Genomic DNA, 72,089 nt, shown 5'->3' on the forward strand with positions numbered 1-72,089 from the left:
GATTGTTCCGTCTGCTGCGGTCCTCAATCTCCTCCATGCGGAGCTGAAGCTCAGTAGCCGAATCCGCCTGGGCCTTATGCTGGGACTCCAGAGCGATGACCCTTTGTGTTAATGCTGCCAGCCTGGTTTCCTCAGATACAAGCCTGTCATCCAGAGCCCTTACATCTTGTTTCACTGCCTGGATTTCTTTCCTGTGTGCAGCCTCCACTCTCCCTACAAGTCCCTCTATGTCTGCCTTAGTAGGCAATGATTGCAGGATTGCTCGCAACTCCGCATCCGCTCTGAAGGTAAGCGGCAGTTGCGAGGGACCCCCAGGCACTATGTCCGCTCCGGAGGTAAGTGGTAGCTGTGAGGGACCCCCTGACTCTGTGTCCGAAGGGATGGGTGAGCTGGGGAAGATGAGGGGACTCCGGGACTCCTCCGAGGGTGCAGACACGTCCACAGGAGGCTCCGAGCGCTCACCACGCGGGTCCGCCATTTTGGGTCTCCGGGTGTCCGCGCCAGGTGTCCTGAAAAGCCGCTGGATATCACCCCCCGCCGGTGTCTGAACCACCGGACTGGTCTGCAATCTATTCCGCTTCCCGTTCTTCTTCTTAGAGGTGTGCATCCTGCGGTACGGTGTGCGCTAGTGCCGGTGTAAGTTCAGGCGGCCGGGAGCTCTGTATAGATGCGTCCTTACTCGGCCATGTCCAGACCACGCCCCGGCGTCCGCAATTTCTTGCGGGTTGATCTTTTTCTGTTTATCTAAGGGGTGGTAGAAACAGTAGCAACAGTGCAGTAAGAAAAAACAATAAAACATGAAACAAAAGATCAAAGCAGAAGTTAATAAAAAAGGAGATCTCTGGTGAGATCCGAAGGCACTATAAATGCCCATTTACTTGGGGGGTACAAAAGGTAAGCGCTGGAGATCCTCCAGCGACCGGGAATGCAGAATCAAACAGTGAGTTGCAGCAGAATTCTCATGGGATCCTTGTTTTGTTTTTCCTCCGGCATCTCCGCTGGACCATCTGCCAGTCTCCCTGAGTCTCCAGCCGGACAGGAGGGGATGAGGCCGAGGGAGCCGCAGGTTCCTCAGGGATGATGTTGAGGGAGCGTAGCAAGTCCAGCCCTTCCTGTAATGTGGAGACCACAGAGGATTTACCTTCATGGGTAATTAGGAGCTTCAGAGGGTATCCCCAACGGTATGGAACTCCATGGTTCCGCAATGCTTTGGTGACAGGGAGAAGAGCTTTGCGTCTCTGCAAGGTAAACTGGGAGAGGTCAGCGAACAGCTGCAGGTGGGAGAATTTCTCTGGGAGCTGGGTCTCTCTCCTGAACACTGAAAGAAGTTGCTCCTTAGTGTGAAAGAAGTGAATCCGCATGAGAACATCCCGCGGAATGTTGTCAGGCAGGTGAGAGGGCTTAGGAAGTCTGTGAATACGGTCAATAATCACATCTTGATCCGACAGAGCGGGCAGTAGGGTTTTCCTAAGGTCCTGAATATAATGGGCCAGCTGTGTAGGGAGGACGGTCTCAGGAATCCCTCTGACTTTGACATTATTGCGCCTGGACCTGTCTTCCAGGTCGGCCATCTTGGATTTAAGCCACTCAATGTCCTCAGACTGATCATTGTGTGCATCAACTAAGGTGTTGTGAGCAACCGCAAAGTCCCCCATTTTCTGTTCCACATGATCCATCCTACCGCTCAGTACTCCCACTTCAGCTTTAAAGTTACTAACACATTGCATAAAGTCTGTGTGAAGTGAGGCACGCAGGGAAACAAGCATGTCTCTCAGGGTGGATTCAGAAACAGGCTGGTTAGTGGCAGGGAACTCAGATATGTAGTCATGCAGTTCTCTAGTGTCAGCAGATGAATTTTGTTCAGCGCTCACCTGCAGTGCTTCCCCTGACAGTCTTGGCCTGGTTTTCGCTGGGCTGCTGCTGATCGGCGTGGATGTCCCCGGCGACATCCTCCCCTGTCTGTCGGAGGGTGCTAGGCCCCCTGAGGAGGCCAAGGAAGGACCAGGGGAGGAGTGCGTGCTGCCGCCGGCGCCATCTTGGCCGGATTCGCGGGCTGCGGGTGGGAAGAAATCCGGCAGTTTTTTAGGCTGCCCAGATCCTCTCCTCTTTGGCGACATCTCCGGAGTGTGAGGAGGCTCTCCGGAGTGATTTAGTGTGGTTTCGCCGGCGCAGGGGGTCCACATTGCGGGTAACGTCCTGTCGCTGGAGCGGAGCTCTTCTCCTACGCAGCCATCCACCAGCGCGCGGTAGCCACGCCCCCAAGTCTTCCTTTTCCACGGTTATCACGGACTTGAAGTCCAGCCTGGTGGTTCTGAATGACCGCATGGTGGCTGCTTAGGCGGCGGGGAAACTGAGGGAAAAGGCTATCCTCCGGCTAGACAAGGTAACCCTCACACACTCAAATCACTTTATTGATATGAATAGACACCTCGAGGTTGGGGTAGAAGGTGCAACATCAGAGTAAGGGGGATCCCTGAAACAGTGGAGATGGATCAGATTGTACCAGCACTGAGGAGAGTTTTCAACAGCTTATTAGACAGACCGGAGGACACAGACATAGAATTTGTTAGAGCGCACAGAGCTCTGAGGGCCAGAGGTCCTGATAACATGCCCCCACGTGATGTCATCTGCTGTCTGCAAAGCTTCACCCTGAAAGAGGAGATTATGCAGAAGGCACGCAGGAATGAACAGATAGTATTTAATGGGGAAACCATAATGCTGTTCCAGGATCTCTCTCAGATCACACTAAAAAACCGCAGGGCGCTGCGCCCCTTGCTGGACAAGCTTCATGCTAAGGAGATGAGGTACAACTGGTGCTTCCTGTTCACCCTGCTGGTGAACCACAATGGCAGACAGTTCACCTTGCGCTCTCCAGAGGATTTACCTGAGTTTTGCCATGCACTGCACTTGGGTCATGTGGATCTCCCAGAATGGTACCAGGAGTTTTGACTGCCTCCCCCAGAAAGGAGCCCCCCGGAATCACCGTCGTCTTCCCCAGAGAAGAGACTGCCCAAGAAATCTAGACCCAATCACCACAGAGAACCGGCTGTTGGCACACCGAACAGCAGCAGAGCGCACAACTCCAGAGTGCGGGATGACACATACTGAGTTTACCTGGATTAGCTTACACTGACTACCAAGACCACCTTTACTTAATGTTTTGCCTCCCTGAGCCTCCAGGATTTAGTAGACATTAAGCATCAGGGAGCATTTTTCTCCCCCTTTTTTTTGTCCTTCCCACCCCTTCCCTCCCCTCCTCCCCAATGTCCCTATCCTTCTTGATCATATGTCCTTCCCACTTCTCTCCCTCCCCTTCTTAATGCATCAAAAACGTGAACGGAGATTTGGACTGGGCGAGATTTTTTGAAAGGACTTTGAGTGTGTGTATATTCACTGGGAATAAGTGAGACCTTCTTCAGTGGGAGGGGCTTGTTAGTGGATATTTACTGGTAGTTGGTCGTAATCGCCACAGTATGGCTTACTAGTTGATAATTAATCATTTGCCTTCTTTTTGGGGTTTTTGTTTTTTCTTTCTCAAGTTTATTATCTGTTTCCATATTTAAAATTTTGCTGCACGGTGAAATCCGGCAAGCCAGTTAGAGACCGGATCTTAAAGGTTGTTTGATAATGTTCGGCCACTCAGCTAACAGAAGGCTGTAGTGCGGAGGGGCTATTTTAAGCACATTTCAGCAACAAGTGAGGTATGGCCGAGGTTCTCCACCCTCTCATGCCAGGTGTTTTCCTTTGTTTCTCTTTGTATCACCGGCCTGACAGGTGTGAAGTTTAGCGGTTGGTTCGGCCGCTCGCCTCCCTTAGCCCTCTACAGTGGGGCGGACGGGGTCGATTGGACTCTGTCGGTCCCACAACCTAAAACCTCTTGACAGTAAATTTACTGTATAGGTTGTGTACTGATAACTTCTCTTTACCTTTTTCTTCTTCCCAGTTCTTCTTTTCCTTTCCTACTCTATCTATATAGGACTCCCCTTTCAATTCCAGTGGCTGCAGGCAGTGTCTCATGGTTGGGGTTATGAACATCGGCACTTTCATACTGTTTAATACACTCTGCATTGCTTTTGTGCACAGGTCCTATTTTTCTGAGTCTACGGATCTCAACGTTATGGCGTACTCCGCACTGGGACGTAATCCCATGGTGATCTCTCACAACGTGCAGGGCCTGAATGTTCCAGAAAAGAGGTCATCTCTTTTACGGGAACTTAAGAAAGGTAGGCCACACTTCACCTTTTTACAAGAGACCCACTTTCGGAACGAACAACATACCCAGACTTACTTTCTTTGTTGAGGCCCACCACGCCACAAACGCTCAAGCAAAAACGAAAGGGGTGTCAATTCTTATTAGTAAAGACACACCCTTCACACTACTAGAAAAAATGGCGGACACTGAGGGTAGATTCCTCTTTCTTAAGGGCCAGTATGAGGAAAATCCTATCACGTTGGCCAATGTTTATTTCCCCAACAAGCTTCACTTATCCTTCTGCAGAAAAATAGTCAGGGGACTGGAAGGGTTTTGCACAGGATGTATAATCCTGGGGGGTGATTTTAATCTCCCCCTTAACCCCCTGATAGATACCTCTACGGGCAAATCCCACGTAACATATACAATTTTGAAACAGATAAAGGGACTCCTACATGCCCTGCACCTGCTGGACTCATGGCATGTCCTCCATCCAGAAGGCAGGGATTACACATTTTATTCCGCTCCGTATGCTAAATATTCCAGAATTGACTACCTATTTGTCTGACGTAGGGACATACACCTACTGACCGGAGCAGAAATAGGAATCCAAGGTTTTTCTGATCACGCCCCAATATCTCTTGCACTCAGACACCAATACACAAAAAAACCCTCTACATGGAGGTTGAACTCATCCCTCCTGACAGACCCCAACTTTCTACCCGAAATATCCTCTCAACTGCAGGAGTTCTTCACACTTAACTCCACGCAGGATATGGACCCTTTGGTGGTGTGGGAGGCCCACAAATGCACTCTTAGGGGGGTTCTAATGAAAATGGGCTCTCAACGCAAGAGGGATCGGGAAAATGAAATAACCAATATAGCGAACAAAATCTCGAATCTTGAAAACTTGCACAAGCAATCTTTATCTGCACAGACGGCAACGGACCTTTTAGCAGCCAGGAAACTTTTACAACAGATTTTAGACGCCACGTCGAAGAGGTTTCTATTTTTTCACCGGAAAATATATTATGAGCACAGGGACAAAACGGGCAAGTTCTTGGTGAGAGCGTTGAAAGGCCCTCGCTATCGAAATAGCATATCGGGTATAGCCAATCAGGAGGGCAAACTTGACGTCTCGGATGAACAGATAGCTAGACATTTCCAGACATATTATACCAAACTATATAATCTGCCGACCCAACATAGACCCAATGACTTGAAGGGATCCATGTTCCAAGCCATACAGGACTATCTAATCAAATCCAAATTACCTCAGCTATCCACAGAGGACTCTGAACTTTTAGAGGGCCCGGTTGATGAGGCTGAGGTTCAAGGGGCGATAAGGGACTTGAAATCAGGGAAGAGCCCTGGCCCTGATGGTTATACTTCGATATACTACAAAACTTTCATTGATACCCTGTCAAATCCACTAACAAAAGCACTGAACTCCTTTTCAGCCCCCAGAGAAATACCTCCAACGTTTCTGGAGGCACACATTACTGTTCTGCCTAAACCAAATAAAGACCCGACACTATGTGCCAATTATAGACCAATTTCCCTATTGAACCTAGATGTCAAAATGATGGCTAAAATTATGGCAAATAGAATAAAACCCCTACTCCATACTATAATTGGACCAGAACGGGCCAGATTTATGCTGGGAAGGGAGGCTAAAGACAACGTGACAAAGTCACTTAATCTCATCCAGGCGGCCCACGAGCGAAAAAACGAGGGCCTTCTCCTCTCTACGGATGAGGAGAAGGCCTTCGATAGAGTAGCCTGGGATTTTATGCTGGCAACCTGTAAATTTATTGGCCTGGGCCCACAAATGATGTCATGGATATCTGCCTTATATAAAAATCCTTCTGCAAAACTATGCATCAACGGTTCTTTATCAGATACTGTCCAAATTTCCAATGGAACGAGGCAGGGCTGTCCCCTATCACCCATTCTATTTATTATCTCACTGGAACCCTTTATTAGACTACTGAAGATGAACCCTGACGTGACTGGTTTTTCGATAGCCCAGACGGAATACAAGATCGCCGCCTACGAGGACAATCTCTTATTTTTCCTAACGAAGCCACACATCTCCATCCCAAACTTACTACAGGAGTTTTCAGTCTACGGTTATCTATCTAATTTGAAAATCAACCTCACCAAGTCGGAAGCCCTGACCATTAGTATGACGAGCCACTCATTGGGGTTGCTGCGGAATAACAGTCCCTTTAGATGGGAGACCGAGGCGCTCCAATACCTGGGCGTGTGGTTGACCCCCTACGCTTCCCCAAGTATTTATACCATTGCTCAAGGTCATAGAGATGGAGTTGAAGGAATGGCACCCAAGGAACTTCTCAAAATGAACATCTTGCCCAAAATACTCTATTTGTTCAGAACCCTCCCAATCAAGGTCCCGACAAACTTTTTCAAAAAATTACAGACGATTCAAACACAATTTGTATGGGTGCTTAAAAGGCCCCATATTAAACATTCTCTTCTGGCCTTTGCCTAAAGACTGTGGAGGGATGGGCTTGCCTGATTACAAACAATATTATCATGCTGCGCACGTGGCGAGAATCATTGATTGGCACTGCCACGAGGGAGTTAAAGATTGGGTGGTACTAGAGAATGAGTTGAGTCATATTCCATTGAGATTCCTTCCTTGGGTGCCAGAGTCCGGATATCCGAGAGCGTTAAAACAACACCCTTTAATCTACACTACTCTTAAAATTTTTCACCAGCTGGCCCATAATACAAGATTTTCTTCCCCATTGAGCCCACTCACACCTTTATGCCATAACCCCGATTTCCCGCCGGGGGTAGAGGCACCACTTTTCCGGTCCTCTAACCCCCGCACCCCCCTCCTCACTGTATGCTTCCAAAACACACAGATGATGGACTTCGCGCATTTCAAGTTAGCAAACTCATTACCCCACTTGACCTACTGGACTTACCTCCAAATTCGAAGCTACACCAACAGGACTACACATAGAGGGCACTTTGCGAGAGATCTAACAGAAATAGAAAGAGTGTGTTGGGAAAGAAGCCAAACACCAAACACCACGTCTCTTTTGTACGCCTGGCTTCGGAGTACAGGAGGAGGGCGAATAGAGAGACTCAGAGAACAATGGTCAGAGGCTCTTGGGACTGAACTCTCTGATAGACAATGGGGGAAGGCCTGTGTTCTGGCACATAAATGCTCATTGAGCACCAGAACGCAGGAAACCTCCTATAAATAGCCAGCGAAGCTACACAGATGGTTCCCTCAAACTTCGGATATTTACTGGCGCTGCCAGAGGGAAACTGGTATGCTTCTACACATCTGGTGGCAATGCCCCCTCATAACTCAATTCTGGAACACGGTGAGGGACCTGATCAGGGCCATAACTGAAACATCCATGAGACTTGATGCAGCATGCTGTTTGCTCCAGGTCACAACCTTCTCTGTAAGGCGATATAAGAAATCATTAACTAGACATTTGTTGAATGCAGCCAAAGCTTCGATGTCACGTTACTGGAAATAGACCAATATCCCTGCAATCAGAGAATGGCTTTTTTCAAATCAGGGAGGTTTGTGGCATGGAGGAAACGGTGGCCCAGTCTAGCGATATGGTGGAAAGTTACCACACAACGTGGACACCGTGGTTTACCTTCAGAAGCTCTCGAACTTATCAAGACCTGATTGCAGGGAACTGCACTCGACCTCTTGCCTGTTGAACTATTTCCCTTGATCGCTAAGATGCAGCCACTGGAAGGTTCTAGCACAAAATAGCTTCCATAACTCTTCTTCCTATGCCCGCACCTCTTAAGTCCTTTATCTTTTCTATCCTCCTCTTTGTATAACCCTCCCAAACCTAACCTTTCTTTTGGTGGGAGACAAAACAACACTGAACTACATAGATAATATTACATCAAGAAATTAACAGTTCTAAATTGAAGCTCTACAGTTATTCGTTAGATAATAATGCCCTCAGGAAGACCGCACCTTCTATTGTATTAAGTTTATTATGTATTTCTGACAGACTACCATATGTGAATTTTGAATTTGTGTTCTTATACGAGTAAATAAACTTGAAATGATAAAAAAAAAAAAATAATTTTCGGACAAAAATGAAATTCCGAAATGAAATACTTCACTCTGCAAATGTCTAATATATATATATATATATATATATATATATATATATATATATATATATATATATATATTACTGTTTATCATAAAGATGTTTGTTTAATAAAATGTATTTATTTTTGTAATATTGATTTCTAATTGATTATTCGCACCTTTAAATTCCAATCATACTGTTGTAATTTTTTTAATATATCTAAGGGAGGTGGTGTATATTGTGAATTCTCCAACCTCAAACATCTTATAATATTATCCACATCCAAAAGACCTACACACAGACACAGACTAAAGGGAACCCACATATCAAAGTTGAACCCAAAAGCCCCCCCCCCAACCATGAACGGAGGAAGTTGTATAAATTGTTCAAAGATTTTAATTTAACACGTCTCTTTTTAAGCAGTTTAAGGTGTGTGCACATTTTTGTCAAAAGTTAATAATACACCAAATTTCCATAAGCAAATTGCAGACAGGAAAGTCCATGTGCATGAAATAAAAGATGAAAATATACTGTATGTAATTAACATGCCTTTTATTGTTTTCAAAACATTTTAATAGTGTAGAAAAATAAAAATACTATGTATAGGGTACAATAGGTTAGCTACAGTGCAATATATAAACATGCATTATTTACAATGTATGGAAGTTTATTGTATAAGAAATTGTATTATTTTTTAAAGGAATAGAGAGTTTTTCAAATGTATACTTTTCTATAGAGTTCTATTTCCAGATATAGTTTTTAAAGTGGCTATCTATGTATCTATGTATCTATGTATCTATCTATCTATCTATCTATCTATCTATCTATCTATCTATCTATCTATCTATCTATCTATCTATCTATTCATTTATCTAGTAACATTTTCATTATATAGAACAGAAAAAAACTATATATTGCTATTTTAGATCAAATTTAAATTGAGTAAATTATGCATCACTAAATACAGTTAATAATATAGCACAACAGATCTGTTCAATCTCAATATCTAAAATGGTTGTTTTGCATGTTGCAATATTGCTTGGTTTAAATCTGATAAACTGACTTTACATTTAGGAAATATTACAAAGCACATTTGGAAATATTTGCCATTTCTCTTCAAATCACATATTCTCTAGACTCATCAATGCTTTCCCATAGTACAGGGGTGCCCCAGGGATGTGTGCTAAGCCCTCTTTTCTTTACTCAAAACAGCTTCTTTATGTGGCCCATATTCTTTTTGAATGCTAAAGTTTTTTAGGGTTAAATTAAATGTGCAGTATATATTTATTAGGTGATGTATGTGTTGTTTTTATGAAGATGGTGTTTTATGTGAGATACGTGAAACTTTTATAGTAAGGGGACTTTTTCTGATTCTAAAGTGGACTGTTATGCCCCGTACACACGAGCGGACTTTTCGACATCCAAACTCCGACGGACTGAGTCCGTCAGACTATCCGATCGTGTGTGGGCTGCAACGGACTTTAGAAATGAAGCATGCTTCAAATTTTCCCGACGGAACTCCGCCGGACCCGGTCCCCTTCGAAAAATTTGCTCGTGTGTGTGCTACTCCGACGGACTAAAACCGACGCTAGGGCAGCTATTGGCTACTGTCTATGAACTTCCCACGTCGAATCCAGTCGTACGTCATCACGTTCGACTCCGTCGGAGTTTGGTGTGATGGTGTGTGGTCAAGTCCGTTCGGTCGAAAAGTCCGCCAGAACTCCGTCGGAACACCGTCGGAACTCCGGCGGAACTCCTTTGGAGGTCTGTCAGACTTAATCCCTCTCGTGTGTACGGGGCATTAGGAAGCATAGTCCTGTAGGGTTGATTATGTCTAGATTATTATTATTTTTATTTTTTTTGCATGTTGATTATATACAAATTTCCAAACCATGTAAACAAAGAGGATGGACAAGAAAACTGCATTGGTGAACATCAGAACTAAGCATTATCAGCAAGTACAGCAAAATCAGACAAATGTAAACATATTCAGAGTTCTGGTACTTCTATAGCTTTCCAGTAACCTAGGGGGAGAGAAAAGAAACAGATAATGCAAGTCAACTTAACATGTGTGTAAGGGCACATTTTGAATGGAGTGGAGAAGTGTTATGCCCCCTGACAAGTTTTTATTGCTGTATATGGGATGTAAGGTTTCAATGCTCCAAGTAGCTAATGCTTTAAAGGATCAATCAAAAAAAAAAAAAAATACTGCAGCTTCAACAAATGAAACCGGATCTGTCACCCCTGCTAAACTTAAATATTATGGCTGTGGGGGTGGGGGCACAGACCAAGGAGGAATAGACATCCGCACGAGGGATACATCATACTGACTGAGTTCTATCCCTTGTGGTGATTTTTGTGTTGTTTATTGTAGCTGCACTTAGGCTTTAAAACTAAAGCCTAGTTGTTCCTGCTGGCCAGATTCTCTTTCTTTGACTCTCCTGGTGACAGTTGTCTTGTCTGGTTGTCTTGAGAACAATAGGTGATGGCAATTCCTCCAATGGGAATAAATGTTCTGGTGACAAACTAAGATGGGAATTCCCCCTAAATTGTGACAATTTCTTCTCATTTACGGTTGAATCTCCAAGCCAGGAATTGAAGGAAAATATCCTCAGCAGGATATAGATATTGAAAAATAACCTGATAGGGGTTTTTAACCTTCTCAATGTGATCCAAAAATGTAATAAAAGTTTGTGCTATAAGCTTTAAGTAAAAAAAGTTGGAATCCATGTCACGTCAATATAGCAGAGCTACGAATGAAGACAGATGATTACAATAAGACCATCGTGAAAATGCTTCTTATTATTTATTTACCTTCAATACTTTCAAGAGCTTCCTGAAATGTTATTTTTGTCCAGTCTTCAGGTAAAGTTGCTGCTGAGGCATCGAATTCCTTTGCAAACTCTTCATTAAACTCTTTGAAGACATATTTCCAATACATAGAAGCCTTCATACCCGAATCAGCTTGGATCTTCCATTCTGGGTAGATTTTTTTGTATTCTTTAAATGGATGTGGGTTCCATTTTGTGGCAGCATTTTCAAAAGCTGTATTGCTAATTACATCTGTTGAGCACAGTTCATGGCAAAGAGCATTTGAGGATTTATATTTATATTTTCCCAATCCTTGAGGTCGGTGAAGAGATGCAAAGTGCTCTTTATGTTCAGTACCACCTGATTCACAAGGAACCTTACAAAATGGACATTGCTTCCCGCATCCAAAGACTTTCTTAAACAGCTCATCTTGAGGTTTTATGAAAGTCCTGGTTAGCACAACTTCAACATTCAAGCTGCTTAGTTCAGTTAGTATTTGTGTTTCAACGTCAGCTAGACATTGATTAACAAACTTAAAGAACTGCTGAACATTGGCAGTGTCTGGAAATATGACCAAAGTGATGTCATTCTGCGAGATCACTAATTCATTCTTTAAATTCTGACAAAATTCATCTAAACTTTCAGATAATGTTGTATGCCTTAACAATGATTCGATCTCAAGAGTTTCTACAACTTTCCTTGTAATAGCTGATAGCCTGGTTGATATTAACTTTTTCAGCCTTGCATTTTCCATGTACCGAACTGTGATATATTTAGTGATCCAGTCTATTACAAAGATCTCATATTGAAGACAATATTTCACATATTCACTAAATATTTTATTTTTTAGAAGGTCACTCAGCAGGGCATTTTGGAAGAAAGTTCTACTGCCATATTTCATAGAGTCTTCGCTGGATAAGATGTCATCAACAATATCGTTGCCAAGGTTTGAATAGACATAATCGATCAGTGCTCTCTTCAGGTACTTGTCACAGAATCTTTTAGCCCTGTCTCGGCAATCATCTGTCTTCATATAGACTTCTTTAAAAATTTTAAGGTACTCAGGCTTTAATTTTTCCAGGCAAAACTTTGGATCATTCTCTTGTATGAAATCATTGTGCCTCTTTTGAAACTTTGGTGCCGCTTTCCCTAGACTGAGAAGTTTTAGATCCAGCTCAAGCAATGGTTTGAACTCAGACTTCAGTACAATATTTTGTCTGAGGCCCTCATTTACAATGTCTAGTAATTTTTGGCAAAGTGTTTCATTGTAATCCTCCTTTGTGGCAATCGTATTTGTGACAAAACGATTACATCGATCCAAGATATTGAGGGCTACAGTGGTTGCCTCATTCCAAAGCTGTTCTTTAGATATCTTCCTGACAGCCTGCAGTTCTGGTCCTTCAAAATATTCAGGAATTATCATAAAATCCTGTGCCTCGTAACCTTCTAAATTGTCAATTTCAATCAATTTCTCATTGATGTAGCCTGCTTTATTCCCCATGTCTCTCCTTAGATGTTCTAGCATAATTTTACCAATTTCTTGTCTCTTTAAACCACTTAGATTAAATTCCTGTAAAGTTTTATTCCACATTATCATAAACTCAGACTCTAGATCTTCAACACTCACTTTTCTTTCTGAGTGCTTGTGTTTTTCGAGGAGAGCACTGACTTGCTTTTCAATTCTTTTCTGATAGTTTGCTTGGATGTTTCTTATTTTTGTTTTTTCAGTTTGAATATAAATTATTTCCTTGCACTTGTTATTCAAGCTACGTTCAAATTCCTCACGTAGCAGTGACGTGCTCTTTTTGAAGTCCTCTTTGTATTGCAAAACTAACGTTACATAATTATCATCTTTTTCAAAGTAGTCTTCTAAAAACTTCTCCATGCTTTCCACTTGCTTCTGTAACATTTCATTAATTTCTTTGTAAAAATCCACCTGCATCCCGGGCTTTTGGTCATCATTTTTGATGGCGTTCTCTGTTTTTATCATCCAGCTGTGTGCCTCTTTCTTGAACTTCCACTCCTGCTCTGAGTATGCTATGCACAGTTGGTTGTATGCATTTGCTACTAAAACACTTCTAAAACCAAATATGAATTTTTCGTGTTTCACAGCATTCCATAAACTTTTTATCCACTCGTTAAAATCATTTATGGTACAAGAATCAGAATGGGCTTTGTGTTTTATACATTCCAATAAATGCATTTTTAGTTCATGTACTTTTTCACTATATCCAGTGCTGATAGATGCCATGGGGGGAACACCGTGCCACAAGCCAGGGATGTACCAGTTATGGTTTTCAATGTCATATTTAATGATATCACAGAACTGTGTGACATCAGTATTATTCTCCATCTTTGCTGCAACTTTTGTCACATCATCCAGCTGCTCTAGCAGTAACTGCTTCTCTCTCATTATCTTTTCATGAGCCGATACATCACTAACATTCTGATGTACAAACTGGCAGCTGGGTTTCTTTCCAATTTCTTTCAGCCGAAGAAAAGCATGGACCACAATCTGTAAAATTTCTTTCATCTCTGTTGCATTTTCCATTGATATATTGACAATGGTTATATCACTCAATCCGATCACCAATGTGGCCAGTTGATTGTCACGTTCTGAATTACCATCAAGGGAAGAAAACTCAGGAGCTCTTAATCCTTCAGTGTCAATCACCAAAATACACTGACAGCCCAAATCCTCCCAGAGGTTCTCCTTTACATTTAGAAGTGTCATGAAGGCTCCTCGAGTGCATCTTCCACTGGACACTGGCAGCTGCAATCCAAACATGGTGTTGAGAAGAGTAGATTTCCCTGTACTCTGCACTCCTAGTGCTGATATAACTCTGATTTTGCATTCACCTCCTATTTTTTTGTTGAGTTCTTTTAGGACATCAGTTATCCATTGCAGGGGTATATTGTGGACATCACCATCAATCAGCTCTAATGGGAATCCATCCAACAGGAGATCAGCAGCTATTTCTGGAATGTTATGAAATTTTCTTTGACTGCCATCAATTTTTTTGTTTTCTACCAGGAAATATTCTGATTCATAAAACTGACCCAACTCACGAATAAAATGTTCAATTCCCAAATTTCTTTCAGATATGTTTTGACTAAGACCTTTTTCTTTAATTTGTTGGTTTTGTGAGATACTTTTCCGAGATACTGAATCCAAATAGACCTTTGTCAACTTAAAAAAAAATTGTAACTCTGTTTTTGATAACTTAGTCAAGGCGTCTAGAAATGTCTTCATGCCATCGGGAAGTTCTTGCGGATTATGCTTTGTGCGCAAATGTAATATTTTTGTAAATATTTGTGATTTGTATTCCTCTCCGGACATACTGCCTTGCTTTTTCATTTGGCATAATTCTTTCTCAAGTTTGGTCAGTTCTTTCCAAACGTCTCCTTGTAATTTCATTGTTTCTTTCTTATACTTGACCACATCACCTACACATTTAGTAATTTCCTGGGCGTGTGTTTTAGAGTCATTGATCTCCTTGCAGTCCTCATCTATGTCTATTCCAATTTCATGTGCAAGAGGAGCTAGGTCCTCAAAAATAATTAGATTTTTCCTGATAATTACTTCTTCTTGTATAAGCAACTGTAATTTTTTCACAATTTGTCTTTCTTGAGATATTCTTGAGTTTAGTAGCAGAATTTTGTTTTTTAGGTCTGGAAACATGTTTGACAGAAAGTTAAAGTTCTTTTTTGCTGCATCTTTGTTGTCTTTACTCATAGTGAAAATATAGTTTTTGTTTCCTCCACATGCCAGCTTTTCCAGAAATACCTTGAATGCTCCTTCTGTAATTACAGAAGACTGAATATTGATAATAAAAAAATAATTTTCATTTATAATATTGATATCAGTGAAACACTGATTCTCACCCTCTCTATTTTCAACAAATATGAATACGAGTTGTGAAATCTTTGTGAGAAAACAAAATTGCTTTTTACTGCTCTGTAGTTCTCCTCTCAGGTTGGCTATGGTAATAGGATCATGGAAAAGATCTGAATCTCTTCCAGCTGGAAAGTACCAGGCTACTTCCACCAATCCATCAGATATTTTTCTATTGCCATTTCCAACATTTGTATCTCGATGTACAAAAAAATCATGGTGTTGCTCTTCAGGACTAAGAATTTGATTTAGAATTTTGGATTTTGATGAGCTACATTCTCCTAACCTCACAAATGAAAGCACTGGCATGCGAAGTTGAACTATACTTTCTTCAATGTACGCTTTCTTTAGGTTTTTTGGTGTCCAACGCTTCACAATATCTCTCAAACCAAACAACATGAAGGTACAACCATCAGGGTTATCACCATCAGGGAGGATTAGAGGGACAGCAAATTGACACATGGACATTTTTGTTATAATCTCCTGCTGTAGAAGCTTGTGGGAGCAGTGCAGCAGAGCACACACAACATCAAGAGGGTTGGTAGAATCTGATGATGCATCATTACTCTCAAACAAGTCATCTACATTAAACTCTTGGCAATCATCAGCTATTTCTAAGTCTTTTGAAATTATAAAACGTGCAGTTCCATTTAAAGAAAAAAGTTTTTGTAAGAAGCAGCAGAAAACATCCCTTGAGGATTCGATATTCACTAAGGTCTCTGGTCCAATATCCAAGACTTCTCTTAGTGTTAGTTTTGATGTAGAATATCTTCCCAGTCCCAGACTCTCAAGAAATGCTCTTTTCTTGTCTGAAAAAAAAAGTTTGACTATTTGAACATTTTAATGCCTTGGAAAGTGCTAATTAACTTTAAGCTGAACTCTAAGATAATATAAAAGACTACAATCAGTGCTGCCCTGTATTCATTAATACATCATTAAATCCATTTTTTCTTTAGAAGAAACATAGTACCTAGATTTGACTTGGTACCTAATCTTTGAAGTCTCTGTACAGCAGAGTTCAGATTGGGGGAAGGAGAAGCAACACAAGGAGCCAATACATTTATTTTGTTAATAATGTTATAAAAAAGTTATTAATACCAAGCTTTAATGTTGTAAAACTGTTATTATTAGAATTAAAAAATAAAAATAAAAAATCATTGTTAATCCTTACAAAAATTACACATAGGATTAGGGAAATGAATGCCTAATGTCTGGCCAATATCTCAATGCTAAAAAAAAAATATCTATAAAATCTAAAAAAAAAAAAATGTATTTAAAAATCTCTTATTAAAAGTACAGCTGGCCATACACTATAAATTCATATTTAAATATCCTTAATTCAGTAAATTGGTCCACAGATTACATTCTAAGTACTCTAGATGATACCTCACTGTACTGCTAGAATTTATATGAAGAAAATGTATATTTTATCATATTTCTCTCATTTTACACCATGGAAGATTGAAAGATTAGGTTCACATGAAATCCTCTCCTAGTCTTCCAATTGTACCTATATATTGTTATCTGCACCGCAATAGTCCGTTAGCTCTCTCCTTTCTTGGTATCTCTGGCTGGGGACCAGAGAAATAAAAAAGAACCATCATATCAGGGCTGAACGGGTAATTATATTCATTGTCTGTTCCCATTAATTGGGCTTTTGGTTACACTGGGTGTATATTTCCAAGTTCATTTTCTTTGGTCTTTATTGGCACTTCTTTTACCAGTGTTCACACCATTTTTCCTAAATTCACACTTGGTCGTTATGCATGTTACTAACGATCTCCTAGTCCCTCACTTACCTTGAGGTATGTATTCACCTGATATTTCAGCACTTTTTACCTTGGTGCCTTTCACGCTTTTTCAACCTTTTCACATCCACTAGTCAATTTTTGTCACAGGTGCATGTTACCTTTATCTGTTTCTTGTTTCCTGCCGATAGGTGCACACTTTACATAATTTATATAACCTTATACAGAAGGCCTTTTTCTGGGAAATACCACCCCCAGTCACCAGTGGAGACTCTGCTCAGTGCTCGAGCTACTCTGGTGGCCTGGGTTTTAGGGTAAGATCCTGATACTATGTATTCATGTATTATGTTATTTCACTGCTTCTCCCACTTTTCATTTTCCCCTCCCTTTGTATCACATATGTTTTTTTATGTATATCTAATTTTGCTATATATCTTTTAGATGTATGTATTTCCTGAAGAAGCTGTTAAGCGAAACTAGTCAAATACACGATTCCTCTTACCAGCCTTTGATTATCTGTATAACTCTGTAATTTTATACTTTAACAAATTGATTTAATATTTTACATTTGTCTTCCACTTGTACCTATATATTGTTATCTGCTCTCTCCTTTCTTGGTATCTCTGGCTGGGGACCAGAGCTTCCAATATTTATTTCATATAATTTTGGATGATGGTGCCTATTGTATAATTATTTAATTTAACAATGCTGTTTTGTCTTGATGTGAGGTCATTCCTTATACTCTCCTAGTTAATGATGAAATGCCTTGGAAGGACTGTTTGTCGAGAAAAGGAGACACTGTTGACATCCAATATCCCAGAACAATGGGAAAATTGGTTTAATAAATAGATCTTGAAATTAGGGAAACCTCAAGTAAGCTGAAAGGGTTTCAACCAAATTAGACACAGTTTATTTTCCTATAAACAGGACCAATGTTAATAAAAACTACTCCACTATGTTTACGAGAACTTTAGAACTCACAAACATGGTACTGTTAAGATACTTTGTATACTTCTGGTGCCACATGTACAGTAGCGGGTGCACGGGGCAGAAGCTCTGGCAGGGACAGCTTACACAGCCAGCTCCTTACACATGGGCACAGGGAATCAGTCCTTCTCCCGCTACCCACACACCTCCGGAGCGAGTGTGGATGGAGCTATATCTCATCCACAGCAGCTCCAGTCCAGCATTTGCCACTCTTTCCGACCCTCCGTTATCAGGGTCACAGTTGCCCAAGATGGCTGATGGCATGGACACAGGCACAGTAGGGCTCCCAGGCCAGCCTGTCACCCCAGCTGCAGTACCCGAGGAGCAATATGGTAAGATAGTACAAGCAGTGGCTGCCCTGCTATCCCCCACCATGACTGCTGCAGTGGATAGAGCACTCTCTGAAGGTATGGATCAGCTACACAAAGAGCTGAGGGACCATGCAGGCATGATCACATAGGCAGAGCAACGTATAACTGAACTGGAGGATGAAATCCAGAGGTCACAGGCGGCTGCATATCAGGCTTCCAAAAAACTCAACAGAACAGAAAAACTAGATGACTTAGAGAATCATTCCCGCAGGAACAACCTAAGAATTATTGGCCTGCCTGAGACCTATAACTCCAGCTCTCTAATAGACTTGTGTGCCAACCTGCATCCCTGAAACCCTGGGGATCACATCACCATGCATAGTGGAAAGGGATCATCATATGGGGGCCCCCTTAAATGAATGATGCTTCCCATAGCCTATCCTTGTCCAGAAACCATTCGGACAGTTTAGCCATACTAAAATCCTTCCAGAATGCCATATTTTCCAACTGGACGGTCAAAAGCTAATGTTATTTGCCGCAAGAGGTGTCCCGCAAGTGGAAGGCTTTTCAGCCTATCTGTTCACCTTTAAGGGCATGAAATTCACTTTGGCCTTCCCTGCTATCCTCCATCTCAATGACCAGTCAGGGGAGTCAAAATCTTTTCCTCACCCTGAGGAAGAAGGGTCATATCTCCAAACCTACCTGCATACTTATCAGGAGGTATCCCCAATGGAAGCTAACCCCCACCTTGCAGGCCCCAGGGATCAGTGCAGCTCACGTAAGAAGACAGGTCATTGGGTAAACCCCCATCCTGCCTTCTTCCCCAATCCTTGGGAACCCCATTCTCACTCTTTGCCGATGCTCTCCAGCTAATTGTCATTTGGCCTCTAGCTCACCAGAAAGGCAGAGCATACACCTTTTATTCGCCACCACAATCTGTCTAGAATAGACTATTTCCTCTGTAACTCCACCCTCTAAAAACATAATTCTGAATCCCTTATACATGAGATTGCGATCTCAGATCATGGCTCGATCTCTGTCCGTATACTAGATTTTACCCCATCACATCCCTCAAGGACATTTCCATCCTACCTTGCTCATAACCAGGACCTCCAAAGGGTGCTACAATAGACCTGGCAAGACTCAAGCCACAGATTCAGTACCTACCTCCTAAATTTAGACTTAAGATTCTCTCAAAAGTAATTGCCAGTAGATTAGCCATGATTATGCCCACTCTTATATATCCATCCCAGACAGGTTTCACTCAAGGGCACTCTGCATCATTTAATATACAAAAGGTCCTCACTGTCCTCCAACATGCCAGAGCCAACCCTGATAGCGAAATTGCCATAATCTCTCTCGTTGCAGAGAAGGCTTTTAACAATGTTAGTTTCAACTGGCTGTCTCTAGTCCATCAATGTTTTGGCTTCTCTAGCCCCTTTGTACATTTAGTCTCTGCTATGTACTTGGCCCCCACAGCAAACATAGCTCATATCAAATAGTGTTATGCTCCACTAAGGTACCAGACAAGGCCGCCCCCTTTCACCACTCCTCTTTAACTTGGCCTTGGAGCCCCTATCTTGGTACCTGCTATTCCATTCCAACCTCCAAGGTGTAAAAATTGGTCAACAAGAACTTAGTCTAGGATTGTTTGTGGATGATATCCTCATTTTCACGTCCAACCATAGGTCAGATATGCCCAACGTCCAGCTCTTCTTCGCATCTTTCTGGGCCTGTTAAAGTTTGCGAATCAACTTCTCTAAAAGCAAGATTCTCACTTTAGGACCCCCTCATGGGTGAATGCTTAAATGTTCACTGTTGCAAAGAGTCATATCACATACCTAGGTGTAAAAATTGGTAAACTGCCTTCTTCCCTCTACCATCTTAATTTCCCTCCTGTAATCACAAAAATTATAGGAGAATTGAAGACATGGATGGATCTCCCATTCTCGCTCCTTGGGAGGTGTCACCTATTTAAAATGGTTAGCTTTACCAGACTCCTCTACCCTCTTCAGACTAATCTTTTACTGCACCATAAATATGTGCAAAGAATACAAAAGGCTTTATCAAATTTTCTATGGCATAGATGCCGCCCTCATATCTCTCTGTATAAACTTTTCCTCCCTAGGAGCGAGGGGGAGGGGCGAGCTAAGCTTCCGAATATAAGGGTATACAACCTGCCATGTCTATTGAGGGTATGCCTAGATTGGATATCTCAAGGTTCTAAATACTCCAACTTTGAGCTGGAGTCCCAAATAGTAAGCCCATACAGCCTGCCTGCTCTATTACATTGCAACCTCCGCTTCCTTCCACCAGATCTCAAACAAAACCTACTAATACAAGACAGGCTGGTAGCCTGGCGAGAGACCAGACGTAAACTGAACTTTTCTCCCTGGGTTTTTCGTCATCTCCCAATTCATGGGAACCCTGCCTTCCTTCAAACTCAACATTATGCGGGTTACGCTGTGTAGGCTTCCCATGGGCTTCAAACTTTTGTACAACTATATGACTTGTCCATTGGCTTAATCCTTCTGTTCTCCCAAATCATGACATGCTTTAATATCCCTTCACATCATAATATATATATATGCACATCAAGCAGTGTAGTGCACTATATCTCGGGCTTTGACCCAAAAAACTCCAAAGATTTTGTTTTGCTATTCTGGACACTCTATAGGAAAGAGAACAATTTAACCACTTGCTTACTGGGCACTTAAACACCCTTCCTGACCAGACCAATTTTCAGCTTTTGGTGCTCTCACACTTTGAATGACAATTACTCAGTCATGCAACACTGTACCCAAATGAATTTTGTGTCCTTTTTTCCCACAAATAGAGCTTTCTTTTGGTGGTATTTGATCACCTCTGGGGTTTTTATTTTTTGCGCTATAAATGAAAAAAGACCGAAAATTTTGAAAAAAAACGCATATTTCTTTGTTTCTGTGACAGAATTATGCAAATTATTAATTTTTCTTCATAAATTTTGGCCACAATTTATACTGCTACATATCTTTGGTAAAAATAACCCAAATTAGTGGATATTATTTGGTCTTTGTGAAAGTTATAGAGTCTACAAAGTGTGGTGCGAATCCCACAAAATTGATCACATCTGATGTACTGGTGGCCTATCTCGCTTCTTGTGACCCGAACAAGTCAGGAAAGTACAAATACCCCCCAAATGACCCCTTTTTGGAAAGTAGACATTCCAAGGTATTTAGTAAGAGGCATGGTGAGGTTTTTGATGTTGTCATTTTTTTCCCACAATTCTTTGCAAAATTAAGATTTTTCATTTTTTTTATTTTTCTCCACAAAATTGTCATTGTAATAGGTTATTTCTCTCACATGGCATGTGTATACCACAAATGACACCCCCAAAAAATTCTGCTACTCCTCCTGAGTATTACAATACCACATGTGTGGGACTTTTTCACAGCCTGGCCACATAGAGAGACCCAACATGCAGGGAGCGCCATCACGTGTTCTAGGAGCATAAATTACACATCTAACTTGTTGACTACTTATTACATTTTTGAAATACCAGGACAATGACACGTGACACTGATGACAGATGGCACTGATACGTGGCAATGATGACACTTATACGTGGCACTGATGACACGTGGCACTGATGACAGATGGCACTAATATGTGGCACTGATGACAGATGACACTAATATGTGGCACTGATGACACGTGGCACTAATACGTGGCACTGATGACACGTGGCACTAATACGTGGCACTGATGACACGTGGCACTAATACGTGGCACTAATACGTGCCACCGATGACTTTTTTTAATTTTTACATTTTTAATTTTTTTTTTTTTAATAAAGGACTTTTGCAATGGTGTGTGTGTCTTTTTTCACTTTCTTTTTTAAATGGTAGGGGTACTTTTGTACCCTCTTACCATTTCAAACAGGGGGGCCGGGATCTGGTGGTCCCCTTGTTAATGGGGGCTTCCAGATTCTGATAAGCCCCCCGCCCGCAGACTCCAACAACCACCGGCCAGGGCTGTGGGGATGAGGCCCTTGTCCTCATCAACATGGGGACAAGGTGCTTTGAGGGGTCACAGACCCCCAAAGCATCCTCCCAATGTTGAGGGCATGTGGCCTGGTACGGTTCAGGATGGGGGAACGCTCTCTTGTCCCCCCTCTTTTCCAATGGCCTGCCAGGTTGCGTGCTTGGCTAAAGGGTCTGGTATGGATTTTTAGGGGGAACTCAACGCCATTTTTTTTATTTTGGCGTGGAGTTCCCCTTAAAATCCATACCAGACCTGAATGGCCTGGTAATTGAATTTGGGGGAACCCCATGCTTTTTTTTTTATCAATGACTTTCAATGACTGTTCTCTGTATTACGGGAAGCCGACAATTCATTATAGCCGCAAATGATTTTAAATGACTTTTTTTCCTGCAGAAATTACTCTTTGTGCAGGGACAGTTCTAAGCATGGGAAACATGCGCCCCCTTTACAGGCATACTATACACAACCCCAGGTACAAAATTTAATGGAATATTACACTTTTATTGTTTCACTTTAAGCATTATTAAAATCACTGCTCCCGAAAAAACTGCAGTTTTTAAAACTTTTTTTTGCATTGATACATGTCCCCTGGGGCAGGACCCGGGTCCCAAAACACTTTTTAGGACAATAACTTGCATATTAGCCTTTAAAATTAGCACTTTAGATTTTGAACGTTCGAGTCCCATAGACTTTAATAGGGTTCTAAAGTTCACACGAAGTTTAGGTCTGTTCGCAGGTTCTGGTGCGAACCGAACTGTGGGGTGTTCGGCTCATCCTTAAAGAACAAGGTCTCTCAACGTAGGGTTGGAGGGTTTAGGTAGGAGAGTTACTCTTAGTACTAAGTCAAATAGGAAAAAAAGTCTCTCACATTAGAAAATCCAGAGAATAGGCATTCACAGCTGGATTTTCACCCTTATCAGATAGTCCTTCTCTCACCAGGCCTAGCAGCCAACAGGGTGCTTAACTCAAACAAAGCAAAGTCTCTGCCACAGACTTGCTATAGGACACTTGAATAAAGTCTCTGCCACAGACTTGTTATAGAACACTTGAATAACTGAAAGGATATAACAGCTTAAAGAACCCTCGTACAGCACCAGTATCTTGCAGCCGGTCCGGCGATACCATACAAGATCAGATTCACTTGTGGTCTTTCAACTAAGCCTCCAGGCTCTTTCTGGGAAGCCAACCCTTTCGTGGCCTTCCCCCGAAGAGGCCTCCTCTGGATGCTTCTCCAGTTGCTAGGCCTCTCTACAAACCCGAAACGGCACCTTACCACCTTTGAATCCTTCCTTCAGTTTCTTTGCCTCGGGCCAGCCAGCCACGAGAGTTGGAGTTGGGTGAATCCACTCCCCAGGCCATGAGAGCCCTGGGGGCTGGTCAGGAGGACCAGGACCAAACAGTCAGAAAGCACTTCTGGACCGGAACCCCGAAGCATGTGACGTCAGCACCTTAAGTACTCTCTCCCAGAATGCACAGCAAGAGGACGCTCCCACTGGGCTGGTTCCGAAAGAGAACTGACCTTTAATGCACCCAACTGGATTATGTTCTAGCACCTGCCAGGGATGACAGCACCACCTATGGTCAGGCAGAACACCATGCAATCCAGCCAGACTGGTACTGAGGCCAAAATTTAGCGTAATTGAACCCGAAAACCAAATTGTGGTTCCAGGAATAATTACATGGTGGCCAGAGGAAGATGTGGGGCCGCGGGCACCCGTTACACAGAAAAAAAAAAGAAGGCATTTCTGTCACTGAAACAGGCCCACTGAGGCAACTCCCGGTAGTCCCACATGCCTGCCAAGATCAGACCGCCCCATCTAGATCACTCACCTCACTGAAGCCAGGGCACACAGCTCCAACCGAGCTAGACTCCATTTTGGGAAGACAAACTCCACCTATTAGTCATCTTAGGAGAGTCTGGCCAATAGTCTTTTTCAAAAGGGTAACTAAAGTTTCCATATCTATTATTGATTTTTTTTTTTTCCGCAGATTATTATCTGCCAAATTTTATCTAAATCGGTTAGGATATCTACAGAAGGGGAAGTTCATTATTGTATTCAATATGCCTATCAGTGAATTCAGGAAAATCTCTGAAGCACCTCACACTGATGTAAAACAGATGCCATTGACACAGGCCCTTGTTGTCAGTAGATTGTTTTCTTATCAATGTGATATCTATAGATATGTACATTTTTCTTACCCATTTTTTCATTCATAATGGCCAAAATGTCTTGATTGATTTCCAAATGTTCTTCATCATATTCTAAAATACTAAAATGAAAAAGATGTTTTGTATGAAGGGTGTTTCCTGCAACTATTAAAACAAATCCAATTGTCACAAACTGCAAAATCTGTTAAAATGCTTTGATGGCAAACACATTTATATGCATACAATATATTTAGACTAATTTCAGTTGAATAAATATTTGCAAACACAAGGGAGGAGCTTTCTAAAACCCATTGCATTGCTTGCTTTTGAAGGACTGAGAATAACCAACCTAATTACTGGGCTATATGCTCAACTTGCAGCAGAAAATAGCAAAGTATTTTATTATTAATAGAAATTGAGAAATTATGTTTTTTTTTTGTTTGTTTGTTTTTTTTTTAATACAAGAGAAGACTCCAAGCTGTGCTTGCTAGATTGAGGGGAAAGATCGCATATAATCTTAATTGAATAGTGTATAGGCGATTAATATTGGCTTTAAATCATTAGCATGTGAACCAAAATATATGTACATACAAATGAAAAACCCATCATAAATTAGTAAAATGTGCAAATATATATATATATATATATATATATATATATATATATATATATATATATATAAACATGTTAATTTACATGTGTATACAATCCCAGAGATATCAATACTAGTTATAGTGTAACTAAACCCACAGCAGTAAAATCAGTCTGTACATGCAGTAGAGCATACTTGTTATACTCTAAACTGTGTATGTAAAACAAACTGTGGAATCTAAGGGGTTAATTCCCTGTGCATTGTGTAAAAATGCTGTTTGATCCTGTCTTCCCTAATCCTCCCCCTTTTCCACTGTCCCCAATCCATCTGCTGATAGAACAGAGCCTTGAGGACACTCTGTACAGTACATGCTCAGTTTGGTGTGTAATGCTAGAGAGTTTTTTTTTTTCTTGGCAGAGGGCATGTGATCAGCACAGGGCCAATCCGCACTGTCCAGACAAATGGCCAGGGGTCATGCAGCCTCATAAGACAGTCAGAGGAGAATGAAAACTCCACCTACAAGCTTTAACCAGACACTGATAGAAGTCACAAGACTGCTATATACTGCCTGTGAGAAAAGTTATTTAGCAGTTTATGTTTACTAAAATAATTGCATTTCCATGTTCTGTGCACTGTGGAAGACCAGATATAGTGAATGCAGAGTCCTGGGTTTACTAACACTTTCTCTATTGCTTGCACAGCTGGCTGGGGAAAGGTTGCCTCCTAAGTGAGCTGGCTGGGAACCCAAACACTGCAAGAGAAAAAAGGGATGAAGAGAGAGGCACAAATAGTGGGGTTTTATTAGTAGAAGAATATCAAATACAAAACTTATGCACTCACAGACATTGCTGGTGTTAAGCATTTCCACAATTTTTTTTGTGAAATAAAGCTTTTATAAAGCTAAATTCCTCTTGTTGCTTCCATATGTGACTAACTCGGTGGAAAGCCAGCAAGAGCCTCACAGATTGCCCAGCAGCCTCCATAGAGCTACACAGTGGCTTACACCTGTCTAATACCCAGGGCTGTCTTTAAGGCAGGGCAAAATGGGCAGCTGCCCTGGGCCCTGTCATTGTTGTGGGGCCCAAAGCAGCTGCCTCATACATGCCAACTATCCCAGTTTACATTCCCTTGTCCCTTGAAGTTTTAGTCCTGTGCTGCTACTAATGCTGCCCAGCTCTTCCCTATTGTTGTGTACAGATGACTCACTCTGCAGACCCTGTGTTTACATGGAAATACTGGCATTCATATGTAAATAGCAATGACATGCATATGTAAATAGCTGGGGCCAACTGCATTAATATGTAAATAAAGGCGTCATTCATAGGTATATCATGCCCCCCTGCAGTGAGGAGAAGATGTGCTGTAACCTATAGCAACCAGTGAGCAGTATTACTGTACAGCAATCTATAGCAGCCAATCAACAAGCAGAAATGTGCTGTAATGTCTAGCAACTAATCAGTGAGCCTTAAGGAGTGCTGTAACCTCTAGCAACCAGTCAGTAAGCAGTAATGATATGCTGTAACCTCTGGCAACCAATCACAATCGCTGCCTGATCTGATACAGTAAACTGATTTTAAGTCTAGCTGCTATTTATTGTATGTCTCAGAGAAGGTGGAGAGCGAAATTGCATGGGGGGAGGGGGGCCCTAAGAAAATGTTTTCCCAGGGTCCAATCAATATTAAAGACGGCCCTGCTAATACCCCTGGGGGACTATGGTCATCTGGTGAGTGCAATCTTATTTCCAGCACGGATAACATCACCTGGCACTACTGTCACTTGAAAGGATAATTAGGACTTCTTGGAACAAGCACTGGACACTTTTTTTTTATACGCACAAGTCACTTTATATTTATATTTTTGATGGACTAATTATATATTGCTGGCATTATTATTTTGCTATCTATTTTTGGTTCATACGGCAGGACACAGATATTTATTTATTTTTATTTATTAATTTCGTGTTTTCTTGGTTTTGTTCACGGGAATATGTTTTTCTGCTTGTATGATACACAGAGGGTCCAACACACCCATCATCTGCACTTCAGTATCACCATAACCAAGCACAGCACGGCAATACAAGGTGCTAAGGTTGGAAATAATGGATTATAGTTCTACTTAAGTTTTTTTTATTTTCTTTCATTTCTCTGCATTCTATGTGTACGTGTCAAAATGTGTTGCAAGGTTGTAGCTTGTGGTTTTCTCTTAAACGAGTGACCATCGCGTGATGTATGTTGAAATAAACTGCCTGTTACCTTACATGGAAAACTTTGCTGAAACCTTGTGTAACCAAGCTTATAAAATGCTTTGAAATAAATAAAGGGAAGTAGTAATAGCAGCACGGGTCTTCATGCTCGGAGCTGATATACGGAGAACGGTCTCTGTGTCTCATTTCTTTAAGAGCTAAAATTTGGCAAAGCAATATAAACCAGAGAGCAATTTAGTTGATAATTGCACCTAACAGTTTGGCACCCGGGAACAGGGACCGGCCAATGAAACTACAAGAGGTGGATGAACGGGACTGACGGAACAAGGCACTCCGGGAACCACAGATAAAAACTTGCGCATGTAAGAAAAAGCATTATTTTTCTTATATTCTGTGCTCCCCTGATTTGTGCCTATCCGTTCTGTCAGTTACTGTCCTTCTGGTGCAGAGCATCAGCCTCTGTAGTGGCGGGTCTTTAATTACTGCATATTTTGGTTTATATTGCTGGAATTATTTGTTGTTTGTTGTCTGTCTGTCTTGTTGAGAAAGTGAATGAGCCTTGTCAAGGATGGTATGAGTTGGAAGGGGATTGCCGAATTGAGCAAAGGAATGCGCCCTTTCGGGGGGGTCTGACACTTATGGTCAACCTCACATCTAATTCATAAACCATAGGCGGGTTGAGAGTATAAGCCCTGTCTGCTCCATAAAGCAGGGATAAGAGTGCAGGAGAGGGAACCCAGATAAGGGGGGATAAGGTCTCCAGAAGCCTGGAGATCTAGTCGGATACCTGGCCACTTAAAGGAATGCTTGTATATGTTGTAGCCGTCAGTCTGGTCATAATATTTGTCAGTTGGCTTGCATATAAGGTAATTCGATTTCAGAAATCTCATCCAGGAAAGGTTTTTAGTATTTTTTGGCACCCTAGGAGGAAAGCAACAAGGTCCCTTTTGTAACTTTTTGAATTATATATATATCGGTACATTAGGTGTCCCACACGCTACCTAGGCACGGACTGCCAAAATGGGCCAGCTGAATACAAAGCTCTGTCAGGGAACTGTGGCACACTATACTGTGCAACAGATAGTTAAAAACATCTATGGTAAAGATGGAGCGAGGGATTTGAAAAATGTCCTCCGTAAATTCAAAGTGAAAGGAGCAGCGGGTTTAGACCCAGAAGTATGGGATGAAATAAGAAAGGACAGACAGGGAGGGGTGTTAGAGAAACAATGGACGTATCAGATTCAATGCTTAGTTAAGGTCTCAAATCAAGCACAGGATGAAGGGTGGAAATATAACCCAGAGTGTGACGGATGGGATATGAAAGACCGACGAACGAAACTGGTTGAGCCTAAAGTTAACCCCAAACCATCCACCCCACCCCCATATGCTGACATAGAGCGTAAGACACACAAGATATATCCTGTACTTGAGGGGAGAGGATGGGTTTGTCAGGTCTGTGGAGCACAGAACCCAGAATGGGCAATAGAATGTGTGCATTGTGGGGCACAAAAACCTCATCCAGAAGCGGTAGCTCCCGTACGAACTGACACGCGTATAGTGCAAGTGAATAACCCAGATTTTGGACCAGCCAACCCAAATGCCCCACCTACTGTCACCCTTAGAATGCAGATAAGGACTTGGGCGCCTTGGTCGGCAGACACCCTTATGGCATTGATACAGAGCGCCCCGGACCCAGTAGCAAAACCAGCCGCTTTCTGCAGATTTGTAACCCAATTAATGAATACACATGAAGCGGCCTGGCAGGACGGAGAGGACTTATGTAGACATAAAATGACTTTGACATTATTCAACCAATTTATGAATGAGATAGGTCCACATCGGCCGGCAGGACAGGCTGATGCGGATGGTAACCTGGTGGGAGGGCATGTTAGACATTTAGATTCAAGAGCTCCCTTTCTTTCTAGATTAGAAGTTTTTTGTACGGCAAAACAAATGGAGAGGGGGTCCATATCACCCATGAAACAAATGCCAGGACAAACTGTTTCAGAATTTTACTTATCAATGGAAAGTATGATGGCGGATGAGGGATTGGATTTAGCCCAAGCACCCACCATCCGGACCTTCAATAGACAATTCATGGAAGGATTAATTCCACAGATAAGTGAAAGACTGAAAGCTTGCACACCAGAGTGGAGGGCAACTAGAGATAGAGGGACGTTGTTACAGAAGGCACAAGGCATAGAGGCGGACTTAGCAGAAAAGGGAGGGAGGAAACATCATGCAATCAATGCGATTGTGGGTCCCCAAGAGCAAGGTAGAGGTTCCTTTCGCAAACCCCTCACCTGTTACTACTGTAACAAGATTGGTCACATCAGACGCAACTGTAGGAAAAGAATAAGGGATGAAGGAGAGGAAGGTGTTGATTCTCCAGTTAATCAGAGAAGGAACCAGCCCAGGAGCAACAATAATGATGATATTAGGCGGCAAGGAGACGGTCCACGGGCATGACTCGCTCCTGTCTTCGGAAAATCACATACAAAAATGTTACACATCCCAATACAAATAGACAATAAAAACATCTTATGTTTAGTGGACAGTGGAGCTTCACGCAGCCTGCTTTCAGATTCAGTGATATGGCCCGGCCAGGAGTCCACTGAAACAGTATTAATTATAGGGTATGATGGCATTTTAGCCGACGCCCCGCTGACAAAACCTCTAAAAGTTAAAGTAGGTAACATATGTTCCTTTCACGCTTTCTGGTATCTAGAGGAGCCCCCACTAATTTACTAGGAGCTGACATTTTGCAGAAAATAGGAGCTAACATTACCTATCACCCAGATGGCACTGTCACCTTAGCTATAGGGGATAATCAAGAACACATGGAGATGTGTAATCTGATACAATACCTAGAGGAGGAATCGGAACTGTCCGGTCCATCTCCTTCAGACTTAGATCAGATTTTGTCGTCCCTTCCAGAAGAGCTATGGGAGAAACATCCAGCTGATGTTGGACTTTTGCCCATACCTCCGGTTACCCTACAGCTGATTCCAGGAGCAGTGCTTCCTCAACAAAAACAGTATCCACTCAGTGCACCCCAAGAGGCGGCCATAGAAATGCAGGTCCAATCCTTGTTAAAAAGTGGAGCTCTAAAAGAGGTAAAATCACCGGCAAATACTCCTCTGTACCCGGTTAAAAAGAAATCAGTAGCCGGTAGTCCGGTTAAGTATAGAATGGTCCAAGACCTTAGGGCGGTCAACAAAATACTAGTCCCTATGACACCTTTAGTACCCAATCCACATACATTACTGTCACAAATACCATCAACCAGTATGTACTTTACGGTTATAGATTTGGCCAACGCTTTCTTTTCCGTCCCACTTGCGGAAGAATGCCAACTATGGTTCGCATTTTCCCTCAAAAATAAACAACTAACCTGGACACGCCTACCTCAGAGTATGGCGCATTCACCTACCTTATATTCGCAGGCATTACAAACGGTATTGGGGGAATGGGTACCACCTGATTCTTGTGTATTGTTACAATATGTGGATGATTTATTGTTATGCTGCCCTGACATGGAAACTTGTTTAGATACTACCCTTAAATTGTTGCGATTTTTGGCAGAAAAAGGTTGTAAGGTTAATAAGAAAAAGTTGCAAGTGTGTCAGGAAAAGGTTATCTTTTTAGGACATTGTATATTACAGGGTACAAGACATCTCACTGAGGAAAGGATTCAAGTGATAAAGGGAATGTTACCCCACGGAATTTCAAACAATTGCATATGTTTTTAGGTATTGTGTCATATTGTAGACAATGGATACCACAGGCTAGCTCTTTGATGCAGCCATTATGCGATTGTTTGAAAATCGTGCCATACATGCTTACGGAAGTTGCTTATGAGTCGTTTGTCACTCTGAAAAAGTTGTTGATTTCTGCACCGGCTATAGGTATTCCCGATTATACAAAGACATTCCATCTATACATTGCTGAGATCACTGGACATGCAACAGGTGTTTTGACACAGTCACATATAAAACAAAGACCTGTTGCCTACTTCTCAGCAGCACTAGATCCAGTATCCAGAGGTTCACCGTCCTGTGTACGGGCGGTAGCTGCAGTGTCAATTATCATAGATAAGTCATCAGAAATTGTTCTAGACAATCCAGTTGTAGTGCATACCACACACGACATACATACAATCTTGTCTCAGGTACAGCCCAAACACATTTCCATGGCCCGACAATTAAGGTTACAGTGTACTTTACTCTTACCTCCAAATGTCACTTATCAGCGCTGTACAACTTTAAATTTGGCCACCTTTTTGCCCCTTCAGTCACCGGATTTGGGTAGGGGGAATGATAGTGCTAATAGGGAAGGAAATGAGGAAACTGACACTGACACTCTTTTGTTTAACCAGTTGCCGACCGCCGCACGACGATGTACGTCGATAGCATGGCACGGGCAGGCATATTGGCGTACATGTACGTCCCTTGCCTCCCGCGGGTCGGGGGCCCGATCGGGCCCCCGCCCGGTGCCTGCGGCGGTCGGTATTCGTGCGGGAGCGATCCCGGACGAGGGGACGGCCATTCGTTCATGGCCACCCCCTCGCGATCGCTCCCGACGAATAGGAATCCCCCGTGACATCACTTCCTCTCCTGTAATGTAAACACAGGAGAGGAAGTGATGTATTCTCTCCTCCGTGTCGGTATTTTTCGTTCCGACACGGAGGAGAGCGGATCAGTGAGTTGCACCAACACATCCCACACACAGTAGAACATGCCAGGCACACTCACACCCCCCCTTTACCCCCCGATCACCCCCCCAATTACCCCTGCCCCCCAGTCACAGTGACACCAATGTCATTTTTTTTTTTTTTTTTTTTTTTTTTGCATTGGTGTCATTTGTGACTGTAATAACTGTTAGGGCAGTTAGAGTTAGCCCCCTTTAGTTCTAATGTACCCCCCTAACCCCCCCAATAAAGGTTTAACCCCGTGATCACCCCCCGTCGCCAGTGTCACTAAGGCTGGGTTCACATTGCAGCGGTTTATGAGAACGAATGTGATTCGCACCGCACTGCAGTGCAAATCACATCCGATCTCTGTGCGATTCGAGTTCAGCCATTCGCCGCACCCGCCGCACCCGCCACACCCGCCGCACCCACCGCAAATTCGCACGGGACCCTTTTTTTGGCCCGCAGCAGAATCGGATCGCATGGGTGTTCACACCATGCGATCCGAGTTTGCAGATCGCACTGCGATATGCGAACTGATCTGGGGGTGTCAGTAACATTTCACTGACACTCCCAGCAGTTCGCATAGGGCAGTGTGAACTGCCGCCGGGAGGCATGCGATGCGGGAACCCGCCGCGGATTTGCGGCGTTTCCGCATCGCTCCAGTGTGAACCCAGCCTAATAAGCGATCATTTTTCTGATCGCCGTATTAGTGTCACAGGTGACGCTAGTTAGGCAGGTAGGTATTTAGGTTCGCCGCAGCTTTTTATAGCGCCAGGGACCCCCATATACTACCGCATAAAGCCCCCTGATTGCCCCCTAGTTAACCCTTTCACCAGTGATCACCATATAACTGTTACAGGTGACGCTGGTTGGTTAGTTATTTTTTATAGTTTCAGGGCACCCGCCATTTATTACCTAATAAAGGTTTAACCCCCTGATCACCCGGCGGGTGTCATTTGTGACTAATAACTGTTAGGGCAGTTAGGGTTAGCCCCCTTTAGTTCTAAGGTACCCCCCTAACCCCCCCAATAAAGGTTTAACCCCGTGATCACCCCCCGTCGCCAGTGTCACTAAGGCTGGGTTCACATTGCAGCGGTTTATGAGAACGGATGTGATTCGCACCGCACTGCAGTGCAAATCACATCCGATCTCTGTGCGATTCGAGTTCAGCCATTCGCCGCACCCGCCGCACCCGCCACACCCGCCGCACCCGCCGCAAATTCGCACGGGACCCTTTTTTTGGCCCGCAGCAGAATCGGATCGCATGGGTGTTCACACCATGCGATCCGAGTTTGCAGATCGCACTGCGATATGCGAACTGATCTGGGGGTGTCATTAACATTTCACTGACACTCCCAGCAGTTCGCATAGGGCAGTGTGAACTGCCGCCGGGAGGCATGCGATGCGGGAACCCGCCGCGCATTCGTGGCGTTCCCGCATCGCTCCAGTGTGAACCCAGCCTAATAAGCGATCGTTTTTCTGATCGCTGTATTAGTGTCACAGGTGACGCTAGTTAGGCAGGTAGGTATTTAGGTTCGCCGCAGCTTTTTATAGCGCCAGGGACCCCCATATACTACCGCATAAAGCCCCCTGATTGCCCCCTAGTTAACCCTTTCACCAGTGATCACCATATAACTGTTACAGGTGACGCTGGTTGGTTAGTTATTTTTTTATAGTTTCAGGGCACCCGCCATTTATTACCTAGTCTCACTAGTGTACCCCTAAATTTAGGGGTGTCTACTTTCCAAAATGGGGTCATTTGGGGGGGGTTTGTGCCATCTTGGCATTTTATGGCCTTCAAAACTGTAACGCCCTTAGAAAGCCTGAAGGCGGTGCTTGGTTTTCGGGGCCCCGTACGCGGCTAGGCTCCCAAAAAGTCACACATATGTGGTATCCCCGTACTCAGGAGAAGCAGCAGAATTTATTTTGGGGTGTCATTTCACATATGCCCATGGCATGCGTGAGCAATATATCATTTAGTGACAACTTTGTGAAAAAAAAAAAAAAAAAAAAAAAGTTTGTAATTTTCCCGCAACTTGTGGCAAAATATAAAATATTCCATGGACTCAACATGCCTCTCAGCAAATAGCTTGGGGTGTCTACTTTCTAAAATGGGGTCATTTGTGGGGGTTTTGTGCCATCTTGGCATTTTATGGCCTTCAAAACTGTAATAGGTAGTGAGAAGTGAACTCAAAAATTTACGCCCTTAGAAAGCCTGAAGGCGGTGCTTGGTTTTCGGGGCCCCGTACGCGGCTAGGCTCCCAAAAAGTCCCACATATGTGGTATCCCCGTACTCAGGAGAAGCAGCAGAATTTATTTTGGGGTGTCATTTCACATATGCCCATGGCATGTGTGAGCAATATATCATTTAGTGACAACTTTGTGAAAAAAAAAAAAAAAAAAAAAAAGTTTGTAATTTTCCCGCAACTTGTGGCAAAATATAAAATATTCCATGAACTCAACATGCCTCTCAGCAAATAGCTTGGGGTGTCTACTTTCTAAAATGGGGTCATTTGTGGGGGTTTTGTGCCATCTTGGCATTTTATGGCCTTCAAAACTGTAATAGGTAGTGAGAAGTGAACTCAAAAATGTACGCCCTTAGAAAGCCTGAAGGCGGTGCTTGGTTTTCGGGGCCCCGTACGCGGCTAGGCTCCCAAAAAGTCCCACATATGTGGTATCCCCGTACTCAGGAGAAGCAGCAGAATTTATTTTGGGGTGTTATTTCACATACGCCCATAGCATGTGTGAGCAATATATCATTTAGTGACAACTTTGTGTAAAAAAAAAAAAAAATTTTTTTTTTTGTCATTATTCAATCGCTTGAGGCAAAAAAATTAAATATTCAATGGGCTCAACATGCCTCTTATCAATTTCCTTAGGGGGTCTACTTTCCAAAATGGGGTCATTTGGGGGGGTTTTGTACTGCCCTGCCATTTTAGCACCTCAAGAAATGAGATAGGCAGTCGTAAACTAAAAGCTGCGTAAATTGCAGAAAACGTACCTTAGTTTGTAGATGTGACAACTTTTGCGCAAACCAATAAATATACAATTATTGACTTTTTTTTTACCAAAGACATGTGGCTGAATACATTTTGGCCTAAATGTATGACTAAAATTGAGTTTATTGGATTTTTCTAATAACAAAAAGTAGAAAATATCATTTTTTTTCAAAATTTGCGGTCTTTTTACGTTTATATCGCAAAAAATAAAAATCGCAGAGGCAATCAAATACCATCAAAAGAAAGCTCTATTTGTGGGAAGAAAAGGACGCAAATTTTGTTTGGGTACAACATTGCATGACCGCGCAATTACCAGTTAAAGCAGCGCAGTGCCAAAGTGTAAAAAGACCTCTGGTCATTTACCAGCAAAATGGTCCGGTCTGAAAGTGGTTAAAGAGATAGATGAACACGATTGTTTTCAGCTCATGGAACAAGAGACAATGGGGTTTCCACATGTTACAGATACACCAATTTTAAATGCTGAGCACACCTTGTATATAGATGGCAGCAGGTTTGCTGATGACAAGGGTAAATACCACACAGGATATGCTGTAGTGACTGATACACAGGTAATTGAAGCACGGTCCTTACCAGTCCACATGTCAGCACAAGAAGCAGAATTAACAGCTTTGGAAAAAGCCCTAGAATACTTAGAAGAACGAGAAGGGAATATTTACACTGACTCTGCCTATGCTTATGGTGTTGCACATGATTATGGTCACATATGGAAAGCTAGAGGTTATCTGACAGCAGCAGGTACACCTGTAAAACATAGGAGCTATGTGTACACAAGAAACACTGCGCAAAAGAAAAAAAATATAAAAAATATAAAAAAGGAAGCTGCCAACACGCTAAAACTAGGATTTTTTAGCTGTAAAGAGGTAAAAGATGTAAAGTGAAGGCGCTAAACGTATATTGCTGTGATATTCAGAGGGGTTTAACCCAAAAGACCCAAAGAACAAACGCATAAAAATAGTGAACTATATACGTGCAACAAACAAAGATATGTGTAAGGATCATAACATGTGTCAATGTAAATATATCTTACTTGAAAAACATGGCCCCAAATCTGGGGATAACATTTTACAAAAAACAAAAGAATGTACAAAAAAATCAAATCCATATGTTGGTGAACACGGATGTAGAAAAAAAGAGAAATATACAAATGATCAAGTCCATATAGTAGTGAACATGAACATGCAAATTAAAATCCCAGCTAGTTGTAGTGAAGGCAACAAATTCTGATGTGATGTAACCATAGGCAGTATCACCGTCATGCACTTCCCACCACCTTATGAAGCAAAGGCTTACCGGAAAAGGATGACCCAAATAGACTTATGTCTAAGGGGTCAAAAATGGCTTGTAATTCCAACTACTGAGACATTGGATTCAGAATTTCATATTTCCGTAGATCGCAGGATGGATAATCTTTGCAGTATAATGGACTGTATATGGTCACCGTTTTTTGAGAGACAACTCCGGCATCAGCTCGGACATAGGGGATGGAAGGATAAAGCCAAAATAGTGTAATAACGTTTTTTTAAAAAAAACTTTTTTTAATAAAAATAAACCATTACACTCACATTTCCATGGTTATAAATAAGCATATCACAAGAAATAAGCAGTGGTAGAGTCTTCCCGGACGCGTTTCGACCTATGGGTCATCATCTGCGGTGCAGATGATCTGCAGTTTTACACCTGTAAAACATGGAGAAGGGATTAACAATCTTCAAAAGGTTAAACGAGTGGCCATCATGAAGATAGCGGCACACACAAGCGCAAAAACAATTGAGGCAAAAGGAAATGCATTTGCAGATTTGACTGCAAAACAGGCAGCTCTAGGGGAAGGAGGCCCTGAGACCTTAGCAGCGATAGAGGTAAGTATCCCAGACCCAACATGGCAGCAGCTGAGCAAATTACAGGAGCAAGCAGGGGAGAGCGAGAAGGATAGGTGGGTCAGGATGGGAGCTGCACCAGACCTTGACAATGTATGGAGGGAAGGGGAAGGGGGCAAAGTATGCCTACCTGCCTTTATGTATCCAGCAATGGCGGCGGCAGTTCACCTACCCACACACGTCAGTTCCAATTCCATGTATAGGATTGTGAACCAAGGATGGCTCGCCCCTGGATTCAGTAGTACTGCGAGAAACTATTGTGCAGCCTGCTAAATCTGTCTCCTGAATAACCCAGGACAGAAAGTAAAAACCCCAGGAAAACACCAGGTCCGGGCCCAATACCCCTTCCAGAGACTGCAAATTGACTATATACAAATGCCTAAGAGCGGCCCCTTTGAATTCGTTCTCGTGTGCATCGATTTATTTTCAGGCTGGCCCACGAAAGTTATTCAGTGAAATCAGCCACAGCAAAAGCCACAGCCAAGAAACTGATCACTGAGTTAATACCTAGGTTTGGTTTTCCTGAAACCATAGAATCAGATAGGGGAACACACTTTACAGGAGAAATCATGCAGAATGTGATGACCATGTTAGGGGTTCAACAAAGTTTCCACACCCCTTACCACCCACAGAGTTCAGGATCAGTAGAAAGAATAAATGGGACAATAAAGTTAAAAATACAAAAAGCTATGCAGGAGTTAAATAAACCATGGCCTGAGTGCCTACCCTTAGCTTTGTTCTCCATAAGGTATACTCCAACGGGAAAAACAGGGTTATCCCCATATGAAATACTTTTTGGAAATGCTCCCAGACTAGGTTTATACTTTCCACAGAGTATGCAATTGCAATGTGATAGTTTGACTGCATATGTGATACAATTACAACAACGTCTAACTAAGATCCACAAAAGTGTGTATTCTTCTCTTCCAGACCCTAACTCAATAGCAGGTACTCATTCACTGAGCCCCGGAGATTGGGTCTATGTAAAGAAACATACCAGAAAAGCTTTAGAGCCACGGTTTGAAGGACCATATCAAGTACTGCTGACCACTCCCACATCGGTCAAGTTGGAGGGTAAAGCAGCCCGGATCCACGCATCACACTGCAAAAAGAGTCCTGAACCGAGAGAAACAGAATGACGATTTTGCTAACTATGATGATAGTGCTTGAATGTTTTAAAACGTTTGTTTACACATGGACTCCAGGTATCAATGTAACAGTTCATGAAAACAGTACTGATCTTAGATGGACAAATCAGGATAAGGGTGTAATGCAAGTGTATACTGTAGGAAATGTCACTGTGTCAGGACAGGAGGGTCCTTTCTATGTAAAAGAAAATGACTATTATCCACGTTCACCAGTAGTGATGGGCGAACTTCCGATGGGACGTTTCGCGAACGCGGACCGTGAACGCAGCCGATAGTTCGAGAAACGGAACGTTTGCGGCGGGCCCCATTGACTTTAATGGGAGGCAAACTTCGCAAACCTATAGCTCAAATTTGCAGCCACAAAATAATTATTAGCTGTGCAAACATGGTCCCACCACATGGCCAATGACATAACACATGTATGAGGTGAATCTGGGATCGACAACTACAAGCATTCTTTTTTTATATGGAAAATTGTTGTGACAATTAAGGACGGTGGAGCGCATGAAGGCAATGGAGGAGAGGGAAGGTCAGGGACCAGGGTAGGCAAAGAAGAGGGTGCAGGAGATGATCACCAGCAGCGTGACATACAGCAATGACACCTGCACCGTTATAGAGTCATCTGACAGCAGCACCGTGATACAGAGCACTGACATCAGCAGCGTGACATAAAGCACTCACACCAGCACCATGATATACAGCACTGACAGCAGCACCGGGATAGAGAGCACTGACATCAGCAGCGTGACATAAAGCACTCACACCAGCACCATGATATACAGCAATGACAGCAGCACCGTGATAGAGAGCACTGAGATCAGCACCGTAATATACAGCACTGACACCTGCACTGTAAGCAGCCCCAGGAGGAAGTCAGCACAGCACAGGGATGGTGGGAGCCCCTCATAATGAGCATAGCACAGGGATGGTGGGAGCACCTCAAAATATGCACAGCAGAGGTACAGCCCCAGGAGGAAGTCAGCACAGCACAGGGATGGTGGGAGCCCCTCATAATGAGCATAGCACAGGGATGGTGGGAGCACCTCAAAATATGCACAGCAGAGGTACAGCCCCAGGAGGAAGTCAGCACAGCACAGGGATGGTGGGAGCCCCTCATAATATGCACAGCAGAGGTACAGCCCCAGGAGGATGTCAGCACAGCACAGGGATGGTGGGAGCCCCTCATAATAAGCAGCCCCAGTAGAAATATGACATTGCTCAACCTCTTCAAAGAGGAGGGTACGGGCATATAGTACGGTGTGCTTTTTTTGGACAAGGAAGTGAGCCAAATTAAGAAAGAAGGTCTGTGTGCTCATTTAAAAAATTGTTTATAGACATATACATGGTCTACTGGTCACATGTGTTGAATTCCTCCGAGATCCATGCCTCATTCATTTTTAGAAATGTGAGGTAGTTAACACTGTCGTGAGCTAGGCGAATACGCTTATCGGTCACGATCCCCCCTGCTGTGCTGAACGTCCTTTCGGACAGGACACTGGATGAGGGGCAAGCCAACAGTTCCATTGCAAATTGGGCAAGCTCTGGCCAGAGGTCAAGCCTGCCCACCCAGTAGTCCAGGGGTTCATCACTCCTAAGAGCGTCCACATCGGCTGTTAACCCGATGTAGTCGGACACCTGACGGTCTAGGCGTTACCTGATGCTGGATCCGGATGACACCTGTCGATGGATTGGCTGAAAGAATGACCTCATATCTGAAGTCACCAACACATCTTCAAACCGGCCTCTTCTTGCAGGCGCTGTTGGATTGGTACCCGCAACTCCTTCTCTGGGAGTGGGAATTGCTCCTCTGCCAGCGCATGCAAAAGCAGAATGCAGCATTTCTCGAAGCAAGGCCTGGAAGTGCTGCATTCTGACAGCCCTCTGCGACGGCGGTAACATTTCCGCCATTTTGTGTTTGTACTGGGGGTCTAAGTATGTTGCCACCCAGTACTGGTCCTTGACCCTTATGCTTTTTATACGGGGGTCCCTATTAAAACACTGGAGCATGAAGGCCCCCATTTGCACTAAAGTGGAAGCGGTGTGGTGGCCTGGCTCCTGCTCATCATCCAGGATAATGTCGTCCTCTTCATTCTCCTCTCCCCATCCACGCACAACAGGGATCCCAGAAAGGTTTAAAGCATGCTCTTCTTGCTCCTCCTCATCCGCCCCGGCACCATCCTCCTCTGACTCCTCATCAGACTCCTGTTGTTGACTTGTCTCAGATAGAGTAGCCCCCCCTGGGAATTCATCCAGCATTGCGACTTCCTCATCTTCCCGCTCCTGCTCCTCCACAGCCTGATCAATGACACGACGCAATGCACGCTCCATAAAGAAGGCATAAGGTACCATGTCACTGATGGCGCCACGGCTGCGACTGACCAGTTTGGTGATCTCCTCAAATGGGCGCAGAAGTCTGCATGTGTCGCGCATGAGCAGCCACTGTGAAAAAAACCCCAGCTCCCCAGAACCGGTTCTGCCGCAGAGTTCATAGAGGTAGACGTTAACTGCACGTTTCTGCTGGAGCAGCCTATCAAGCATATAGAAGGTTGAGTTCCATCGCGTCGGGCAATCGCAAATAAGACGTCTGACCGGCAGATTGTGTCGCCGCTGAATCTCAGCAAGGCGAGCCATGGGCGTGTAAGATCTTCTGAAATGGGCCGAGATTTTCCTTGCCTGACACAAGATGTCCTGGACCCCAAGGTATTTGACAAGGAATCGCTGCACGACCAAGTTTAAGATGTGTGCCATGCATGGCACATGCGTGATTTTGCCCTATTTCAATGCGCTAAGCAGATTGGCACCGTTGTCACACACCACTTTTCCAACTGTCAAATTGAGCGGTGTTAGCCACTGATCTACCTGTGAACGCGAAGCTGAAAGGAGTGCCGGGCCAGTGTGGCTCTTGGCATCCAGGCACAACAGACGCAGCACGGCATGGCAACGTCTCACCTGGCATGTCGAATAGGTTCTGGGGAGCTTGGGCGGCGCAGCGGAAGACACGCTAGCAGCGGAAAAGGAGGAGTCAGCTGAGGAGGAGAGGGAGGAGGATGGAGTAGGAGGAGGAGAAGAAGAAGAGTCAGGCCTGCATGCAATCCGTGGCGGTAAAACCAAATCTACACGGGTGCCACGGGTTACATGCTTGACAGCCGTCAGAAGGTTCACCCAGTGGGCAGTAAAAGTGATATACCTTCCCTGCCCGTGTTTGCTAGACCACGTGTCTGTGGTCAGATGTATCTTGGCACCGACACTATGTGCCAGAGATACATTCACTTGCCGCTGAACATGGCCATATAGCTCTGGGATGCCCTTCTCTGAGAAATACTTCCTTCCTGGGACTTTCCATTGTGGTGTTCCAATGGGCACAAATTTGCGAAAGGCCTCCGAGTCCACCAGTTTATATGGCAGTAGTTGGCGGGCTATGAGTTCTGACAAGCCAGCCGTCAACCGTTGGGCAAGAGGGTTATCCGGCGTCATAATTTTTTTACGCTCGAACATTAGGCCCACGGAAGCCTGCCTTTTTGCAGAAAAACGTGAGCTTGGCGTGATGGAAGGTGGAGTGGAGGACAATTGTGAGGAGAGAGGAGAAGGAGAAGACGAGGCTGGACGGTGAGAGCCTGCAGTGTGGCTTTGTGTGTTCCGTTGCTCCCACTCAGCTCGGTGATGGCTGCCCATGTGCCTTCTTAAGGCGGTCGTCCCTAGGTGAGTGTTGGGCTTACCGCGACTAATGCGTTGACTGCAAAGATTGCAGATGGCAACGCTATTGTCAGCAGCGGACACGTTAAAAAAAGCCCACACTGCGGAGCCATGTGCCGGTGTCCTGGGAGCGCCAGATGTGACCGTACATGGTCGATGACTCGCTCCTGATACATTTGCAGTCTGCTTTGTCCCTGCTGTGCAATGTAAGTTATTGCTGCTTCTCCTCCCTTTCTGCTGGTCCATATCTCCCTCTGAACTCCCCTCCTCTTCCTCTCTTGTGGGCACCCACGTGACATCACTAGACACGTCATCATCAACGTCACCTTCCCCACCGCTATAAGTAGAGATCTTGGAGTAGGCAGCAACACCGGGGACCAACCTCCTCCTTGGGCTGATCTGGGTACTGTCGTCAGACTGCTGAGTAGCGCTTGTTGCTACCTCCTCTTCCTGATCCAATACCAAGAGTGGCTGCGCATCAGAAATGTCCTCTTGATATGGATTGGAAAATAATTCCTGTGACTCAAGCGGAAGGTATGTGGGGGTGGTGGTGGTGGTGGTGGTGTTGTTGGTGGTAGTGTCTTTGGGGGTGCACATAGCAGAGAGTGAAGAAGAGGGTGCAGATCGAGAGGATGTGGAGGCACTGGAGGGTGCAGAAGAGTAAGGCTGAGCGAGCCATTCAACCAAGTCTGGTGCGTCCTTTAAAGTAATTGAACGCACCTTCTGCAACTTCCCACTTTGGCTCAAGCCTGTTGCTCCTGCCCTACCCCTACCACCCCTGCGGAAGGGCCTGTCTCTTCCTCTGCCTGTCCTTTTTTAAATGACCCTGTGACAAAGCTCTCAGTCCCTATACCAATGAAGGACTGCTGCAGTATAGGGCAGCGGTCAGCAGTAGTGCACCTCAACCCTATCTATTGTGGACCGATAACACTCCTTATAGAATAGCAGACTGTACCTCACTCAACCCTATGTACTGTAGCACCCTAGACCAAGTTACCAGTCCTTATAAGGACTTTTGTGGACCAAGTAGGTTGTGTGTGAGTGATTAGCAGACTGTACGTCAGTCCCTATACCAATGAAGGACTGCTGCAGTATAGGGCAGTGGTCAGCAGTAGTGCACCTCAACCCTATGTATTGTGGACCGATACCAGTCCTTATAGAATAGCAGACTGTACTTCACTCAACCCTATGTACTGTAGCACCCTAGACAGACCAAGTTACCAGTCCTTATAAGGATTTTTGTGGACCAAGTAGGTTGTGTGTGAGTGATTAGCAGACTGTACGTCAGTCCCTATAACAATGAAGGACTGCTGCAGTATAGGGCAGTGGTCAGCAGTAGTGCACCTCAACCCTATGTATTGTGGACCGATACCAGTCCTTATAGAATAGCAGACTGTACCTCACTCAACCCTATGTACTGTAGCACCCTAGACAGACCAAGTTACCAGTCCTTATTTATAAGGAGCTTTGTGGAACAAGTGGTTTGCGAGTTATTAGCAGACTGCAGCAGAAGGGCAGCAGTCAAGTATAATATTCTTTCTATATTTGGAAGAAAGAATATTATATGTGTACAAGCCTATTACCATACCAGTCCTGAAAAGAACCTTTGTGGAACTAATAGTAACAGCTACTGTTTAAACTGACCCTCACTGCCTGACACACTGCTTCCTGCCTGTCCCTATATAAACTGGCAAAACAGAGGCTGCTGGAACAATAACTGGTTTCTGGAATAGCACTTTTATGGACCTGATAGTAACAGCTAATGGCTAAACTGGCTTTCCCTGCAGCACACACCGGCCTGTCCCTTTCTCTAAACTGACAAAAGACACTCAGGCTGCTGCAACAATCAGTAGCACAGCAAACCTATATACACCTAACACCTATACCAGTCCTGAAAAGAACTTTTGTGTACCAAATAGCTAGCGATTTATCTCTCCCTGCTCCACACAGCAACCTTTCCCTATAGTGACAGAAGAAAGAATGTAAAATGGCCGCCAGATCGGGTGTATTTATAGGTTAGGGGGAATGTCCAAGTGTCCATGTGCTGTAATGTCTCAATTGGCTGTCCAGTACCCCATGATGGATGTGTCATCAGGTCAAAGTTCTTTTACACAGTAAAAACACGGAAATCCGCCGGGCGAACGGCACCAATAGTCTGCCGAACTTGCGGACCGCGAACAGCCGAAATTTGCGGCGAAACGACCGCCGGGCGAACTGTTCGGCCATCACTATTCACCAGTGGCCTTCATAAAAGCTAAGTCACAAGCACAAGTAAACATAACTTTCCAGTGGAAGGATAATTTACCATCACCCTTTAATAGCACACCACATAAATGTCATAAGTTAGGTCCATCTGAAACATGGAGGGAAGTATTTGGCAAAACACAAATGCTACTTTATACCCCAGATTCCCAAACCTACAGGAACCTACAGAGGGGAAAGGGTCCCAGACCAGTAAGTGGAAGTGAACAATTCAACAGGTCCTATTAGTACAAATCAATCTGCAACTTATATTTGTGCAGCATGGTATTTTGTAACAATAAGGAAATCAGGTAAAAAAATAGGAGGATATATACAATGGCAACATTATGGTTTCGATATAAAGATAGAGGACGCTTTACCTACCATCTTTGAATCCTCTGTATTAACTCCTATTCCTAAATCTTGCATAAATGTTTCGGTACCACAACAGAAAACAAAAATCAAATTTAATGTAACTTTTCCCCAGCTACCAGAGTGTAGGTATCGACGAGAATGGTATGATACAGTTCTGGGAGCTGTAGGAACCGGAATGGGAGTAATGAATGGGATACAGATGGAAACAGGGGCGGGCTGGGCCGGGGGGCAGGGTGGAAATTTCCCCCCAGGCCGGTGCCTACATTATCTTTAAAACAGCCGCTGCGCTGGCTGGCTGTTCATTTTTTTTTTTTTTCAGGCTGTGACGCGCTGCTGCATTGTGGGAGTTGTAGTCCGGCTGCACTAAAGCTCCTGGAAGTGTGAGCGCAGCAAACTACAACTCCCACCTCCCAGGAGTCTCAGAGGCAGGCCAGGTGAGTGGCACGTCAGGGGAGGGGACGCCCGGCGTCAAGAACGTCACGTTGCACGTGACCTGCTGGGCTTAAATGGAAGTAAACCCTTCCAAACAACTTTGACCTACAGGTAAGCCTAGATTAAGGCTTACCTGTAGGTCCAAGTAATATCTCCTAAACCTATATGGTTTAGGAGATATTTGCCCGAAAATGGGCACCGCTGTCTACGGCGCATGCGCCGTAGACAGCGGCGCGCAGGCGCACTAAATGCGGCAAGTCCAAGAATGGATTTGCCTAATTTGTCGACTCCCGTGCGCATGCGCGGGACTGACGTCATCGCGGCTCCGCCGAATGGCAGCGTCGGAGCTCCGAGACGCGACTCCCGTGCGCATGCGTGGGAGTGACGTCATCGCGGCTTCTCCGCTGTCATTCGTCGGAGCTGCGAGAGACGCCACAACCAAGATGGATGCGGCGGACTACAGGTGACAGCGGCGACTTCGCTGGCTCCTGTGTCAGGTAAGTGACACATAATGAGCTACTATGCGATGCATAGTAGTCCATTATGCTTTACCTTTGCAGGGAAAAAAAGAGGAAGTAAACCCATCAGGGTTTACTTCCTCTTTATGTAGCTGTCTGTCTGATCCTGCACTGTGGGAGGGACAATGCAGTGTTTCCAGCCTCCCATTATCCTTGTGACAGTTAGATTAAAAACAGACTGATTTGTTCCGTCCATAGGACAGAATGATCAGTCTGTACATTTAGGGGCTGGTGGCTGCAGCTGAGCGATGTGTCTCACACACAGCCCAGCCAAGTTCACTCCCCCCTCCTAGCAATGGACCAATGAATGTACTGCATACAGCTACAGCCCCTCCTCCTCTCTCTCCCTGTGTCTGCCTGGCCCGCCCACTCTCCTATCCCGATGTACAGCTGTGAAGAGGAGAGAGGGGGGAGAGAGGAGAGAGGAGGGTGTGCGGGAGAAATGAACAGCAGCAGCCACACATTCCAAGCTGTGAGAACTTCCAGCCTCCTCCCTGAATAAGTGAGAACTGCATTTTTCATTACACATTGATAACTGATCTGTCCCTTTCTCTCCCCTATCTGTCTCCCTCCCCCGCTCTGTTCTCCCAACATCCACTTACCACTAAGCCACTTATGCAGCCCATATATTGATCGCTTTTTTTTGTAATTACACTGGAAAAAAATATGATCCAATTTCCCCATCTACACATTCCAGGTGGATGGGGGAATCCTCCGACAGCGGACCAGTGGGGCGAACAACCAGGGGTGCTTTCCTGGCACCGAAATTTGATAGCACTGGTCTCTGTCTCCATGGCAACAGCGCATTAGGACCTAGCGCTGGCTACTTGGCACATTATGTCTGCAGTCTGATCATTTCTTGTACTATGTCTGCTGTCTCTGATCATCTCTTGTACTACATCTGCAGTCTCTGATCACCTCCTGTACTATGTCTGCAGTCTCTGATCACCTCCTGTACTACATCTGCAGTCTCTGATCACCTCCTGTACTATGTCTGCAGTCTCTGATCATCTCTTGTACTACGTCTGCAGTCTCTGATCACCTCCTGTACTACGTCTGCAGTCTCTGATCATCTCCTGTACTATGTCTGCAGTCTCTAATCATCTCCTGTACTATCCTGTACTATGTCTGCAGTCTCTGATCATCTCCTGTACTATGTCTGCAGTCTCTGATCATCTCCTGTACTATGTCTGCAGTCTCTGACCATCTCCTGTAGTATGTCTGCAGTCTCTGATCATCTCCTGTACTGTGTCTGCAGTCTCTGATCATCTCCTGTACTACATCTGCAGTCTCTGATCATCTCCTGTACTATGTCTGCTGTCTCTGATCACCTCCTGTACCATGTCTGCAGTCTCTGATCACCTCCTGTACTATGTCTGCAGTCTCTGATCACCTCCTGTACTATGTCTGCAGTCTCTGATCATCTCTTGTACTATGTCTGCAGTCTCTGATCACCTCCTGTACTACATCTGCAGTCTCTGATCATCTCCTGTACTATGTCTGCAGTCTCTGATCATCTCCTGTACTATATCTGCAGTCTCTGATCATCTCCTGCACTATCCTGTACTATGTCTGCAGTCTCTGATCATCTCCTGTACTATGTCTGCAGTCTCTGATCATCTCCTGTACTATGTCTGCAGTCTCTGACCATCTCCTGTAGTATGTCTGCAGTCTCTGATCATCTCCTGTACCGTGTCTGCAGTCTCTGATCATCTCCTGTACTACATCTGCAGTCTCTGATCATCTCCTGTACTATGTCTGCAGTCTATGATCATCTCCTGTACTATGTCTGCAGTCTCTGATCATCTCCTGTACTATGTCTGCAGTCTCTGATCATCTCCTGTACTACATCTGCAGTCTCTGATCATCTCCTGTACTATGTCTGCAGTCTCTGATCATCTCCTGTAGTATGTCTGCAGTCTCTGATCAACTCCTGTAGTATATTTTTTTTTTTTGGTGGGGGGGGTTGGAACTGGAACTAAGTTGTCTGCTGTGATTAGACTTTGCTGCATGCACGGAGTGTTGTTTTTTTTTTTTAAGAACATATAAAATAAGAAAATTAAGTTCTCCTGACTGCTTGAATTTTTTTTTAAGAAAACCGCGCACAGTAACCATGATGCATCGCGGAATCGAATCGTTGACATGATAATCGTAATCAAATCGAATCGTGAGGCCAGTGAAGATGCGCACCTCTAATAGCATAGCCATCATGACAATTTAAAATTTTGGCAGTGGCTGCTCTTGGTTTTTCTCTAGCACCCTCTCCCCACCAGCGGACTTATCTAACACCCTCCCCCCCACCAGCGGACTTATCTAACACCCTCCCCCCACCAGCGGACTTATCTAACACCCTCCCCCCCACCAGCGGACTTATCTAACACTCTCCCCCCCACCAGCGGACTTATCTAACACCCTCCCCCCCACCAGCGGACTTATCTAACACCCTCCCCCCCACCAGCGGACTTATCTAACACCCTCCCCCCACCAGCGGACTTATCTAAAACCCTCCCCCTCACCAGCGGACTTATCTAACACCCTCCCCCCACCAGCGGACTTATCTAACACCCTCACCAGTGGACTAGCCCAACCAATCCCCCCCTCCGGCACGCACGGCCAGCAGCACAGACACACACAGCCACCTCCTAGACCCCCCGGTCAGTGGTGCGGACTGATCTGGGAGGACACCCGCCCTCTGCATGCCTGCCACTTACCCCATCTTAGTGGTGGGTCAGGCAGCAGGTGAATTGCAGCACGATACATATAGGGGAGGAGAGGAGAGAGGGGGCGGCGCCCTGGTGCCCCTAATGGGCCTGCATTGCATTTTGGTTTTTCTGCTTTGAATGAAGCCCTCAGTGAGCTGATTCGGTGGTTCAATGGGCCACTTGACTGGACTTGCCCCCCTGGCCTAAGCCTGCCAGCCCTCCCCTGGATGGAAATGATACAAAATAAGTGGAAACGTGCAGGAAGTCACATAGCTGATAGTTTAATAATCACAAGCAAATGGTTACCTACAACATTTGAAACACAAATTAGCCAGGTACAGTTAACTAAATATCTCAATATTATGGTTAATCACACAGCAATAGCTAGTTTGGAGTTGTGGAAAGCAAATCAAAAGTTCATAAACATTACTCAATGTGCTTTCTCTTCACTATCTTATCACATTTAAATTAATAGAGCTCGAGATGAGCTACGATTGGGGAATTATCACACTTGGATGACCTATTTCAAGGGTTTAAATTTAGAAAGTACATGGTTTGAAGTACCAGGAAAAGAAGTTGAATGTGAAGAAAGATGGTGTGCTGGAAGATTTGATGTATATAAAGTAGAAAGGATTGAGGTAATGTGTAAGTTAATAGTAATGCCACTCCTGATAGGAAAGGATCTACCTGAATTTTGGTATCCTGAGATCTATGGACATTATGTAGATACACAAAACATGACTCATGATCTAAGTCTATGTACTAAAACTAATAAGGGAATAGTTTGTGGAAGAAGTTCTCCGGTCTATGAACCTTGCTTATTGAAACATCAATCTAATATATGTAAGTTTCGGAGACTACCAGTAAGTGTAGGAAACAGATTTATGGAGATAGGACCACAACATATTTGTTTAGTCACAAATGATCAGGAAACTATGGAAAGTTTAAATAAAACAGCTCCTTATTCAGGATGTGTAAAGAATGTTAAAATACTTAAATGGCAGAATGAAACTTTCCTTTTTGAACTAGATGCACATAGAATATTCAATCAAGAATGGACGATAGATAATCTTACTGATACTACCCCTTTCATAATATCATTAGAGCCCTTACAACAAATCTTAAGAGAGTCCGAAATACTTAGAAAACACATAGAGACACAGGAACATACCCTTCAAAATAATTTAATATCTGCAGTTATAGATAAAGGAAAATTAATACATTTATCTTCACAGATAAGAGATGAAACTACACACCACTGGTACGATGTTTTCAGTGGATGGTCCCTTACAGCTACGGGTATTTTCAATTGGATGCTCAATCCGATGCTTATTCTAATTTTAGCTTTTGTATTGCTTACCATAATAAACTGTTGCTTATATAGGAAGATTAAGGCACGAACAGATAGAATGGAAAGAGAAAGATATTAAGGAACTCTAATGATAAAAAGGGTATCTTGACATCACCCCTTTTCTATTCTCTTTGCTTATAAGATGCTGGTATGGATTTGAGGGATGAGGGTAAATAGAGAAGACTTATCCTCCTCTGACAACCCGCGGTCAGGGATAGTACTCTTTGAAGTATCGGCTGTTCACTTGTTTGCAAGGACCCAGAATGGTGAAGGGTATGATGTCAAAGGGGGAATATTGATAAGGTTGGAAATAGTGGATTATAGTTCTACTTAAGTTTTTTTTATTTTCTTTCATTTCTCTGCATTCTATGTGTACGTGTCAAAATATGTTGCAAGGTTGTAGCTTGTGGTTTTCTCTTAAACGAGTGACCATCGCGTGATGTATGTTGAAATAAACTGCCTGTTACCTTACATGGAAACTTTGCTGAAACCTTGTGTAACCAAGCTTATAAAATGCTTTGAAGTAAATAAAGGGAAGTAGTAATAGCAGCACGGGTCTTCATGCTCGGAGCTGATATACGGAGAACGGTCTCTGTGTCTCATTTCTTTAAGAGCTAAAATTTGGCAAAGCAATATAAACCAGAGAGCAATTTAGTTGATAATTGCACCTAACAAAGGCTAGTATCTTAATCACTACTAATGTAAGCGCTATGTTTTGTCTGTTTGGGACACCATCTGCGCGTTACATTTTTGTTATTTATTTAAAGCGATTTTTCACATAGGGAGAATATTTTTCACTGGAACTTATTGATGGTGCATTAAATCACTCTTCTGTTTCTCACTTACGCGGAGAGTATAACACATCACCTCTATTACAGAGGGTCTAACACACCTATACGTAACTGAATTCAACATGTGGCTAAACACATATTACACATATTAGGAGGCACTTAAACACATTTTTCATATACACATATCATTTTTTTACCCCCCTCGCTTCCTTTAGGATTCTGCAACTAGCAAAGGATGTAACACACATCATCCAATTCTTTCAAGTGGATTTATCTATTTATTATTACATTTTCAATTCATGTGAATTATTAATTGCCAGATTTTAATTCTGACATTGGTGGAAGCTCTTACTAAGGTTTCTCAACTTTTGGTTCTTCATTTACATTAAAAGGAGTGGCGCCACACCTACACTTTTTTTCCAATCTATGTTTCTGCTCCACTCAGGTGGTAGTATTATGTAGGGGCTGCAACTTCTTTTTGCTGACTACTAGGACACCCACCCATTTTTTATTTACATATTAGACATGTGCATTCATTTTCGTCCGAATGCATTTTCGTCCGAATTTCAGCTATTTTCGTTTTCATTTTGACAAACGATAACGAAAGCACAGAATCCGAAAAACGAAAGATCCGACATAAATAAATGCTTTATTTTCGTTTTCATTGTTACAACAGTTCGATATAGAATAGGAGATTCCACATGACTCTGACAACAATCTGTGTCTATAGAACCTGTGGTCGAATGTGCCTAACCTTACCTCTATTAGTCCAAGATTATATAGAGAAAATATTCGACAGAGAAAAAAGATTTGACAGAGAGAAAAGATTCTGCAAGTTACTGTCCTAAAAAGTGTTTGGGGACCCGGGTCCTGCCCCAGGGGACATGGATCAATGCAAAAAAAAGTTTCAAAAACGGCCATTTTTTCAGGAGCAGTGATTTTAATAATGATTAAAGTGAAACAATAAAAGTGTAATATTCCTTTAAATTTCGTAGGGGGGGGGGGGTTGTCTATAGTATGCCTGTGAAGGGGCTCATGTTTCTGGTGCTTAGAACTGTCTCTGCACAAAGTGTCATTTATGCAGGAAAAAAAGTCCTTTAACCACTTGCTTACTGGGCACTTAAACACCATTCTGCCCAGACCAATTTTCAGCTTTCGGTGCTCTCACACTTTGAATGACAATTACTCAGTCATGCAACACTGTACCCAAATGAATTTTTTGTCCTTTTTTCCCACAAATAGAGCTTTCTTTTGGTGGTATTTGATCACCTCTGGGGTTTTTATTTTTTGCGCTATAAATGAAAAAAGACCGAAAATTTTGAAAAAAACCCGCATATTTCTTTGTTTCTGTGACAGAATTATGCAAATTATTAATTTTTCTTCATAAATTTTGGCCACAATTTATACTGCTACATATCTTTGGTAAAAATAACCCAAATTAGTGGATATTATTTGGTCTTTGTGAAAGTTAGAGAGTCTACAAGGTGTGGTGCGAATCGCACAAAATTGATCACATCTGATGTACTGGTGGCCGATCTCACTTCTTGTGACCCGAACAAGTCAGGAAAGTACAAATTCCCCCCAAATGACCCCTTTTTGGAAAGTAGACATTCCAAGGTATTTAGTAAGAGGCATAGTGAGCTTTTTGATGTTGTCATATTTTTCCCACAATTCTTTGCAAAATTAAGATTTTTCATTTTTTTTTTTTCTCCACAAAATTGTCATTGTAATAGGTTATTTCTCTCACATGGCATGTGTATACCACAAATGACACCCCCCAAAAAATTCTGCTACTCCTCCTGAGTATTACAATACCACATGTGTGGGACTTTTTCACAGCCTGGCTACAAAGAGGCCCAACATGCAGGTAGCGCCATCATGTGTTCTAGGAACATAAATTACACATCTAACTTGTTGACTATTTATTACACTTTTGAAGCACCAGGACAATGACACGTGACACTGATGACAGATGGCACTAATACGTGGCAATGATGACACTTATACGTGGGACTGATGACAGATGGCACTAATATGTGGCACTGATGACACGTGGCACTTATACGTGGCACTGATGACACGTGGCACTAATACGTGGCACTGAAGACACGTGGCACTAATACGTGGCACTATTGACAGATAGCACCAATACGTGGCACTAATACGTGCCACCGATGACAGATGGCACTAATACATGGCACCGATGACGCGTGACACTGATGACAGATGGCACTGATAAGTGGCATTGATGACACGTGACACTGACAACAGATGGCACGTGACACTGACAGGTGGCACTGATGACAAATGGCACTGATATGTGGCACTGATGACAGATGGCACTAATACGTGGCACTGATGACAGATGCCACTATGTGGCACTGATGACAGATGGCACTGGGGCAGGTGGCACTGGGGGCAGGTGGCACTGGGGTGGATGGCACTGGGGGCAGGTAGCACTGGGGTGGATGGCACTGGGGGCAGGTAGCACTGGGGTGGATGGCCCTGGGGCAGGATGGCACTGCTGGGGGAGGATGGATGGCACTGCTGGGGGAGGATGGATGGCACTGCTGGGGAGCATGGATGGCACTCCTGGGAGAGGATGGATGGCACTGCTGGGGGAGGATGGATGGCACTGCTGGGGGAGGATGGATGGCACTGCTGGGGGAGGATGGATGGCACTTTTTTTTTCTTTTACATTTTTTTTTTTTTTTTTTAGATCGAAGCAGAACGGCTGCCGCTGCAGCCGTTCATCTCTCCCTTCTCACACTCTGTGTGAGGAGGGAGAGCGGCGCTGAGAGATGATCTCATATGTTTACATATGAGATCATCTCCCATTGGACACGCCGATCACACTGTAAACGGCCGCTGTGATTGGCCGTTTACAGCGATCTGTGTTTGCCTGTCCCCGGGGGACACGGCGAACACAGAACTTCCGCGATGCGCGCCCGCGGCGGCGCGCATTGCGGAAGTAAACAATAGGCCGTCCAGGGACGGCCTCCCGGACGAACGCGCCTGTCCTACGGCCGTCATTCGGCTATAGGGCGGGCGCGAGGAGGTTAAAATCACTCGCAGCTATTATGAATTGTCGGCTCCGTAATACAGAGAACACTCATTGAAAGTCATTGATAAAAAAAAAAAATAAATAAAAAAAGCGTGGGGGTCCCCCAAATTCAATTACCAGGCCCTTCAGGTCTGGTATGGATATTAAGGGGAACCCTGCCTCAAATTTAAGAAAAAAATTGACGTGGGGTTCCCCCTAAATATCCATAACCAGACCCTTCAGTGTCACCTCATCAGTGCCCATCAGTGCTGCCAATGAGTGTCAGTGCTGCCTGTCAATGCCCATTAGTGATGATTGTCAGGGCTGCCTATCAGTGATGCACATCAGTGCAGCCCATCAGTGTTGCCTATCAGTGCCATCAATGCCATCTATCAGTGCCAATCAGTGCTGCCTATCAGTGTCCATCAGTGGCGCATATCAGTGCAGCCTCATCAGTGCACATCAGTGAAGGAGAAACATTATTTACTACATTTTATAACAGAAATTACAAAAAACATTTTTTTTCAAAATGTTCAGGGGTTTTTTGTTTGTTTAGCAAAAAATAAAAAACTCAGTGGCAATTAAATACCACCAAAATAAAGCTCTGTCTCAAAAAAAAAATATAAAGATGTCATATGGGTCCAGTGTTGCATGACTGCACAATTGTCATTCAAAGTGCGACAACACTGAAAACTGAAAATTGGCTTGGACAGGAAGAGGGTGAAAGTGCCCAGTAGGCAAGAGGTTAACCACTTCAAGACCGCCCACCGCATATATACTGCAGCAGGACGGCTCTATTTCTTGAAACAACTTAGGCCGCGTACACACAGGCGGACTGTCTGCCCAAACTAAGTTCGTCAGTCCGCTCAAACTTTTGAATGAACGAACTTGCCCACACACGGCACTTTTTGAGCGGACTGTTTCAGGGAACTAAGTTTGTCAAACAGTCCGCTCAACTTTTGAAATGAACGGACTCGCCCACACACGCAGAGGACAGTCCGCTCATTTCGAGCGCGTCTCCAGGTAGGCGGGGCCCACGAAGGATACGTCGCTGGACCCGCCACCTGGAATGAACTTAAAGGGGAAACCCAACGCCGAAAAAAATCGGCGTGGGGGTTCCCCCAAAGTCCACAACAAACCCTTGTGCGAGCACGCTACCCGGCCGGCCAGGAAGGGGGGCGAGCGAGCGCGCCCCCCTTCTGAGCCGTACCAGGCCGCCGAAGACGGAAGACCCCCGGAGCTGTGCAATAAAATATTTTATCTCGTGTGTTGTGTTTTTTTTTGGGTACTTTTATTTTACAGGGTTGTCGGGAAGAGGCCCTTGTCCTCATCAACATGGGAACAAGGCGCTTTGGGGTGGGGGGGCCACGCGGCCCCCCCTTCCCCAAGGCACCCCCCATGTTGAGGGCACGCGGCCTGGTGCGGCTCAGAAGGGGGGGCGCGCTCGCTCGCCCCCCTTTCCTGGCCGGCCGGGTAGCATGCTCGGACAAGGGTCTGTTGTGGACTTTGGGGGAACCCCAGGCCGATTTTTTTCGGCGTTGGGGTTGCCCTTTAAGTCCATACCAGGCGGCGGAGCCCGCGACGTCTCCTTCGCGGGCCCCGCCTACCTTCACACGCTCGAAATGGGCGGACTTTGCTCCGAAAGGCAACAGTTCGCTCATTTCGAAAGTACAGCGGACTGGCACACACACGGGCGGACTGTCCGCTGAAACCAAGTTTCAGCGGACAGTTTTTCGGAAATTCCGAAAAACCTTGTTCGTCAAACAGTCCACTGAAGCCCACACACGAGCGGACTGACCACTGAAACACTGTTCAGCGGACAAAGTTGAGCGAACAGTTCCTGCGTGTGTACGCGGCCTTACATGTACGTTGTTTCATGCAATAGATACTGTGCACGCAGGGGGAGCCAATCCACGGGTTCGGCAGACCCAATGTCCGCCGGCCACCTGCGATCGCTCCACAGAGAGACAGAATGGGGATCTGCCAATGTAAACAAGGCAGATCCCCGTTCTGACATGGAAGTACACAGACTTATTCTGTTCCTTGTAATTAGGAACAGCAATCTCTGTGTTCTTCCTGTCAGTCCCCTCCCCCCACATAGTTAGAAAACACTTGCATGGAACACACTTAACCCCTTCCCTGCCAGTGTCATTTATACAGTGTCAGTGCATTTTTTTTAGCACTGATCGCTGTATTGGTGTCACTGGTCACCAAAAAGTGTCACTAAAGCCCCATACACACTATCAGATTTTCTGCTGAGTTTTTCCTTCAGATTTACCAAAACCATATAATATGAGGTCAAACCTTAGGAGATTCAATGTGTATGCAATCAGGCAGGCCCTTGCACTACATGGTTTTGGTAAATCTGAAGGAAAAACCCAGAAGAAAATCTGATGTGAGTGTATATGGGGCTTTAGGGTCAGATTTGTCTGCAGCAATATCACAGCCCCACTAAAAATCGATGAGCGTTGCCATTACCAGTAAAAACAATAAAAAAAAAAAAAAGTCCATAAATCTATCCCATGTAGACACTATAACGTTTGTGCAATCCAATCAATATACACTTGTTGGTATTTTTTCTACCAAAAATATATGGAAGAATATATATTGGCTTAAATTGATGAAGAAATTTGTTTTCTATATATTTTTTTTGGATATGTGTTATAGCAAAAAATTTTAAAAAATTGTTTTGTTTTGTTTTTTCAAAATTGTCAGCCATTTTTTTATTTATAGCGCAAAAAAAATAAAAACCGCAGAGGTGATCAAATACAAAAAGAAAGCTCTATTTGTGGGGAAAAAAAGGACGTCAATTTTATTTGGGTACAATGTCGCAAGACCGCAAAATTGTCAGTTAAAGTAATGTAGTTCCATATCGCAAAAAAATGGCCCTGTCAGGAAGGGGGTAGAAAAGGGCCGGGGCTGAAATTAAATCTCTCTCTTGCCCAGAGATATCATGTTTGTTGCAAATTTTATACTCTCTAACAAAGAGGAAGAAAATGATTTGTCTGACCCAATTACCTGCTATATATATGTATATATATATATATATATATATATATATATATATATATATATATATATATATATATATATATATATATATATATATATATATATATATATAAAAATAAATATATATATATATATATAAAAATAAATATATATATATATATATATATATATATATAGCAGGTAATATGGTATTTGCAAAACATTTACTGTACCAACCAATACTACCTTGGTTAATAGAATAAAGTTCTGGTTACTTTAAATGCTGAATACTGTGAAAGGTAATTTTAAACAAACATTTTCAACAAAAAAAGATGATGGAAATAGACTCTGAACATTCTCCACTCCTTCAATAAATCAGCTCCATTATCCCATAGTATGAAAAAGCACGTTTGAGAAGAGGTAATTACAAACACCATACACTACTCATGTGTATAGAATGATATGTGTAATTTAAACACCAGTCTAAAAAAGTATAACTTAAAAGAGAATATTATTGATAAGTAAGATTTCAGCTTTTCATTTTTGTTGTGATGGCAATTTCCCGGATCAAAGAATCTTTCTTACAACACCACTTTTAAATATACAGAAGATAGTATCAGAATGTAAGTCTTACCTTCTGTTTTTTAAGCTAAATGATATTAGAGGAAAAAATCATTTCAACAGCCGACTTGAAGACATGACACATGTAGGATTCAAATAGTCATTCAAGAAAGTCATTTTCTCTACTTTCAGACCTTTGTGTTGGGTGTAGTACTTTAACTTTTAACTGCGGAATAATGGTCAATGATTCACCAGGTAATAAAAGTACAGGGATTACTTTTACTTTCTGTCCTACCATAAATCTTAAAATGTATTTCCATGTTTGCAGGCAAATTGGGATAATACCCACTTTCTATTTTATGTGTTTTCAGTCACATAGCATAAAAATTAAAACTTGTACCTCGCCTTTTTTAGATGCTCTTTTCTGATACCTCTAGCAATGTAAAATCCCAGTTAGTGCTGGCAGATACTGTATCTCATAAGTTGTAAACTAGATTTGACCACTACAAAGGGTTAAACATTTAGAAGCTTGGCTACTTCCTCGTATATTGATGAAAACCACGTTCAACCAATCCCCAGACTTTCTATCACATTGACTTTTTTGAGAGATTCTATAAGTCAGAAATGACACCTTCTCCTGACAGACAGCTAAAGCTGGTCATACCATAGTAGATTTTTGAACAAACAAAAACATAAAAATTCTTAAAGTGTATACAGACATGTATACATGTGTTTGAGGACCTGGGTCCTACCCCAGGGGACATGAATCAATGCAAAAAAAAAAAAATTTAAAAACGGACATTTGTTTGTTTTTTTTCCAGCTGATTCTGGGTGTTAACCTCCACCTCCATGCTGACACAATCCTCCTCCTCCTCTTCTTCTTCCTATGTGATCGGCGGGCCTGCAGGAATATTAGTATCTGGATAAAGGGGGCCTTGAGAAGTAAGGAAGTCCTCCTCTTCCTCCCGCTGTTCTGCCTCAAGTGCCCTGTCCATTATTCCACGAAGCATGTGCTCCAACAGGAAGACAGGAGGGACAGTATCACTGATGCATGCACTGTCATTGCTCACCATCCTCATGGCCTCCCTAAACGGTGACAGGACAGTGCATGCATCCCTGATCAGTAGCCACTGGTGTGGCGAAAAAAAAAGCCAAGCTCCCCTGACCCTGTCCTGGTGCCATACTCACACAGGTACTCATTGATGGCCCTCTGCTGTGTGTACAGCTGCTGCAGCATTACCAACGTTGAGTTCCATTTGGTGGGCATGTCACAAATGAGGCGGTTCTTGGGCAGGTTGCATTCTCTTTTTTTTTTTTTTTTTTAATATTTTTTATTGAGAGGACAAGACATTACAGAATACATCTCGAAACATTTGTTACAAGTAAGAAGGAAATTATTAATAAATTAGATTTATGACAATCCAATCATTAAATCCAGTTGCAAATTGTGTTTTCAAACAAAATAAAAAAGTGCCTGACCTCTCATGATTTATCTTTATATAGATATTCTTATCGAAATATGTTGATAAACAAGAGAACTGAAAGAAAAATGCAAAAGAAAAGATAACATAAACTTATACAATATTCCTGGTGTCGATCCAAGGTGCCCATTGTGAGTACAATCTATAGGATTTCCCTTCTGTGGAAGCAAGAATCTGTTCATATTTGAAAGTTTCATCTACTTTTTTAATGAGCTCACCAACATTAGGAGAGGTAGGAGTTTTCCAGTTACAAGCGATTAGGAGCCTAGCTGTGGATAGAATCTGAATCGTTATCATTCTAAGAGGTGGAGGGAATAGGTCGATATTTAAATTCAGAATTGCCAATTCTGGGGTGGCTTCTCTCATAATACCTGTAGTTTTGGAAATTAGTGAAAATACTCCCCTCCAAAAACTTCTTAAATGAGGGCATTCCCATACCATGTGAATCAGTGTGCCAATCTTCCCACAACCCCGCCAACAATCGTGAGAGGAATCTTTTGTGAACTTCGCTGTAATATAGGGGGTGTAGTATCATCTAAACAGAATTTTCTGGGTTGTCTCCCAATGAGAAACGGATCTGATGAAGCGACAATTACTTCGCATTGCTACCTTCCACTGATCTGTGGAGAAGGATTGAGCCAGATCCCCTTCCCACTTCAGAATGGGAGACATCTTACTAAATTGGCCTTTTTCCTGCAACAAATTATAAAAAAGAGAGATCCCCCCCTTTACATTCGTCCCAGCAGACCAAAATGACCCGATGATGCCTGATGAGGTATTTTAATTGAAGATCCCCTGTGTTGGTACAGAAAGGAAGCGATTCGTAAATAGGTGAAAGAAGTTGATGATGGCAACGAAAATTTACCTATCAGGGTTTCAAAAGGAATTATTCTGTCCTTCTCCCACAGGTCCGAAACCCGTGAGATTCCCCTTTGTTCCCAGAGTTCTATATCCAAGTCCTCCATAACAGCACATAAAGAGGAGATGGGAGCATGTATTTCTGTTAAGTTCTGACGATCCTTTACGCTTTGTAGAAAGTTATTCCATACGTCCAATACTAAATGAATAGTGGGATGTTTCGATTTAAGTGTTGTGTTTGCGAAAGAGGAGGCCAACAATGCAGCGTATAGGGAGTTGGGATGTAGCCATGATTGCTCTATCACTACCCATTTTTTCTCAAATTTATTTGGAAACCAGAACTGTAATTGATCTAATAGACATGCCACATAGTAATCTTTCAAAATAGGAAACCCCATGCCACCCTTCTCCCTCTTCCTACAAAGAATAGTCTTGGGGCATCTGGGCTTTCTCCCTTGCCATACAAAAATGGAGAGTTGAGTTTGGGCTGAAGCAAAAAAGGACAGGGGGATTTTTATAGGCAGGGCCCTGAACAAGTATAAGAATTTTGGAAGAATTAGCATTTTGTAAGCTGCCAATCTGCCCATCCAGGTGAGATTATATTTCTTTAGTCTATCCAATTCTTGATGGAGTGAAGACAGGAGTGGCATGAAGTTTGCTTTAAATAACCCGGAACTAGGAGACATCATTTTAACCCCTAAGTATTGAATTGGTTGGTTTGTCCACGGATACGGAAAATGTGATGCTAAGTGTCGACGAGTTTTTTCCTTGATGTTGATCGCAAGCACACTAGATTTGGATGCATTTACTTTGTAGTATGAGATTTTGTTAAAGTGTTCCAAAGTATCATGAACCGCTGGTAGCGAAGTGTTTGGACGGGATAGAGATAGAATTACATCGTCCGCAAACAAAGTGACGGAATGGAATTGCTTTAATATCGGGATACCTGATATAGATGGGTGATTACGAATTGTTTCAGCTAAGGGTTCCATTAAAAGTGCAAATATTAGGGGGGATAACGGACACCCCTGTCGGGTCCCATTAGTAATATTAAAACTGTCGGAAAACATGCCTTCCGTATAGACCATAGCTGAAGGAGAAGTATAAAGGGCTGTGATGGCTGATTTTATATTTCCCTCCAAACCAAATTTATCCAATACTTGACTTAGGTACCCCCAATGGACCCTATCGAAGGCCCTCTCTGCGTCCAGGGTTAGAAGCAGAGAAGGGTCCCCCGAGAGTTCCGCCGCGTGAACCAGATTCACAATTCTCCTAGTCGCGTCTGGCGCCTGTCGGCCCTGAATGAAGCCCACTTGATCATTTTTAATTAAATTTGGTAAAATTTTTGTCAATCTGTTGGCTAGGATTTTTGCAAAAATCTTTACATCTACATTTAATAGGGAAATAGGCCTAAAGTTCTGAGGGATATCTGCTGATTTTCCTGGTTTAGGTAGAGTTATGATCGTGGCAGCTAGCATTTCTGGGGGGAATGATGAGATCGATGAGGCTTTCTCGAAAGTGTTTAGTGTTGACCTAAGATATGATGAAAACTGCGATAATATTCAGATGAAAACCCATCTGGACCTGGAGATTTATTTAACGGTAGTGCCATAATTGTTTTTTGAAGTTCGATTAGCGATATGGGATCGTTTAACATCTTTAATTGGTCTTGATCTAGGGTAGGGAGTGCTATTTTGTTGAGAAATCTATCAATCATTTCTGCAGTTGGCTGTGGGGTAGAGTTATCATTCTTCAAATTATACAAAGTATCATAGTAATCTCTAAAGGCGTTAGCTATATCCTTTGGGTTGGTCAGTCTAGCTCCGCTGATCGGGTGGTGGATGAAGGGAATTCGTTGCTTAATGATTTTTTCTTTCGTTTGCTTAGCTAAAAGTTGCTGATAGAAACGGTCTTTCCATTTGTTTAGTGCATTATCATGTTTGGAAATCAGCAATAATCTTAGTTCCTGTCTGAGGCCATCTAATTGTGAACCTCTAACTTTGTCTGGGACCCGTTTATTAATAGCTTCCAATTTTTCAATTTGGGTGAGAAGACAATCAATTTTGTGGCTATGTTGTTTTTTGGCTATGCATCCCATTTTTATGAGAACCCCTCTTATAAAAGCCTTGTGCGAGTTCCAAACTACAAAAGGGTCTGAAACAGACTCAGCATTACGTGCAAAAAACTGGCGAGGCTCAGAATTAATTTCCTTTGCAAATTTCGGGTGTGAGAATAGAGATGCATCATTTCTCCATCTATTTGCTCTAGTCTCCACCTGTCCCCCTCCACCATCACAGACACCGGAGCATGATCTGACCATGAAATATTATGAATATATGACATGCTAATTTTTTGCAAAAGAAATTTGTCTACTAGAAACAGGTCTATTCTGGAATATGAATTATGCACACTAGAGAAATAGGAATAGTCACGTTCTGTAGAATGTTGGCATCGCCATACGTCAAACAAGCCTTCTGAGGCCATGAAATGCGCAAGGGTGACCCTACATCTGGTTTTGTTGGGACGAGTGGAGACGTCCAAGGTTTGATTCGGAATTGTGTTGAAGTCACCACAGAATAGAAGGAAACCCTTGCTCATTACTGCCACTTTTTTTTTTACTTTGTTAAGGAAGGACAGTTGCTTAGCATTCGGAACATATACATTTACTATGGTATATAGTGTACCGTTAATCTCACCTACTAGAATAATATACCTGCCTGCATTGTCCACTTCAACCTGAATGCAATTAAATTGTATCGTATCCCTAAACAAGATTGCTCCACCTCTATGCTTTTTCTGAGCATTAAAGAAGAAAGGAGTTGGAAAATGTCTATTGCTCAGTAGCGGGTGCTTAGAGTCCAAAAAGTGGGTTTCCTGTAGACATAAAATGTCACTGTGTAATTTCGTAGCTTCTCTCCAAAGTTGGCTCCGCTTGTGAGGACTATTTAGGCCTCTCACATTAAATGAGGTTACCTTGAAACCCATGTTGTAGCTTATGTAGATCCTTGGATCAGAACCAGGTGTAACTCACGAACTATTGCAGCACTATCACTGAATGCAGAACAAGGACTGAAACAACGTCTGCCTTCAATTAGGGAAAAACCTTGACTCTTAGGCCGCGTACACACGGGCGGACTGTTCGCCCAACTTTGTCCGCTGAACAGGGTTTGTGCGGACAGTCCGCTCGTGTGTGGGGCTTCAGCGGACAGTTTCAGCGGACAGTTGGACGAACAAGGTTTTTCGGAAATTCCGAAAAACTGTCCGCTGAAACCTTGTTTGAGCGAACAGTCCGCCCGTGTGTAGGCTTGTTCGACAAACTAAGTTCCGCGCATGCTCAGAAAGGATTTACACGTCGGAAAGTTGCATTGAAGTGTATTGGACGTCGAAATTTTCGTCCCGTCGTACGTGTCGAAACGTCATCGCGCACGGTTTCAGCAAACGTTCGTCGTGTGTGGGCATGTCCGCCCATGCTAAGTTTGAGCGGACTGTCCGCCGAAACTGTTGGACAGACAAAGTTGGGCGAACAGTCCACCCGTGTGTACGCGGCCTCAGTATAACAGTCCCAGTGACTAGGAAATCGCTATGCAATAAAATGCAGCTGTGCCAAATAAGCCTTTTGAGCGCTTACGACACTAAAACAATAAAAAAGGTGATTCAATGGAATCAGTAGGGAAAACAACCCTTAAACAATAGAGGGCAAAAGAAAACTTAACATTAGTCCGCCGAGTACCGGAGCTCCGTGTTTTATGAGGAATGCGTTTACCTGGGTGGCCAGTCTGATATTTGCCTCGGCCAGGCAGGAGATCTCATCCGGGGAGAAGGGGTACCTGAGTGAGAACTGTCGTCTGCGTCCAAGATGTGCCATTCGCGTAGAAGTCGAATTCCTTCCTCCACTGATTTGATAGGGATTGTCATACCTTCTCTGGAGACAAGAAGTTTCGCCGGATAAGCCCATTTGTATGGGATACGGTGGTTCCTCAGTGGTTTTGTTATAGTCGCCATATTCCTGCGTCTCTGCATCGTGAATGCCGATAAGTCTGGAAAAAAGGAAAGGCCCAGCGCAGATGGAGGCATATTATCTGGGTTGCGGATACAGAGGAGGAACCTCTCTTTGGATTGATAAAAGTGGATCCTCGCAATCGTATCTCTCGGCAAGTGTTCCGGAATGTGTTTAGGTTTAGGAAGCCTATGGATTCTGTCTATAGTAAGATCTGTCAGGGATGCTTCCGGTAGTGCCTCCTGCAGGATTTTTTGAAAATATGGGAGGAGATCTGGCAATTTGACCGATTCTGGTATGCCTCTGATTTTAATATTATTTCTCCTCAAAGGATCCTCGAGGTCGGCCATTTTTTTCTTTCAAAGAAAGCAAATCATCTTCCCTGTCGTTGTGGGCATCAATAACTTTGTTAATGGTACCTGCAAATTCTCCCATTTTATGTTCAATATGAGACACTCTGGTGTTTACTGCTTGCACTTCTGCTTTAAAGTGATTAGTAAGAGATAAAATGTCCGCATGTAGCGTGCTGCGAAGGGACACTAACATATCTTTGAGTGTGGTGTCAATAACCGGTTGATTATTCGTGGGGAATTCTAAGATGGAGTCCTGCAATTCTCTTGTGTCGTTTAGAGATGTATTGCTCAGGCCCTCCTCTTCCTCCCTTTGTACATGCGGCAGATTTGCTTTAATAGGGCTAGACGTGGAGGAAGCTGATGGAGAGTGTTGGTTACCTCTTGATGAGTTGTCCGCCAGGGGTTGGGTATGAGGAAGCCTCGGAGATCTATCGGTAGCGTGTCTGCCTCCGTCTCTGCCTTCCAGCCATCCGGCGCCATCTTGGGCCTGCACATCGGGCTGGCGGTAGAAATCCGTCATACGGCTGAGTCTCTTGGCCTCCTTCCTTCGCTTAGATATGATCCTCACCTCTGCCTGGCCTCGGGGGAACAAAAACAGCCGTGTAAAACCACTCAGGTTCACTGTAATTAGCTCCGGTACACAGGCGGCGGACGGAGCTCTCTCACACTGCAGCCATACTCCTCGGCTGCCGGCCACGCCCCCAGGTTGCATTCTCTTTGAATGTCAGCCAGCCAAGCACTGCCATGAAATGACCACAGACTTTCCTGGCCTGCCTCAGGAGATCCTGTAAGCCTGGATACCTGCTCAGGAACTGCTGCACCACCAAATTTAGGAAGTGAGCCAAACAGGGAACATGGTTCAAGTGTCCCTGTCAGAGGGCAGAGAGGAGGTTGGTGCCATTGTCGCATACAACCATTCCCAGCTGAACCTGGCGTTGCATCAAACACCTCTGAGCCTGCCCCTGCAGAGCTGACCAACTCAAGCACCGCATGGCATCTTTTTGCCTGAGTGCTTGCATAGCCACTTGAATGCCTATGGAGCACTGCTTGTTCAGAGGAGAAATCTGCAGAGGAAGAGGCCATAGAGGAAGAAGAAGAGGAGGGGGTGGAGGAGAGAGCCGTGGCAGAATCACCACTAGCATTTTGGAGGCAAGCTCCAACAATACTGAACCCTGTCCTGCCTCCTTCCCAGCTGCCAGCAGAGTTACCCTGTGCGCTGTGAAAGAAAGGTAACGTCCCTATCCATGCCTGCTGGACCATGAGTCAGCAGTAATATGGACCTTATCGCTGACCGCCCTGTCCAATGAGGCCAATGAGGCCAAGACATTGCCTTCCACATGCTGGTAGAAAGCTGGAATGGCCTTCTCTGAAAAGAAATGGCATTTGGGAACCTGCCACTGAGGTACCGCACATTCCACAAATCCACGAAAGGGGGCAGAGTCTACCAGCTGAAAAGGCAGCAGTTGCAGTGCTAGCAATTTGGCCAAGCTAGCATTCAATCGCTGAGCATGTGGATGGCTGGGACAGAATTTCTTTAGACGGTTTAGCAACCGTGGTAGGGAAATTTGCCTGCTAAAATCAGATGGAGGTATACTGATAGCAGATTGGCTGGAAGTACTTGGGACACCTATTGCTATACCTTCATTCCTCTCAGTGCAGGTTTCTCAGAGGACTGGAGGTATAGTGGGGTTGGAAAACCCAGCTGATGAGGAGCAAGGAGAGGTCCGCCTTGTTCTTTGATGTGGGTTTTTTAAGTGCTGTTGCCAACAGACTGCATGGGAGATCGTCATATGTCTGGTCAAGCATGTGGTACCCAAGAGGCTGCTGTTGTGGCCACGCTTGATCCACTTCAGACATATGTTGCAAGCAGCAACAGTGCGATCTGCTGCACACGTGTCAACAAAGGCCCATACCAAATAACTTTTCAAAGTATGTGGGGAGTCAGCAGCGCCCTGAACCTGCTTAGCTCTGCGATGTGATGCAGTAGGATGGCTGCCCTTAAGCTGCTCCCTGGAGGACACCCTGCCTCTGTGGAGATGTGCCTCCTCCTACTCCTCTCTTCTATCAGGCACCCAAGTTGAGTCAGTGACATCATCATCCCCTCCCTCCTCCTCACTGGAGCCTTCTTGGGCACCCCCTCTCTCTAGGCTGATGTTACTCCCTTCCTCAACTTGGGTGCCATCATCAGAGCCTTCAAATCACTGCGCACCCTCCTGCAGCATGTACTCGACATTGGTTGAATAGTTCAGGGGACCCCTCCGTGCATGATGGTGGGGCTAGGGAAGGAGTGACTGTTGACATGGAGCCGATGGAATAGGCTGCTTTGGCAGCTGGATTGGCAGGCAAACTACTCTGAGCCTGGGTGACAGAGGATGAGGAGGATGAGGACGGCTTTGTTATCCATTCCACCAACTCTTCTGCATGTTGTGGCTCAATAACACAACCAGCTGCAGGAAAAGAGGACAAGCGTGCCCCACAGCCACATGCCGAGGATGCACTGTATCCATGACCAGCACTGTCGACTGTAGACACAGAGCCTGCTTGCCCTCTTTTAGTGGCCTGGGGGTGTCTGCCTCTCCTTGGTGGCCTACTGGAAATGCTGTGAATTTTTTTTAGCAAAAAAAAACACTACACTGTATTGTGTACACCACCAGGAAACCAGGAAAGTAGTAGCAACTGCACGGTACTGTGTACACCAACAGAAGTGTAATAACAACTATGGGTGCACTGTATGTATTGTGTACACCACCAGGAAAGTAGTAGCAACTGCACTAGAGGTGCATGGTACTGTGTAATAACTATGGGTGTACTGTATTGACCACTAGAAAAGTATGAGCAACTGTACAGCATTGTATACACCGCCTGAAATATATTAGAAACAGTACACCAGGAACGGCTTTCACATTGGGATTGCAGGTGAGGCTTCTTTCAGGCATTTTACATGCGCTTTTTTTAACGCTAAAACGCCTGAAAAACGCCCCAGTGTGAAAGGGGTGTTACTGCGCTGCTCTCCTCCAATGATCAGACTTTTCCTGATATTCCCCCCTCCCTCTACACACCCATTTACTGGGAAGACCAGTGTCCTGCTGTTTCTCCTCCCCTAGTTCTCTGAGCTCGTTATGCAGCTGAGAACAGGGGAGGTGTGATCACTTACAGTATATAAAATGGATAAAGGTATTTATAATGTTCTTTTTGTATGCTTACACAAATGTTTTGCCTTCCATTTCCATTTTAAAAGGAAAAGGCTCAGGTCAGGGTTTACCATTACTTTAACACACAGCAGAGTTGTTTTAATGCAGTCGAATAAACATTTTGTTCAACAATTATCAGTTATTGGTTTGTTGTCAATGCTTGCCAACCTGGAATTGTATAATAAACCTTTGAACTTTAAACTTACATGCTGTAATAAACTTAAAAAGTGCCCTTTCACATGTGATAAAACTATCAAAAGATCTCTATGGCGTGTTGTTATAGTTAACAACCCGGGACTAATGAAAAAAGAATTGAGGAAATCTGAAGACTGCAATTGCTCACATTTTATAAAAAAAAGAAAAAGAAAGATGCAGACCCCTGGCTTTAATTGCAAATCCAGGGGCTTCAAAGAAGTCGAATTATGAATTATGAAGAAAGCACTGGAGCCAAAGCATCAGCATAACATCCAAGTCACTAGCACTTTAGGGAGGTGGTCAGCAATAGCACCCTCCTTATTTCCCTCAGCACGTTTCTCTTAAATTAGATTTTTACTTTAAAATAAAACTATGTGATTCTTTATTTCAGAGCGCATAGATCTGTACAGTAGAACCTGACTGTGGAAGACTATCAGTGGTAAAGTTGGTCATAGATATAAACCCTTGTACACACGGTCGGACATTCTCACAACCAAATCCGTTGGATTTTGTCCGTTGGATTTTGTCCGAAACTGTTGCATACACACGGTCGGACAAAGTTGTCGGAAAATCCGATTGTACATAACGTGATGACGTTATTTCGTTAGGACGGGACTACGTTCAGGCTAGTAGCCAATAGCTTTGATGTAGGAATTTGATCTGAGCATGCGTGGCACTTTGTCCGTCGGAGTAGGCTACACATGATCGGAGCATTTTGTCTGAAAATTTTACGGACAAGTTGGAAAACTTGGTCCGTCGGATATTCCGACATAAACAGTCCGATGCAGACCACACACAGTCGGAATATCTGACAAAACGGTCCGATAGGACACATTCCGACAGAATCTCCGACCGTGTGTACAAAGGCTTAGACGTGTTCAGCTGTGCAGACACTATTTGACCCCCCCAAAGATTTATTTCCTTGTCTGTTACTTAGAAAATAATATTAAGATCAATTTCATTATTCCAAAATCATCCATATTTATTCCTTTGATGAGGTTCCAGGTGCTACTATGGATTTGAAGTAAATCCTGCAGGCATGTTCGAGATTCATGGTCTCAGTGAATTTATGGTGAATTTCTAAAGGCCAAATTCATTGTAATCATAATGCAATGCAAAATCCCATGAACTGAGAAGGGCCACAAATGAAGGCTTTGCCGTGTGCCAGCCCCTTCACTGTAAAATGGGGGCACCGAACAGCCATAGTGTATTTTGAACTGCTATGGGGAAAGGATTGGGAAGGCTGACAAACTGCATAGAGAAAAAGCAGCGTCAGTTAGGAAACTGTAAATAAATTCTAACTACTATCTCTTTGGGCAATAAACCCCCTTGCTGCCTTTTGGTCTTATTTTTGGGGGCATATTTGTCTTTAATTTTGTGGTTGACCTAAGGTCCAAGGTAACTTTTAGCTCCTGTCCCACCTATAGGAATCTTTTTTTTTTTTTGGCTAGGGTTGAGATTTTGTTTGGGAGGGGCAATATTTTGGGGTTTTATTCATTTTATGAGGCTATATTTTTATTTCCTGTTGACAGGGCTATTATTTTGTTTTTTAGCAGCAACCTTTTTAAAACTGGGAGGGTCATCCTGTCCTCTCTTACCTAGCTACTAGGCTGCATGCATAGATAAGAGTGTAGCTGGAATATTAAAGAGGAAGTAAACCCTGATGGGTTTACTTCCTCATTCATTCACTGTAAAGGTAAAGCATAATGGACTACTATGCATCGCATCGCATCGCATCGCATAGTAGCCCATTATGTGTCACTTATCTGACACAGGAGCCAGCGATGTCACCGCTGTCCCCTGTAGTCCAGAGCATCCATCTTCTCGGTGGGTCTCGCTGCTCCGCCGCTATCATTCGGCGAAGCCGTCACTCCCGCGCATGCGCACGGGAGCCGCCACGCGCGGCATATTCGCCGTTGACGGTGCCACGCTCAGTGCGCCTAAAAACCTGTCTTTTTGTAAATATCTCCTAAACTGTGTAGGTTTAGGAGATATTTCTTGGACCTACAGGTAAGCCTTAATTTAGGCTTACCTGTAGGTCAAAGTGTGTTGTAAGGGTTTACAACCACTTTAAAGGGAATCACACCATTTTTTTCCCAGTTTTGTTTTTATAATTTTAATAACTACGTTCAAACTGTAACGAATCAGATTGGGGTGCTGCTGAATCATACTGTTCTCATATACTTATCTGGGTTTCAGTCTATGAATATTGAAACAAAAAATGAAGGAAGTGGGCAAAAGACCCCTTGGGTTGGACTCTAGAGGCAACACTGGACGATAATACAATAAAGTATATATTTTATTTGTACATAATAACAATGATACAAAAAGAGAACATGACAGAATGATAATTAAAATTGTGCACAGTGAGTTAAAATAGAAACTACATGGTACAAACTGAGAAATGCTTCTTGTAGCCGTAGTGAGCCCCTGCGCATCAATGAATTTTGCTGTTTGCTTTGTCAGGACACAATCAGGGGGTATTTGAGAGAAACAGGTCTCACTATCTAGAATAAAAGACATGCATCAATTTCTTATATACAAAACATGAATATAAAAACATGAACCATAGTCATATCTGGACAGCATTTAGAGGACACCAGTACCTTGCCAGCATAAAGATATGCCTAGATGAAGACAGACAACCTTCCAGATGGGCATCAGATATCACCATATGGAACAATGTGCTTTCCAAGCATTAGTAATCATGTGGTAAAGCTGGGATGATTGAATACAGAAATCAATATAATCTCCAAAAACAAAAACCATATTTAATAATGCCACAAACAAGTAATGAATAACACTTACTAGTTATAGTGATTGCTGGATATTTAATATAGTGTATAGGAATCCCGGGGTGCAAGGAGCAGAGAACTGCATAAGGCTATACTAAGCAGAGGTGCTCCAATGGTCCAAAATCATAAGCCCATTCATTATAGGAGCTGGAGCAGCTTATTCAGCAAAAAACACATATAGCTAGACCCGCAAAATAATCATTGTTACGATGGGACCGTCTAAAGCCCTTGTACACACAGTCGGAGATTCTGATGGAATGTGTCCTATCGGACCTTTTTTGTCGGATAATCCGACTGTGTGTGGTCTCCATCGGACTGTTTTCCAACTTGCCGGTAAAATTTTCCGACAAAATGCTCCGATCGGACATACTCCGATCATGTGTAGCCTACTCCGACGGACAAAGTGCCACGCATGCTCAGATCAAATTCCTAGACCAAAGCTATTGGCTACTAGCCTGAAGGTAGTCCCGTCGTAACGAAATAACGTCATCACGTTACGTACGATCGGATTTTCCGTCAACTTAGTCCGACCGTGTGTATGCAACATCAATTCCGGACCTCTTCTGGAATTAATCCGTCGGAATTACTCCGACCGTGTGTACAAGGGCTAAAGGAGGAAACAAATCAAAAATGTGGCCACTATTAGCACAATAGTTTAACCTAATACGAAAAACTTAGTAACATCATATGTCCTCACTAGAGGGGCATCTCCAAACGTACCCATCAAATCACAAAGCTCGGTAGTCCCAAAGAGAGGCAGCTAGAATGGGACTATTTATAGTCCCTTGTATCAATTAGGGGCATCAGATACGGCTGTGCAAAGAAACACAGCGTGTTTGCCATCGCTCGTAACCATCAAATGATGTCCCGCGATCGTGCGGGAATAACCCCGCCCCTTGCGTGACGTAATGACCTTGTATGCGTCATTGCATCAATGCGGCTGCAGCGAGCAAGGCGTATTAGCCAGGCGGCCCCGTCCAGCCAGGGAGAAAGGCACAAACACAAAGCCACACCCTCCTCACTGCAAGGGTATCAGATGCAAGGGCTCTTTTGCCCTCTTCCCTCTTTTTTTGTTTCAATATTCATAATTTACGGATGTGCCCTGCTGGCTTTGAATGAGAACTTTCCTTCAAACAAATTTTGCCTTGCAGAATTAATAATTAATTTCAACTAAATTTCAACTAAACTGAGTATCACAAAATTGCTAGCACAGATCATCACATGTTGCCATATATTATTACCAGAAGGACAAAGTGTGCTCTATGTGTCTACATCCACATAAGGCTTTCAATGCAAACAAAAAATAGGGGGTAGTCATGGATTGTGTGTAGACATATAGAAAAAAAGAACACGATTGACATAAAATCCAGAAAGCTTTGTTTTGCACTCCTGTGACCCGTTTCCAGCTGACATCACAAAACAGGTCCAGGCTCAGGAAGGATCGGGACCATGTTGTCGGGATCCACCCACATGCCTGGATGAGCTCAGCCTCTCATCAAGCTGCTGAGAGCCTGAGCCGGCTGCTCCCACCCCCTTTACAGCCTAGTGCTCCAGTGAGCGCTGGAGGAGACAGCAATGACTAACATTGACTAGGTCTCTGCTCAGGGAGCACTGATTGGTGCTGATGTGGTGTTTGATCACTCAGTTCTCAGTGTTAGGGGTGGCAGGAGACAGATATAGCATCAGACCGATGCTGCATCCACCTGGGTAAGTATGATTGAAATGAAACAAACAAAACATACTTCTCTTTTAACCCCCCTGGCGGTATTCCAGAGTCTGGCTCGGGGTGAAAATTTTGTACCATTGGTGGTAACCCCGAGTCAGACTCGGGACTGCATCGCTGAATCCAGGAAGAGGTTACTGACCTCGTCCCCTGGATCCAGTGATGTCCCCCCGCTGTACGAGCGAGCCGTCCTCTGCTCGATCTATCACATTGCTGAGCTCCGTTCCCTGCGAGAGTTGCAAGTGCAACGCATGGGGACGGAGATCGGCGCCAAATTCAAAAAGTAAAGCACACAGTATACATACAGTATAATGTAATCTTACAGATTACATTGCTATATGTAATAATTTCACATCCCTTTTGTCCCTAGTGTTCTGCCCAGTGCTCTGCATGTAATTTTATAATATAAAAACTGTTCTTTATGCCTGGAAATTGGAGACTGTCCATAGCAACCAAAACTGTCCCTTTACATCAAAGGTGTTTTTAGACCAGCTAGAAAACAGCGATAATAAATTAGAATCACTCGCAGAATTGAGCAATAGTGATTTGTGGGGAGATCCGTCATCAAATACTGAAAAGTAATGATAGTGACAATTCTGCAACTGAGCAAATTTCTGTGGTTTTGATTTGATTACATTATTGAATATTTTTTATTATTGTTATATTATTATTTGATATAATTATTTATAGCTATTTATTATATTATAATTTATGATTTCATTTTTCAAACTTTATCACACCCGGGATGTCTGCTAGACTCTGGTTTGCACAGATTTAAGTGAGTTATTCCTAAGAATTACAGGACTACAATATAAAATGCCAAATTTCCATGTAAAATAATTGTACCGCTTTCAGCACCAAAAATCTGAAATAATCATACGGACAGGTAGGTTAAAACAATATCAATAGATAAATTAGCATATTCTGCTTGTGTAATTGTAATCATTGTTGTAATAAAATTCTTGATTTTTTTGCCAACGTTGTTGTTTTTTTCTATATGTCTACACACAATTTATGGCTACTCTTTTTTTGTTTGCAAA

General features: G+C 43.5%; 1 protein-coding gene across 2 annotated transcripts; it reads right to left on the reverse strand.

Moving 5' to 3' along the window:
• Nucleotides 1–10,692: 10,692 nt before the first annotated feature.
• Nucleotides 10,693–56,625, reverse strand: LOC143923456 (up-regulator of cell proliferation-like). 2 transcript variants are annotated; one of them, XM_077447142.1, is made up of 3 exons: nt 56,530–56,625; nt 24,280–24,350; nt 10,693–15,819 (listed from the first exon to the last, which is right to left on the reverse strand). In XM_077447142.1, the coding sequence occupies exons 2-3, from the start codon at nt 24,293–24,295 to the stop codon at nt 11,111–11,113; spliced, it is 4,725 nt and encodes a 1,574-aa protein (XP_077303268.1). In that variant the 5' UTR covers nt 24,296–24,350; nt 56,530–56,625; the 3' UTR covers nt 10,693–11,110. The 2 variants fall into 2 exon arrangements, with proteins under 2 accessions (XP_077303268.1, XP_077303267.1); XM_077447141.1 differs by lacking the exon at nt 56,530–56,625 and adding an exon at nt 36,299–36,415.
• Between the last annotated feature and the right edge of the window lie 15,464 nt (nt 56,626–72,089).

This window comes from Lithobates pipiens, unplaced genomic scaffold, assembly GCF_037356315.1.
Source record: "Lithobates pipiens isolate NorthernLeopardFrog02 unplaced genomic scaffold, aLitPip1_a1.2 Scaffold_22, whole genome shotgun sequence".
Taxonomy (NCBI): domain Eukaryota; kingdom Metazoa; phylum Chordata; class Amphibia; order Anura; family Ranidae; genus Lithobates; species Lithobates pipiens.

Coding starts and splice junctions, on each gene's coding strand:
- LOC143923456 (XM_077447141.1), bottom strand. Junction 15,820..24,279: donor CATTATGAATGAAAAAATGG/GTAAGAAAAATG, acceptor TTTTTTTTTCAG/ACAAGAAAAGAGCATTTCTT.